The sequence below is a fragment of the Peromyscus maniculatus genome, chromosome 7, assembly GCF_049852395.1.
Source record: "Peromyscus maniculatus bairdii isolate BWxNUB_F1_BW_parent chromosome 7, HU_Pman_BW_mat_3.1, whole genome shotgun sequence".
NCBI lineage: Eukaryota > Metazoa > Chordata > Mammalia > Rodentia > Cricetidae > Peromyscus > Peromyscus maniculatus.
This window is the reverse complement of record NC_134858.1, coordinates 104399671-104460618: the sequence shown is the minus strand read 5'-3', so window position 1 is coordinate 104460618 and position 60948 is coordinate 104399671. Positions and strand designations below refer to the sequence as shown.

The window sequence follows — 60948 nt, the reverse complement described above, 5'->3', positions numbered from 1 at the left end:
TGCAGTTGTAGGGCTTTCCTGGAGCCACCTACCTGGGGGGGGGGTAGGAATAATACATACTGACTGGCCAGGACTGAGCGTTTTGCCTTTGTTTGTTTGGTTGGTTTAGTTTTTCCAAGACAGGGTTTTTCTATGAAACAGCCCAGGCTATCCTGGAACTCACTTTGCAGACCAGGCTGACCTCAAACTCACAAAGACCTCTCTGCCTCTGCCTCTCTGCCTCTCTGCCTCTGCCTCTGCCCCTGCCCCTGCCCCTGCCCCTGCCCCTGCCCCTGCCCCTGCCCTGCTGGGATTAAAGGCACCACCGCCCAGTTTTATGCGGAGACCTTTACTCAAGCTGCAAGTCCTGAGGCTGGGAAGGGGTAGTTTCCTAATGCACACACAGGGTGCTTTTTAGAAGACAACTGGTTTGCCAGCAGTGAAAGCACTAGACCACCCAGTACTAGATCAGCCAAGCATCTGTTTTCTGCTAAGGCCTCACATTTACAAGGTGAGGTGCCAAGATAACATTGGCTGAGCAACCACTCCGTGCCATGCCCTGAGACTTTTCTCTCCTTCCCTCAGAAACTCCGGAGGGTCCAAGCAAGCCTAAAAGTTCTCCTGACTAATTCCTCAAGAAAAGTACTGCCTGACCTAACTACCCCCAAGTCTGTCTGTTTCCCTCTCTACCTTCCCACGCCCCGCCCCCCTGCACGCACAAGGCACAAGGCAGGGAAGGGTCTAGGCTCAGTAAGCTGTACCCTTGGGCAGCTTCACAGAAGAGCCTCCAGTCTCCAGCTGGCAGCTGCTAGGACCAGGGGGGTTGGCACCAGGCCCTGCCCCTCCCTTACTAGCTGTGTGTCTCCAAAGGGCAGCATCAGAGTGACAGCCGGTACCATCTCCGCAGAGGCTGAGTTGCTGGAGCTGGGCTAGGGCAGGGGGAGAAAGCCCAGCCAGGCTCAGCCTTGCATCCATCCATAGGGCCCACCAAACCCCAGAAGAAGATGGCAGCCTGGGCATCGGAGTCACCTCCTGGGCAACCTACGAGGTGAGGGGCCCCCCCGAGGAGCACGGGACAGGTTATGGGAATCCTGGCGCTGGAGGCTCCATTTCGCTCTCCCTACAGCAGCCCCAGTGAAGCCTGAGCGCTCAGACGGCTAACAACACGGGGATGAGCGCCACCGAACTCGCGGGCTCGGTGGGGTTGATCCTGGCGGTTCTCGTAGAAGTGGGGGCCGTGCTGGGCAACGGCACGCTGCTCGTGGTGGTGCTGCGCACGCCCGGGCTGCAAGATGCCTTCTACCTGGCGCACCTGTGCGTTGTGGACCTGCTGGCAGCCGCCTCCATCATGCCTCTGGGCCTGCTGGCCGGGCCGCCCGGGCTGGGCAGTGTGCCCCTGGACCCCTCATCGTGCCGCGCCGCGCGCTTCCTCTCGGCGGCTCTGCTCCCCGCCTGCACGCTCGGCGTGGCTGCGCTCGGACTGGCGCGCTACCGTCTCATAGTGCACCCGCTGCGGCCAGGCGCGCGACCGGCACCGGCGCTAGTGCTCACCGCGGTGTGGGCGGCGGCCGCGCTCCTGGGCGCGCTCTCCTTGCTCGGGCCACCTCCCGCGCCGCCTCCGGCTCCGGCTCGCTGCTCCGTGCTGGCCGGGGGGCTCGGGCCCTTCCGGCCGCTCTGGGCGCTGCTGGCCTTCGCACTGCCCGCCCTCCTGCTGCTGGCCGCCTACGGTAGCATCTTCCTGGTGGCGCGGCGCGCCGCCCTCCGGCCCCCGCGAGGGACCCGGCTCCGCTCCGACTCTCTGGACAGCCGCCTCTCCTTCTTGCCATCCCTCCGGCCACGTCTACCCGGGGGCAAGGCGGCCCTGGCCCCAGCTCTGGCCGTGGGCCAGTTTGCAGCCTGCTGGCTGCCTTATGGCTGCGCGTGCTTGGCGCCCGCGGCGCGCGCTGCAGCCGCCGAGGCGGCGGTCACCTGGGTAGCCTACTCCGCCTTCGCCGCTCACCCCTTCCTCTATGGCCTGCTGCAGCGCCCGGTGCGCTTGGCGCTGGGCCGCCTCACTCGCCGGGCGCTGCCTCGGCCCCCGAAAGTCCGCATGCCGCAGGCCTGGCACCCGCGGACACTCCTTCAGCGCCTCCAGGGACTGCGCAAGGACCCTGCCCTAGGCCCTTCCGAGGCACCAGAGCAGACCCCAGAATTGGCAGGACAGAGCTCGAGTGTGTCAGAGGCCACCTGAGAGCTTTCTCCTGAGCTGAAGAAAGGTGGGATCAGAGGGGCACATCTCCCCCCTGTACAGGCTATGGCGGGCACCGTGCCCGGACTGCTGGCTCTGAAACCGGAGACAGGGTGGTGCTCAGTCTCAGGAACCTGATTCTGAGCCCGATACTACCTGTGTTCCTTTCCCGGGGCCTCGGTTTTCCCATCTGTATCCTGTATCCCATTTCCTAAGGACCTCCCCAGGGCAGGCTTTTTAAATTCATAGCTACTCCCTGGCCCAGAGGGGAGAGATGCAGGCACGGTCACAGAGAAGAGGGTCCTAAGAGCTCACAGCCAAAGAATGAGCGAAGCGGGACAGGGTCTGGGTTACAGCCACAGCAGTGGAGAGACGTTCAGAAGATATCCCCGCCATCTGTGCCACGGAGACGTCGGACAGTTTGACTCGAAGTCATTACTTAAATGGTTTGGTGCTAAAGGCGGGAGACGGAACACGTGACCCCTGAAAGGGTCCTGCGATTTCATCCCAGAACGGACATGTGGAAGGGGCGGTGGACCAACCAGGACTGGTGGGTTCATGGTTTGGGGTCCTGCGGGGTTTCAGCTACACCCGGTCCCTGGAAGTTTTGTCACCCCAACACCAGTATTATTTCACGGCTTTCTGGTCGCTGAGAATATTTATTCAAAAACAGGGATTGAAAAAACTGTACAGAGAATCTGCTGCTGAGAACTGGGCCCCTGCCCCAGGCCGCTCCCCACCGGCTACAGGCAGAGCCCTCTCTTTGGGTTGCCCCCGACAAGCCCAGCCAGTCTATTCCAGTCAAAAGGGTATCAGTGGAAGCAGCATGATCTGCAGGGGGTGAAGAGAAGCTTGGCCCCGGCCACCCCTCACTCTCCTCCAATTCCCGCGGGGGGCAGTAGGCTGAAAGCCCGAAGGGATGGAGGACATGAGGGGACCTCCCACGGCGGGGCACTAGGGAGGCCCCGGACATTCCCGGCATCCAAGCATAGGTCTGAAGGGGTGGAGCCCCCGCTCTGGGGCTGCCACAGCTCCTAGAACCCTGGGCCAGAAACTGTCCCCTCTCTGAGGAGGAACCCATAGACAGGGCAGGGTAGGGGGTGCATCCATGCGTCTGGCATTACTGGCGCTTGAGACTCCATGGTAGAGTCTCCTTGGGCAGGAAGGATGTGGAGGCAGCCCCTGCCGGCGGTCCTGCCTGCCCCTGCCTGGGCCTCAGCCGGCCTCAGTAGGGGGAGAATTTCTGCCGTTCAGCTTTCTTGCTCCCATTGGCCGCTGCCATCTTGGCAGTGTAGGCCGCCAAGCCCGGCGGTGGCCCTGGGGAAGCAGGTGGTAGAGCCAGGAAGGGCACGGGCTTGAGGCCGATGAAGTTGGAGAGGGAGATGGCATAAGGTGTACCCAGCAGGCCTGGGGGAGCTGTGGGCAGGGCCGTCAGGGGTGGCGAGAAAGGGGTGGGCAGGTCTGCGGGGGCTGAGCCAGGTGTCCCCCCAGAGGTAGACTTGGCCGTCTCTAGACTGGAGAGAGGGACACAGAGGGGACATGGAGGAAAGGTAGGGGTGAGACACGGGCCATGAGGTTAGCCAAAAGACAGGCGAGGAGTCGAGTGGAGAGCAATGGCATGGGGCGGGTGTTTGTGGGGGAAGGACAGGAAAGGGAGAAAGGGAGGGAGGGCAGCAAACACAAGCAGACAGAACCTGGGTTAAGAGGAGAAACAGGAAACACCACATGGGAAGACAGACGTGAGGGGTGGATACAGAAGTAGTAATGAGGCAACGTGAACGACTTAGAATACCGCAGGGAAAGGAAGGGGGCTGAGGAGCAGCAGGGGACTGGCCCCGAGTGACAGGAGGCTACCCCTTCCCCCCACCTGTGTTCTTCTTCCACAGCCCACCCCATGCTCACCAGGCAGTGATGAGGTACTGAGCCAGGGCAATGGAGACCGGTGAGCCAGTGATGGTCACATGCCGCTCCCCAGCACCCTCTGCTTGGTTTCCAATCTTAATATGTGCCCCTGACATCTGCCGGATCTCGCTGATCTTGCTGCCCTGGCGTCCGATCACACAGCCAATCAGCTAGGGGGAAGGCAGAATTTAACCCTGAGCAAGGTCTAGGCCCCTGGATCCCTGCACCGCCCTCCAGCCCCCCACCTTCTGCTCACATCGTTGGGAACCAGGAACTCCTGGGAGCTGGTCTGTGTGCTGGGATCCAGTCCTGGGGCAGAAGAAAAGGACTGAGCATGGTTGGTGTTTTCCATGGGCCTCCCACGTCCACTGCAAGGGATGCCCAGCTCCCCGTCTCCTTTAGCAGAAACTGCTTACCTGGCACCACACTGGGTGAGGCGAAGGGAACTGCATGGCCTGAGAGCTGCTGGAGCTTGGTGACCTGGGCCAGAGAACAGGGTCAGAGGTTGGGGGGGGGCAATTCAGGAAGGGGCATCCCAGGCTGGGGGTCACTCACCTCTGCAGGGGCCACTGCCCCATACTGACCCTGGACAGAGAAACCCTGTGGGGACAAAGTGGTTGAAAAGGGAGCTGCTATGACAGGTCAGGATAGCTTGGCCAGATCACTCCCCGTACCTTCCTCAGACCCCCCAACTCTTTATTCCACCCCCTCCTCCATCTTGATCCCCCCCCCCTTCTCCAGTAAGGGTTCGAGCCCCTCCTGGCGCTTCCTCACCTGGTTGGCGGAGAGAAGGACAGTACCTAGGGAGAGGCTTGGGTGATACGGGATAGTGGCTCCTTTGGGTGGGGACTAGAAGGCACAAATTGGGAAGCTTTGTCAGGATCAGGCCTCCCCAAGAACCCAATGGCCTTGAGGCATTCCCACGGCTCCCATGGAGATGTATCCCAGAGTACCCCGAAGCTGTGGCTGTGGCTCTGCCTGCTCCACCCCACCTGATATTACAGCCATCAGATCTGAGGGTGACAAGCACCTGGGACCCTCTCCTGCCCTCCCCCTGACTACCCTCCTCCCCCAGGCCCCTCACTCCGGGAAGCACCTCCAGAATAACAGCACAGATCTGGCGCACACACAGGATGATGGCATCAGGCACCCCAGAGACGGTGACAGCACGCTCTGTGGAATTGGGGAGCAGGTCCCCTGCCACCTGTACCTGGGCTCCCGTAGTCTACAAACAGAAAACAGTGTCCACTTCTGTCGACTCCAAGCGCCCAGACAAAGGCCACAAGGTCCTAGAGCTCTAGTTCCCTTTCCCATTGGCGGGTAGAAGACATGCGCTCACCTCTCGGATCTCCTTGATTTTGGTACCTGCCTTCCCAATCAGTGATCCACACTGGCTGGCAGGGATGACAAGGCGCAAGGTCACTGGAGGCCTGGAGACACTGCCACCGTTTGCGGGAGCTGCACAGAGGTCCTGGGACAGAGGGACAGTGAGTCGGCCAGGTGCGCCCCGCGACTCTCCTACCCTCCCCCAAGTCCTTTCCTGAAGAGGGATAAGGAGAGTGCCTCCTCCCCAGACCTCCTCCAAGGGAACATGGCCTTGGACTTGACCTTCCCTCCCCCATAGCCACTATCTGGAGACAGGGTCAGGTTTCTCACAGGCAGCCACCCTCAGACTCCCACCCCAGGCAGGCACAAACCTCATCCAGTTTGAAGGCAATCATGGAGACCGCATGGAACACGGCGGCTGTCGATCCAGTGATGGTCGTGATTCGCTCAGGGCAGGAGCCCTCGGAGATGGTGATCCTGGCACTGCTCTGCAGGTGTGCACAAGGACTGGGCAGCAGGCAGCTTCCCCACCGCGGTGCCAGGGATCTGTCTGCCTGGCCCACTCACTAGGCCCCAGCCAAAACTAGAAACTGGCATTCTTCTGGGCACTCCGTTATCCCAGGTGCAGTGATTCAGGGAAAAGGACGGCCACCTCCCTTCCCCTCCACACCAGGGCCCTGGCTCCTCCCCTGACCCCACTTTTACCTGCTCCCGGATTCGCTTTACAGTCTCTCCCTTCTGTGGGAGACAAAACCAAGATTCCTAAGTGGTCACCTCTTAACCAGGGCTGAGGCTCACGTTGAGGGGAATACACAGAGCAGAACCGGACACCTACCTTCCCAATGATGCTGCCCACCTCCTGCAGAGATAACAAGAGTGGACTCAGATGGGTATGAATGGCCCAGGCCCAGCTCCTCCTGTCCCTCGGGCAGGAGAGCAGCCTTGAGACCAGACATGTGCCATCACTGGGCATGCCAACTCCACCCACTCACCTTCCCATGCATCAGCATCCGCAGCGTGAGGGTGATGCTAAGCTCCGGCTCCTCCTCCAGCCCCGCATCTGAACTGCTCATCCTGTCAGGCGGGGCTGGGGCCACAGCGGCCTGGGAGTGTGTCCACGCTGTGGCTCAGCTGGCTCTGGACAGGGCAGCAGAAAAGAGTCTGAGAGGAGCCCTAGTTACCCTACCACTGCTCCGACACGGGGACCCCAGAGCCAGGCCACCCAAACTCAAAGAGGAGGGAATAGCATGGGCCTTGAGTTCTAAATGTCCCTCTGACCAGTGTATTTGGGTGCACCTTCTTGGCTGAGTAATCCTGGTCATTTAAGCCTCTAGGGCCCCAACCTAGAAAATAATTACCGAATCCTACCCTCCAAATTCATGAGAGTTAAAAAATGAGACAACCACATGACAGATACCCAGTGTCCCTGACTTGTTCCCTTCCTCCCAAGAATTATAAGATGGCAGGAGATTAGAGCTCCGTGGTGGAATGCTTCCTAGAATATATGCTGTCCTAGGCCTGAGCACCAGCACGGCGGGGAGGGGGAGTTAATGGAGAGGTCAGCTATGAGCAACCATAGGATAGCTTCCTCCTTCACTTGGAAGGGAGGACCCTTGTAGACTGAGCCCCCACTGTGGAATTAAGATTGAAAGTTTACTCTGGACCAGGCATAGCAGCACATGCCTATAAACCCAGGATGCACCCAAGCTAAGGCAGGAGACTCTCTCATTCAAGGGTAGCCTGGGCTCTGTAGTGAGACCCTGTTTCAAAAAAAGAAAGAAAACTTGACTCTAAATAGGAGGTACTTGCTTCCAAAGGCCAGGGCTAGCTGACTGACTTAACAATGGTGGAGAAGAGGCCAAGGAAGAGGCTAGAGCCTGGCAAAGGTTTGGGGCAGGAGCCCCATGAGACGATCTCCCATGGACTTCGGGGTCATTAGAGGAGAGGGTCACTGCAGACAGCTCTGGGCATGATCCACTCAACACTGACATGGGGAAAGGGAGGCTCTCTCTACAGTGGTGTCTCTGGTGCATTTCCTAAGTTCTCAGAAGGGCCCTGTGCACACAGGCGGTAAGAAGTGTGAAGACTGGCCACATACTACCCTACCTAGAACCAGAGACATGAAACTGGGGCTCTGAGGCTAAATGTCCACACACATCAGAGAGGATCTGGGTAATGGGTAAGAGGAGGATTTGGTGGGCTGCAGGAATGTCAAGGCCATTAACTCATGGAGCGAGGCCGAGCCTGAGATTAGCTCCTGGGATTAGTTTAGCCGCCAACCCTCCCCACCCGACCCCTTTCCATGCCTCAACTTAATCCCGAACCTTAATCCTCCTCAGAAATCCCTCAGCAGCGGCTGTCTCCCGCCAAGGCCCAGCCTTGGTGGTGAACTCACTGGGGACCAGAACTCAAGGAGGCCAGACCGTGGAACCACTGGTGCTAACAGAGAGTCTGGACCCAGACATCACTAACCATAGGAATCCTGTCTAGGAGGGTGTTGGGACAAAGGATAAGTGGTCCCCAGTGGGAGTACTTTGGAGGACTCAGGTCACCTTTGCTGGTCCTCTGTCCTATCTGGACATGAGAGTCAAGGTTTCAGAGCTCTCCCAAAGCCTTCCTCTGAATGTCTTGCGCCAGCCAGAGTTTGGGTACGGAGTGGTTAGGGATTCCCAAGCTCGCTTTTCTCTTGGATACCTGAGTGAGCCACTGTACCAAAATGCAGTCTCCTTTCCTCCTTGCAATGGGGACAATCGGGATGGCGGCGTTTGTTCCTAAGTGCTTTTTCCCGGGTGCCCGCTTCTTCCGCTTGAGTTCTGCCACAGACTCACCGGCGGGCGGCGACCAGCAGTAGATTTGGGGCCTGTGTTCTTTGGGCATCCTGGCCAGCCTCGCGCTGGCTGCCCTTGCTGGACATTCCCCTGGCTGCCTGCACTTCCCCCATCAAAGCGTCTGTGATGACGTGCATACTTTCTGTCTCCCTGGACAGCCAAGCCCGGGAGCCCCTTAGAACAGGAGCCAAAGCTGCCACCTTCTCCTTGTGTCCCCAGGGCTCAGTTCAGAGCCAGGCTAGAGAGGGTGCTCAGACACACCAGTGACGGTAGCAGATGAATTTGCTCCACAGGACGGGAACCTAATACATAGAGGGTCTGTAACCTGCCCAAGGTCACAGAAAGAAAGGGTGTAGCGGGAAGAGCAGGGCGCAACAAGCTACTGTAGGACCGGACCGGGCTCCACCTGTGATCTAGTCTCAGCCTTTAGCCTTTTCTGAAGTGGGGTTTAGACTTCGGTGGCCCGGGGAGCCTCTGCCTGGCCAGTGGATGTTCATCCTGTTTGGAGAACAGTGACTGTTTATTTGAGGACGTATAATCTTAAGCTCCAGAATTCCGTGGACTCTCATTGGGTGATAAACAGTGGGAGATCTGAAAGCAATCTTCCTTTCATCTCCTCACTTCTGGTGACCCCCAGGAAAAATGGAACGTGGGTGGAACTGTTAGTCTTGCTATGAAGACGCCTAGGACTGCAGCAGAGACCCACTGCCCCAAATTCAATAGGTGACCTTGACCTAGCTCTTCCCTGGCCTGGATCCGGATTTACCCACCTGCACTGTTTGGCGAGTCGGGGTAAGGGAGAGTTGCTGGCATCTCCGTGACCCTGTTCTGAGAGACAGTTGAGTTTCTCCTATCTTCTGGAAAGAATGAGGCTCCTCACCCTCCTCCGGGCCTTTCTCTCAGAGCCCTAAGCTTACGTAGCCACACTGGGCATTCATTACCAGATGCCCTGCTCTCCCTGGGCTTTTAAGGAGTATCTTGCTGCTTCAGTCTGGTGGGCCCCAGGTCTCTGCTGGGCCACCCACGTGGCAGCCACACATCATGCCACACTGACCTCCAGCTCACCTCTGAGGGTGCCCAGCCCCCTCCGGTCAGCAGAGCTCCCTGGCAGAAAGAACATCCCACACTCAGACCAATCCTCTGACCACGGGCCTTCCTTCTTGCTTCCCAGGCCCCCTCCCCAGACCAAGTGCCTGCTCCTTCTGAACCTGGCTTCCTGCCACTCAGGCTGGAGGGGTTTGGGGGTGGGGGGTGACAGCTGTGTAAGCGATGGTGGCTGCCCCCTTCCTGCCCCTCCCCCCCAGCTGTCTCTCTCTTATGACAGCTGCCCAATCAAAGGGCCGGGGGCTTAGCCAGCTCCCCCCCCCCCCATGCAGGGATCAAGTGTCCTCCCTGGCTTTGTTCTAGTGCAAGAACAATCCAGGGAAGGGGAGGCTCCTGGGGCCAGTTGAACCAAGTAGGCTGGCCCGCCCCTTGGGGGATTCCCTCTGCTCTACTGCCCAGCGTGTCTGGACCACTAGAGACTGTGGACTCACCTGGGCTGCAGAAGGTTGGGGGAATCCAGCCTCCACCTTCACCCCATATCTCATGCCCACCTTACACTCCTAAGCAGTCTCCTTCAATCCTTACTCCAAAAACAGTCATGCTGGCCACACCCGATGATGCTGGGGAATGGTTAAGCATCAAGTATGGCAGGGTGTGGCAGGAGGGTGGCCACTGGGCCTTGGGGAGGGGGTGGACAGCCTTGAGGGCTCCTGGCTCCCTTGTCCATCCCATACTCTGGGCATGCTCACTCTTGTTGATTAGCCTGGTTGCCACAAAACTGTCCAGCATCCTCAGACCCATGGGCCCAGTCTCAGCCTTTCAGCCTCCTAGGATGGTCAACCATCCCTAGTTTGGAGGGAGGAGACAGCGTGGAGAGGGGGGATGGATACAGAGACTAGGGGAGCAGGTGTAGACTCTAGTTTCTTGATTCATTATCTGTCTGGTAAAGTGCCAGGGAAGAGGAACTAGAAGGGTTAGAAGCTGACAAACTGGTAGATGCCAGAAATGCTATACCCTCCTTAGAGCCGCTCAAGAGTCTTCACAGCTGAGGAACTCCAAGGCAGGCTCAGTGCTACTGTCTATCCAAGTTGATAAGGCTTTCTAATTACCATTCTTCATGCTGAAGACCATATGCTCATTCTGCTATTGAACAACCATCCATGGATCCCCAGGACCCAAGGGATAAAACCTGACTTCTATGCACCAGCAACGGAGGCCTCCATGGTCCAGCCCATACCAGCTCCTCTTCTTGCATCTCTATCCCATCCCTCATACACACCAGGCCACAAAATAGGTCTAGAACGTCCAGGCTCCAGACAGAGCCTTTGCCTGGCTGACAATTCCAGCTTGAAATACTTATCCCCTTCACTCTCTGGCAAAAATTCTTCTCAAATGCCTCCTCATCCATGGAGCCCTCCAACCTTTCAAATCAGATGAAATTCCTCTGGCCTCTGTGCTTCCCAAAGATGGCTACAAGTCAAAAAAGGCCCAGTGGGCATTTCTGAGCCTGTCTTTCTGCTACAGAAGAATAGGAAATTTGAGACAGGGCCTGGCCCTGGGGAGGGGGTGGTTAGGGCTCACAGACCTCAGAACATTAGAGACCATCACACCTCAGAGTCTTGGGGCTGTAAGCACATGGGCAGAATCAGGACATGCCTGGTCAGAATTCCAAGTTCCGGCTCAGCATCCCAGCCTGTTCCTGCTGGTTTGCAGGCCCAGGGGCTCCCTGGGCATGTTGCTGAAGTGAGGAATTTGAGAGTTCTGAGTGGGTCCCCTAGCAGGAAGAGGAGCTGGTAGAAACGCTGTAGTGCGAGATAGGTTTCACAGCATCGAGGTGGGTTCAGCCAATCACAACTAGAAAAGGCTCACCAATCAAGAGCCGAACCTGAGGCCCAGGGAGGAGGGGAGTTGTTTAGGACTGCAAAGGAGGCGCCAGGCAGGCCAGGAGAACCATGGGCCCACCTGTACAGCTGGAGCCCTTTCCTTCCAGAGCTAGGTCACGGTGATGGAGGCTGGAGGAGGGCAGTGATGGGAGTAGGAGGGTGGACAGAGCCTGTCTGGGGACACAGGGTGGGGCAGGCCAGCCTCTCTGCGGCCTGGGCCTGCCAGGGTGTGTGGGCCGCTCGCTCCCAGCCCCCCACCCTGAGCATGCAAAGAGAACAATCCCCTTGTGTTTGGGCAGCCTGAGCCTGCATGCTGATGAAGGCTAGGGGGTGGGGGCTGGGATAGGGGTGCTTTGAAAGTTGAGGGGGTTCCAGGACCTAGAGGGATAATATCCTCAAATGGAGAAACAATAGACGACCCCCGCCCCCCCGTGCTGGCCCTGAGGCCACCAGGGTGACCCCACTGAACAGCGAGAGCCAGAGATCAACTCCTGACCAATGCCTGGGGTCTAAGAGCTCTTTACAAGAGGAAGAAGGGCCCCTGGGGACACATGCCTTGTTGGTCCCGCAAGAAGGCAACCATCCGGGCTTGGTGGGGAGCCACAACCACACATTCTGAGGGAAGGGGTGTGAATGGATCAAGGGACATCCCCTTGGGGACCATTCCCTTGGGTGCCAGGGTGGGGCGGGGCCCTGGGTGCCACAGGTCTCAAGATGGCGGGCCTGGTTTAGGAGAGTGAGGAGGTGGGCACCTCCCTCTCCTGACCAAGGCATGCATGAGGGCCAGGCTGAAGGAAGGGGCAGAGCCCCTTCACCCCCCCACCCCACCACAGTACCCAGGCCAAGAAGCTAGGTCAGAGCTGGAGAGGAAGAGCCCCAGGGAATGAGGGACCACTTAGTGCTCGTGGCCTGGAGGTCTGTGTCTGGCTCCTCCAAGGACTGCGGCGAATGGGAAGGGGTGTGTGTGAGCCAGGAGCTGCAAAGAATGGCAAAGGAGAACAGAGACGAAGTAGAGAACCCCAACCTAGGGCATGAGGTCCAGAACGAAGAGCAAGCTCAAAGGACCGAAACAGCGAATAGGATGGGAGCCTCAAACCTGGTACCTAAGGTCCAAGAAACCCCTCCCTGAAGTGGGGTGTTCCCCTGGAAAACCAACGCCCCCCACCTGTGCAGGCCGCAGCCGTATTGGACAGGAACCGTGTTCCTCGCAGTGCCCCCCAGGACCACGGTCGGTGCACAACGGCGCGGGTTCCCCGCCCCCACCCCAGCGAACCCCCAAACTTCATGGCCCCGCGGTGCCCCGCCCGGCCCGCGCCTTACCTCGCTGGGGCTGTTCTGCGGCGGCGGCAGCGGCGGCGGCGGCGGCGGCGGCGGCGGCGCGGCGGCTGGGCCGCTCAGTCCCACATTGTCCCCGGGAAAGGCGGCCGCTCACAACTGCGAGTGACATCAGCTGCGAACAATGAGGGGTTTGACAGGCGCGGAGCCCGGCCGGCCCGGAGCCCGGCTCCGCGCCCCCCCACCCCCACCCCCCGGCCCGCCTGGCCCGGCCCCGCCCCGCCCCCTCCCCGGATCCGATTACAGCGCGGCGGCGGCGGGCCCGCCCCAGCAGCCCCAGTGCCGCAGCCGCCCGCCCCGCCCCGCCCCGCGCGGCCCCGCCCCGCGCCGCGCCGTCCGGCGTCCCGAGCGGCCGCCGCTTCCGGGAGGGAGCGACCGACCCTTCCCCTGCGGCTCACCAGGGCCTGGGCATCCTCCCAGGGCGGCTCTCACTGGGCCCATCCTTCCCGCCCAGCGCTTCTGCTCAGCTCCCCGCAGCCTTCGTCTCAGCCCGGCGGGCCGCGCCTCCCGGCGTCTGTCCCCCGGCCCCCCGCCCTGCCCCGGCTCTCGCTTCTTCGCCATCCTTTACTCCTGCCTGGGTCCAGCCCCACGAGACCGGCCACCTACGGCTTTCGCACCGCCCCGGCCCTAGTCCGCCCAGGACAGGTTACCCAACCAGCTGGAGGAGGGGCCTGAGAGCCGTGCGGCCCTTAAGCACCCTGTCCCGTGATCCCCCAGGTCTACTGCCAAATTCATTTTGGACCTAGGGTTGTAAGAGACAGAGCGCCATTAAATCCTTTACTAGGAATGGGATAGGAGTGTGTGTGTTAGGGGTGGGGGGTGGGGGGATACTGAGCCCGCCCCTCCCCCATCTCAGAGCAGATATTCTCCCCCTTTCGGTAATCGGCTCATGCTGGTCCCACTGACCTCCACCTCCCCCCTTAAGCTGAATCTCTTGGCACCTGGGTGTGTGTGGGTGGGGAGGGGAATCCAATCTCCCTTTCCCTCCATCTGGCCTAGTGGACAAAGGGCAGGGGGACCATCTGGTCCCGCCAGAGTGGGGGAGGAGCCCACAGTGGCAGTCCCAAGGGGGAGGGGGAGGGGGAGGGGCGGCGCTCCAGAGACAGCAAAAGCATGTGAGGTCTAATAGCATCACTTTATTTCAGGGGCCTCTGCAGTCGGTCTCCCCTCCTACCCCACCCCCAAACCTCACAGCAGGAAACAGGCTTGGCTGAGATTCAGACTTGATGACCAGGGGAGGTGTACAGCCCCCAAGAAGAAGGAAAAAAAGAAAAACAGGGATATTTGAAAGGCAGAGGGGTACACCTCCCTTTCGGAGGAGGCAATTCTGGTCTGGGACCAATTGCAACGTGTAGATGAGAGAAATCTAGGGCTGGCCATGTCCTTCTCCTGGCAAGTGGGTCTCTTACAAAGAGACTGTCTCATAAGGAGGTTCCCACCTGCGTTCACAGGAAATTGTACCTTCACATGGCCCTGCGCAAGCATGTGATGCACAAGAATGTGGGTATCATCCAGTCATGTGGACCCATGTGCTCCCAAGGGAAGGGTTCTGTTTGGGTGTGGGGTGAATCTAAACAAGCATTCATACAGGTATGTTATCTGTGACCTAAGAGGGGTGGGGGAGGAGAGAGAGTGTCTGGACTGTAGGGCAGCTAAGAAGGAGATGGAGGGAAAATAAAGTAAGGTAGTGAAAGCCAAGCAGGGAAGCCTGTAGGAGAAGCTCATGGATTACCCACAATCAGATTTCTCCCCTTGAATCCGAGACTTTTTCCACGTGATTTTACCTCCTTGATCTGATCTGTCACTGCAAGAGAAAAGCAGAAATGTCAGGAACCCAGACAGACGTATAGACAGACCTGTTGCAGGTGAGGCACAAGCCAGAGACCAGGAGAAGACAGTGAGAGATCCCAGAGCAAGCAGGCTGTCACCCCTATCAGCAGGACCAAGTCTCATGCTAGCCCCTGCAGGAAATCCAGCAGCCCTGTGTGCCACTCATCAGGCTTGTCCAGGTAACAGGGATGCCCCGCCCCTTCCATGACCAGCACTCTATGGTTGGGCAGCTGCTTCAGGTGTTGAAAACTGGAGGAACCCATGGGGTCCTGGTCTCCATATACAATCAGAGCTGGAGTCTGGGAGAAGGGGAAAAGAGGAAAGAATCAGGGGGCTTGCCTCACCAACCCCAGCCTTCTAAAGGTCATCTTCAGCCCTCACCATATTAGTCTCTTCCTGCCTACCTTAGGAGGAGAGATAAGCGGAGCCAGTGGGTGGGGACATGAATTTGTACCTTCCCAAGTACATAGTTTGTACAGGGTTTGGCATAGTAATCTACCAAGTCAACCAAAAGGAATTAGGTGGTCACATCTCCCCAGAAACCACCCCATTGGTTTCCCAGCTTCCAATTGAGGAAGGCCCAGGGATGGACCCCACCTTGCTCCTGACATGCCATCTCAGCTTCACACACACACACACACACACACACACACACATGCACACGCACATGCACGCACACGCGTGAAAGGTTACCTTCACACTGGCATAGTCAGCAGCACTGATTTTGTCTGTGCAGATGGGAGCCACTGGTACATAGCCCCGGAGTTGGGAGCCAGGGGCCACGAGGAAGGGCAGTGCATACATGCCGCTTAATGATGGGCTGATCACAACTGGGGGTCCCAGCTCCAAGGCATCCACCACAGCTGCTAGGAAGCTACCAGGGTCCAATTCCCCAATAGGGGCAGGGGCTGCTGCTTCCTTGGAACGCCCGAGACCTGCAGGGATTCAGGTGTGGGAGAGACGAGGGTGATGAATGGAAAGGGCCCCTTCTTCCAGCAAGTTCTCCTAGGTCAGTCTCTCTGTGCCCGGGTTCATGTAACACCCAGTGGATTGAATTCACTCACACCCACAGCCCGGTGTATTATATTTGTGGCAAGAATGAGACATTTCTTTCAATGTTTGCATTCATTCTAACAGTGTCCTGAAAAGAAATCAAGCTCTGGAGTCTATCAGGGCTAGGTCTGAGTCCCAGTTCTCCATTTACTATAAAGATGACCATAGGTCAGGCCTCCCAGCCCTCCTCAGCTGCCCAGTTTCCCCTCTCTGTTTAAAGGGGATGGGAAATGATCCTGCCATTTAAACTTGTGAAAATTAGGTTAACTGTTCAGAAGGCACCTCGCCCTCCTGGAGGACGGGACCTGAGACAGTGCTTCTGCCCTGGGACTTACCAGTCAGTCCCCACCTCCAACAACATTAGCTGTAGACCTTCACCCTGAAGCTTAGCCCAACCCACTGTTGGAAACAAGCCTGGCCAGGCCGGAGATCTGCCCTTGAAACCTGAGACTAGATCAGCTCTAGCTTGTGAGGGGATTAGATCCAGTCAGACAGGCTATGCCTCCAATTCCTCACGAGACACTAGAATGGGTGGGGCCTGGTGATCCAGGTTATGACAGGCAATCTGGAAGCAGTTCCCACCTCCTTCAGTGCCCAAGGACTCTGCTTGCAAATAGGTGACCGGGTACTGAGCCATCCATCAGGCCCTGCCATGCTTCCCAAGGCCCTGGAAGGCTGTTGTCAGTGCCTCCACCAGCCTGTGAATGTGGCTCCGTCAAGGGACTTTATTTACTTCCAATCAGCTGAGCACCCATTACTACCTCAAGTACTAGCTAATACATTCACACTGATAACCTCCTTCTGTGCTCACTAGGGACAGTCACCAGCAGGAGTGTGGCATCTACCACTCCAGATGAGGGGAGTAAAGCCCAGAGACATCCAGACACAAGCTCAGTAACAGTGAAAAGCAGCTGAGCAGTGTATCGATCCTGCTCGAGCAAGACTAGACCAGTTCAAAGGTACATGCACCATGTACCTAACTCTGTCAAGCTCAGGGCCCTGCCTGGCTCAATCCTCCCAGTCCTCCAACCTCAAGTTTTCCCCAACCCTGGCCCCAAAGCCCACCCCAGAAGTACCTGGTAGGTCAATGGCCACAGCCCTGTAGCCAGCCTCAGCCAGCCTCTGCAGAGTACCCAGCTTCTGCCAGGTCTCAGAGGAGAAGCGGATGCCATGTAACAGCAGTACAGAGAAGCGAGTGGCCTGCCCGCTGCCAGGTCGAGACTCTCTGAAGAAGAGCCCCTGGCCCTGCACCTGGATGGTGCCCTCACGCTGCTCCACACTGGCCATGCTAGACAGTGATGTGCCTGCAGTTCAAAGTCAGCCTGATGAGTGGTGAAAAGAACACCCTGCTGGGGGTGAGGGGTGGGGTAGGGGGGCAGCTGGGAGCAGTTAGGTGCCTACCAGGTCTTTAGGATCTGAATTACGGTCAGGAAAAGCAAGTATTATTTCTGCCTCTCCCACTCGGTTATTTGATATTGGGCTTCAACTGAATTAACTAAAATATGGCGGAATTAGGAATGTCACTTAAGAATTTAAGAGAAACTGTCAGGCAATGGTGGCACATGCCTTTCGTCCCAGCACTCAAGAGGTGGAGGTAGGCGGATCTCTGTGAGTTCCAGGACAACCAGGGCTACACAGTGAAATTCTGTCTCAACCCCCAAACCCAAAAATAAACAAAAAAACAAACAAATAAATATTAAGAAAAACTATGCAAACTGGGTAGTGGTTGCTCAAGCCTTTAGTCCCAGCACTCAGGAAGCAAAGGCAGGTGGATCTCTGAGTTCAAAGCCAGCCTGGACTACAGATTGAGTTCCAGGATCTACACAGAGAAACCATGTCTCAAAAAATTAAAAAAAAAAAAAAAGAAGAAAAGAAAAAGTAAAAAGAAAGAAAGCCGGGTAGTGGTTCATGCCTTTAATCCCAGCATTTGGGGGGCAGAGAGAGGCAGGTGGATCTCTCTCTGTGAATTCGAGGCCAGCCTGGTCTACAAAGCCAGTTTCAGGACAGCCAAGGCTGTTACACAAAAGAAACCCTGTCTCAAAAACCAAAAAGAAAAAAAGAAAAAGAAAAAGTCTGCATCCTGATGGGTCTCACTATCAGTTAATGTATCTGCCAGTAGTAAAAACTGGTACATGGACTATTCAATACTAGTTCGTAGACAGTGGATAGGATTAAATGAAGCTATGCATTAAATAAAAAAAATTAAAAAAAAAAAAGCTTGATACATGCCTGGGCATATAGTATGCACTCAGTCGAGGTTAAATACTATCTTGATTAGCCTCATCTAACCCAGCACTATCGTACAGTGGGTGAACTGGCAATACAGGCAGGAGTGAGACCAAGTTTGTTTGGGATGAAGGCCTATTTTCCAGAGGCAGAAACACATGCACTGGTCGGCAAGGACTTTGGAGTTCCTGACTGCCAGGGACGCGGGGTGCTCAGCCCGCTGGCCCCTGGAGCCCAACTGGTTGACGCAGCAGTCACCCGCGCTTGGTCCACGCGCCCCACAATTCCGGATTCCTGGGTCTGTCTGAAGGAAGTACGAAAAAGAGGGGCAGCCCAGAGAGAGGTGACCTGGAGAGCCGAGATCAGATGACTTGGGGCAGGTGGGTTCTGAGTGGAGATGCAAAGCAAGAGTCGAGAGTGCAGAGTGGTACCTGGGAATTTGCGTGGTCTTCAGCAGGAGAATGGTGAGTGCTGTGGGCGGGTGGGGAGCGAAGTAGGAAAGGGGCGGGGCAGGAGGTGGGGACAGGCCTGGGGGTTCCGGGCGCCCTCTTTTGGTCACAAACTACCACTAGGCTCGTCCGCACCTTAACCCTTGGTTCTTCTCCAACCGAACCTGTTTCCCCAAGCCCGCCCCCACCCCCATGTGCCCCAAGAGCCAGGTTGAAGATCTTGAAACCCTCAGCTGTCTGCCCCACACGGAAGTGGCCTGCCTTGAGGAGGAAATCTATTCCTGGTATCCTTGCTGTCCGCCCCCCTAAACCGCCCTCACCCCGAGTCAGGACAGTCCAGGACGAGCTGTGCACCTGTCATGAAGCTGACATCCTACATATCAGCATGGAAGGCTCCGCCAAAGTTCAGCCAGGTGGCATGGGAGTATTTTCCGAGCCTATAGAATGGGTCTGGTTAATGCCAACTTTGGCAGAGTACCAACAAGTAGTGAACCTTTTGCGCCCTTCATGGCCTCCCTACCCCGGAGCCTGGTTGCAACACAGAAGCCTGAACCTGGGGTAGACCAGATGTTGATCACAGGTTGCCAAACAATAATAGGTGTCCCCCTAAGGCTCTGACCCGGCAGGGGAATGGAGCTAGTAAAGAAAGTGCTTGGGCAGAAGCCTGGAGCTGCTGCATAACAGTAACATCATCTGGCATTTACACTAGGAGACCTCGGTGCCAGGAGGCCTCGGTGTTCCGAGGCTTGACCTGCCCTTAAGTCCTACGACATCCCCATGCGGTGAGTCCTATCTTAAACTCCATTTTGCAAACAAAACGATAAAAAGTGAAGAACCCGGTGGCTGTCCACAGGCTCTCAGGCCTCAGGCCAATAACAATTCCGAAAATCTGGGCCGGGAAAGGCGGGCCTCGGGGCCTTAGGGCACCGCCCCAAATCTTCCTTCGGTAACCAGGCAAAGCCTGCAGCTGCGTACTGCACTGCGCAAGCGCGCAGGGGTGGCCCGCCTTAGGCCGGCTGGTTACCAAGCCGGAGGCCGTACCAGATTCGCCGGGCTGTGTGGCTGTTGGCTCCGCCTCGGCCGGGCCCCGCCTCACCGGATCCCGCCTCGTCACCCCTGTTAGCGCGGTGAGTGTCTCCCGGGAAGGAGGTCCTCAGGTTGTCCGGGGACCGGCCATCCTTGTCCCCGCCGCTTGGGGCAGAGTCCTTCGGAAGGCGCAAGCGCCGGGCAGCACGTGCTGTGTGCGCGCGCGCGCGTGTCTGCGTGTGCATTCCTGAGTGTCTGGGTTTTCTCTTCGCTTTTGCCGAGGGTGGGGTGTGGTGTGGTGTGGTGGGGTGGGGTGTTCACGGGTCTGCCTGCTTGCTTGTATGTCTCTTTTCTGTATTTATGTCTGCATCTGACTCTGTATTTCTCAAGGTTTGTGTGTGCCCCTCTGCTGGTGCGTTTCTTCTCATGCCTGCCCCCCCGCCCCCCCCCCAGGTCCTTGCTTGCTAGGTAGTTTTTCTTTCCCTGGGTCTTTGGGAACGTGCAGGAGGTCTGAGAACAACTTGCTGGAGTCCGTTCATCTTTCACCTTGTGAGTTCCAGGTATTAAAGTCAGATTGTCAGACTTGGCAGCAAGTGCCTTTACCTGTAACCCTGTCCCTTTTAATATGTTATGGGGGGGCGGGGCGAACGCATTCAATAGGGTGTGTATGGAGGTCAGAGCTCAGTTTGGGGAATTATTTCTTTCCTCTCTATGGGTCCTGGACATTGAACTCAGGATGTCTGGCTTGTCTGCAAGGGCCTTTACCCACTGAGCCATCACACGAGCCCCTATTTATTTTAATTCAGGGTCTCACTACATTGCCCAGGAAGGTCTTGAACATCCAGAGCTCCTGAGTTTGGGCACTTTTTGTCTGTTTTTGTTGTTATTGTTGTTGCTGGTTTTTTGTTTTGGGTTTTTGTTGTTCTTTTTGTTTGTGACAGGGTCTTACTCTGTAGCTCTAGCTCTCCAATTTGCATGGATCCCCCCTCTCCTTGAGTACTACACTCTGAGGCCAGGACTGTGTGTTTATGTGTGCTTTAAGGGTTGGGTATGATTTTGTGCTTGAATATTCCAAGGGTCTGCATGTGGTTTTGTGGGTGTTTGATTTTGTTTGTTTGCTTACTTTGAGACAGGGTCTTACCAAGCAGCCCAGCTGGCCTCAACCTATAATCCTCCTGTCTCAGTCTCTCTAGCTTCCGCCCCTGTGTATAGGTTGGATTTTTTGTTCTGTTTTTGTTTTTTGAAAGGGTGTCTCTCTATGTAACCCTTTCTGATCTGGAACTCCCTATGTAGTTAAGGCTGACCTCAAACTCACAGAGATCCTCCTGCCTCTGCATCCTGAGTGCTGCAATTAAAGCTTTAGGTTTGTATATATATGGTCTTGAAATACATGTGTCTCTGCCTTCCCAATAACTGATGTTGTGCCCAGTTCGTGACCCCCAGAGAGACCACTGAGGATGTACCAGAATGCAAAAGCAAGGTTTATTTCCTCTACAAGTTGAGTCAGGGAACTCATCTCAAGCACTCATTGGCCGCAGCGCAGCTAGGCAGGAAGGAGTTACTCTTTCTTGGGGAAGTTAGTTTTTATAGGCAAAACCCACAAAATTTCTTAGAGGGGAGGGGGTTAGTTCGGGTCTATCCTTGATTGGTCCAGTTTTTCCCGGGCCTGGACTTTGTCTTATTCTAGCTTATCTGTTTGCCCTGTCAGGAGTTTTACAACCCATCTCCAGGGTCTGGTCATGTTATCTCTGGAGAGGGGCATCTCTTGGTTACAGTCACTACCAGACATCCTGACTTTGTTCTTTTGAAAACATGACTTCACCCTCTCCAGGAAGGGGGAACTGACTCGGTTCTGTTTATTTTAAGCTATCTCTTTCCTCAGCTCTTTTGGGTTTCTGGGGGAACTGTGTCTGGGCCTTTGGTGGGGGTCTTTCACTGACTGTTGTGTGATAAAACTTTTCCTGGGGAGATGAAACACACTTGTCTACTCACCCCAGATAGGGAGCCATGGCGGACCAAAGTGTGGATCCCACCCAAGCCCAACTTGGTGAGCCAATGAGCTTTATTGGGGTTACTTAACAGGAATATGGATAAGGGGTTTCTTATAGGACTCACAGACAGCTACATCACCAAAGCCCACCCCAGCATGGGTGACCGTTCACAAAAGCAGGGAAACGTGGAACACACTGCACAGCCTACAGGCAGCTCAGCAGGTTGGATGGAGAGTGTCCTTTCCAAGGCACTCAGTCTAAAACCCTTCCAGGCAGTTCACCTGGTTTCCACTTCTTCAGAGACCTGCTCTGGTCTGAGTCTTCTTTGCAGCTTACCTTTGTTTAGTCAGAAGAGTCTCACCCTTTATTGTTTACTCGGGTAGGGAGGAGCCTAGTGAATCAGGTCAGTTTCAGGGAGTTTTGTTTTGTTTTTAGATGTATTTATTTATTATGTATACAGTGTTCTGCCTGCGTGAATGCCTGCAGGCCAGAAGGAGAAGACACCAGATCTCATTACAGATGGTTGTGAGCCACCTTGTGGTTGCTGGGAATTGAACTCAGACCCTTTGGAAGGACAAGCAGTGCTCTTAACCTCTGAGCCATCTCGCTAGCCCTTCAGGGAGTTCTTGGAGCTAATTTTTGGCTGTTTACCTCCCTGCTCATGGAGCTCCCCTGCAGCATGGAGTGTTCTGACCTGAGAGGAGACTGATAACACAACTGTGCATGTGATTCTGTGGATGTTCCTGTAAGAGATTGACTGTGCATAGGCCAATGTGTGTGCAAAGAGGCTGCTGTACATTTAGGGAATAACTTCTTGAAACGTGTGGAAGCAAGACACTTGTCTCCATATGAGTATGTATACATCTGTGTGTCACGGTAGAGAGGCCTTCCAGTAAACAAAGCAAGCACAGTTTACGCCTCTCCTCCTCCACCTGCCCAGCAATCTGCATCAGAACCCCTTCACCCTGAAAGAAGCACAGGTTGTCCCTAACTAAGAGGGGTCCTTCACAGATGCTCCGCCCCGTGGGGACCTGAGCTAAAGCTGCGTTGGAGGCAGACATCCTTGGCTGCTCCAGGTTAGGAAGAAGAGCGTGCTCTTCTCCGCCTGGGTCCTGATTTTCCATCAGCACTGGAGGATCTGCTGCTGCCCACACACTGCCTGACTTCGGAGCTAGAGAGTGAGATTTCCAGAAGAATTCCACAGAGTCAGCAGAGGTGGGTGTGAACCAATGCAGGCTGCAGCTCCTAGGCCTACCACAGACTCAATTTACACTCAATACAAAAACCTCCAGAGCCAGGCAGTGGTGGTGCATGCCTTTAGTGCCATCTCTTGGGAGTCAGAGGCAGGTGGATTTCTGTAAGTTTGAGGCCAGCCTGGTCTACAGAGTGAGTTCCAGGACAGCCAGGGCTACATAGAGAAACCTGTCTCGGAAAAAAACAAAACAAGAACGCATCCAGAATCCTAGAAACAAGACAAGCATGTTCATCTTAGGCCCAATAAATGATGATAGGGATAGCGCATTCCCCGCTTGCTTAGGTGGATTGTAGTATGTAAATTGCACAAGACGCTTGGTCAAGTCCCAGGAGCTTATCCCGAGTTACCAAACTCAACTCTCGGCAGAGGGGAATTCTCAAACCAAGACCACCGGCTCTGCTTGAGTCTCCCTCCGGGGCTAACAGAGGCACCATACTGGAGGAGTTCATGAAGCAGATCATTCGGCAGAAGTGGGGGGAAAGCTGCCCTCCTCCCAGCCCCCCGGGATCTCAGACCTCAGCGTTATCCCCAACATTCTCCGTGAACTGGCTTGTAATGGCTGGTGTGACCATGAAATAGGTCCCCCTGTTGTACAGGGCATTCTGTTTTCAGCAGTGTTCTAGTCATTGTGAGGAAAGAGAACTGTTTCCAGGCATGCCTTCAGTGGAGGTCTCCTCTTTGCACACGTTGAGCTTGATCGGTGTCCTGCAGCCACCACTGAGTCTCCAGTTCATCCAGCTCCTGCCAGAATGAACACACAGTTCATCCATCTTCTTCCAGAACACACGTGGCCTGGTATTTTGGAAACTAGCCCCAGGTCCCAGGTCCCTTGCTTCTGCTGCGGTGGAGAATTCACCCGTGAGCCTGTATTCTTTCGTGCCAGAGAACTACGGTCATATGTGCTCCCTGTGTTTTCTTGTGGCCTCCGAGTGCTTAATGCAGAGGTCAGGCCTGAAGGCAGCGGCCAGAAGAGCTGGTGTAGTTAACACCGCAATGATGGTGACCACTACACATGCCTGTGCCAGAGGGACACCTATGTACTTCTCCACATAGCGAAGTGTCCCAGGCCTTTGCCCGGGCCTGAGGAGTAGTTGAGTATGAGCAACCAGATAGTCATGGTTCAAGAGAAGGGAGGAGGGCTGGAGGTCTTCCTCAGCCTCTTGCTCCCCTTTATCTCTTCCAGGCTGTGTGGCACAGACCTTCATGAGCCGGTACCAGGCAACCCTGCTGGGGCTCGGCCTGCTGCTCATGCTTCTCCTGTATGTGGGGCTGCCTGGCCTGCCTGAGCAGACTTCCCAGCTCTGGAGGGGCCCCAATGTCACAGTCCTGGCTGGTCTCACCCAAGGCAACTCTCAGATATTTTACCGTGAGGCGTTGCCTATCCAGCCAGCACACAGGTGAGTGATCACCCAAGGGCTTAGTGGAGGGACCCCAGTCCAACTCCACTAAAGTTCAGTGGGGCTCAGGAGCCTGGAGGGCAGCGAAAGATGCCCGGGAAGAAAGGATGGTGGCTGCCCGGGTCCCATGCCATGTGTTTCCCCCATGTGTCTGCAGGGTGCAGGTGGTGTTTCTCCATGGGAAGGCGTTTAATTCCCACATATGGGAGCAGCTGGGCACACTGCAGCTGCTATCTAAGAGGGGCTACCGGGCTGTGGCCATTGACCTTCCAGGTGAGTACCCCCACAGTCAAGTTCAGAGAAAGTAGGCTGAAGCAGGAACAAAGGAGCATTTGCCAGAAGGGAGAATTTAGTTAGCAAAGCCCTAAGGTAAAACAGGACCATGTGGGCCCCTGTGTTCAGACAAACCAGTTGCAGGTCATAAGAAGGCATCACAATAAAAGCCTAATTTTATTTTCTACCTTGAAAAACCACAGTGTGAGTTATTGTATGTCACAGAGAAAACAGAAAAGCGATTCATTTCATGAGCAACCACTGGGGGGATTTCTTTTCTTTTTTTTTTTTTTTTTTTTACAATATATTTATTTATTTATTTAGAGTAAAACCAAAACTTATTCTAAGCCACAGTCATCCTAGGTCCCACTGGGGGGATTCCACTGTGCTTTTTGTGACTGTGTGATTTTTGTGGCTTTTTTTCTCTCTCTAAATTTTGGGGGCACACCTGTGGAAGTCAGCAGATAACAGCAGAGAATTGGTTCTCTCCTTCCACCCTGTGGGTTCCAGGGATCAAACTCAGATTGTCAGACTTGGTATCGAGCCCCTTTCCTGCTCACTGAACAACATGTCCTTGTTCTGCCCTGTTTTTAACGGTACACATGGACTATGCTACCCTCTGGGTTAGCTGTTGTTTCCAGTAATGTGGATCAAACCCAGGACCTCAAGAATGCTAGGCAGGTACTCAACCACTAAGCTACACCTCCAGCCTCGTGCTATCATTCTTCTAATTAAAAATGAAAGTGGGGGTGGGGTTTGGGGGGGTGGCCCAGGGACTAGAAAGATGGCCCAGCAGGAGCTGATCCTTAGAGGATTTGAGTTTGTTTCCTAATACCCATGTCAGGCGTCTCATAACCTGTAACTCAGCTCCGGGGGATCCAATGCCTTCTTCTGGACTCTGCGGGAACCTGAATTCATGCGCACAAACCTACATACGGAAATATGCATATAAATTAAAAATAAAATCTTTTTTGGGGGGGACAAGGTTTCTCTGTGTAACAGCCCTGACTGTCCTGAAACTTGCTTTGTAGACCAGGCTGGTCTCAAACTCATAAAGATTCTCCTGCCTCTACCTCCTGAGTGTTGAGATTAAAGGCCTGTACCCAGCTAAATCAATATGCCAGGCACAGTGGCACACACCTTTAATTCCAGCCCTCAGGGGGGCAGAGGCAGGTGGATCTCTGTGAGTTTGAGGCCATCCTGGTCTACAGAGGGAGATACAGGACAGCCAGGACTATTACAAACCCTGTCTCCAAAAAAAAAAAAAAAAAAGACATAAAAAGAGAAGTCCAGAAGCCAATAACACTTCTCTCCCCTCCCCACAGCTGAGAGTGACATCCCCACTTTCAAGCTATTCCATGCATGGAGACACACACAGGTGGGCCTGGTCGTACAGACTTGTAATCCCTGCTACTCAGGAGGCTGAGGCAGGAGGATCCCAGATTCAAGGCCTGCCTCGACTACAGAGTGAATTCAGGGGTAGCCTGGCAACTTAGTAGAGACCCTGTCTTAAAATAAAAAGTAAGAAAGGCCTGAAAATATAATTCAATGGTAGAGTCCTTGCCTAGCATATGCAAGGCCCTGAGCTCAACCTGCCTATACAGAGAGAGACTGAGACAGACACACGCACACATACACAGAGAGAGACAGTGGCAGAGAGAGAGGCTGACAACATGCAGGTTGTATGTGGGGGTTGGGAGCATGAGCATTCTGCCTACTTAATGAATGTATTTACACCTTTATTTTCCTGGCTACACCATGACTTGTGGGTCAAGCCAGATCCTGCACACCTCCTCTGCTGTCAGTGCTGCTGTGTGGGCCATGGGAGGCATGGGCAGGCTGCTGTGTGGGCCATGGGAGGCGTGGGCAGGCTGCTGTGTGGGCCATGGGAGGCGTGGGCAGGCTGCTGTGTGGGCCATGGGAGGCGTGGGCAGGCTGCTGTGTGGGCCATGGGAGGCGTGGGCAGGCTGCTGTGTGGGCCATGGGAGGCGTGGGCAGGCTGCTGTGTGGGCCATGGGAGGCGTGGGCAGGCTGCTGTGTGGGCCATGGGAGGCGTGGGCAGGCTGCTGTGTGTGCTGTGTGGGCCATGGGAGGCGTGGGCAGGCTGCTGTGTGGGCCATGGGAGGCGTGGGCAGGCTTTGTTCATTCCTCAGCTGGTGGATTTAACATTTTCAGGGTCACCTGAAATACCCAAATATCTAACCCAAGCTTCTTTGGACATGTTTCTTTAAGTATAGGAGAGCTTGGCATGGTGGCGCATGCCTCCAGCACTCAGGAGGCAGGGGCAGGTGAATCTCTGAGTTCTACAGAGTAAGTTCCAGGATATCCAGGGTTACACAGAGAAACCCTGTCTCAAAAAACAAACAAACGAAAGAAACATTTAGGGGCAATAGTTTCTCTAGGGTAACTATCAAGGACAATTGATGAGTCAGGATACACTTTTAAGCTTTTGGACAAATACTATGTTGCCTTCCAGAAAGGCTGTATAGATTATCCTTCCCTCAGTCAGGTATGTGTCCTTTCCTTAGAGCTTCCTAACACTGGTTGTTATCAGCTTAAAAGTTTAGCCAATAGAATGACTGAAAGATATTTCTCCTTCTGAAAAAGCATTATTAGCTAGTTGGTTGATACTGTGTGTATACATGTGTGTGCATATGTGCCCATGATAAAGTGCACATGTGGAGGTCAGAGGACATTTTATGGGAGTCAGTTAGTTTCCTCCTTTCATCACGTGGGTTCCAGAGATCAGGTGCAAGTTGTCCAGGTTTGTGCAGCAGGTGCTTTTATCCACCGAGCGGTCTCACCTGCGTTTCTTATGGGCCTGTTATAGTATGAAAACTTGCTTCTGAGAATGGCTGGGCTGCAATTGCTATGTGCCACTGACCCTCATCTCTTTCCTCCACTGTGATGGGCAGGAAGTCCTGAGTAGTTCCTGGCTTAGCAGTTCTCACCCTGTGGGTCAGGATCCCTTTGGGGGTTGGATGACCCTTTCACAGGGGTCACATATCAGATGCCCTGCATATCAGATGCTTACACTGTGATCCATGACATTAGCAAAATTACAGTAATGAAGTAGCAACAAAAATAATTTTTCCACAACATGAGGAACTGTATTAAAGGGCCAAAGCATTAGGCAGGTCGAGAACCACTGGCCTAGCTCCTCTCAGGGAGTGCCTGCTGCTGTTCCCAGGTTTTGGGAACTCAGCACCTTCAAAGGAAGCCAGCACAGAGTCAGGGCGAGCGGAGCTGCTGAAGCAGGTGCTGCGGGACCTAGAGGTGCAGAATGCTGTATTGGTGAGCCCGTCCCTGAGTGGCAGCTATGCCCTGCCCTTCTTGATGCGAACCCACCACCAGCTCCGTGGATTTGTGCCCATTGCACCCACCTCCACACGGAATTACACACAGGAACAGTTCTGGGCTGTGAAGGTACTTAGACAATGGTCTGCAAAGATCCTGGCCCCCTGTCCCTGTCCCTGGCTTGTACCACATGGGGGTGGTCTTAGAGGGTTGGCCCCTGAAGTTGCATGGAAAGGGTAGAGTGTGGGGGCAAGGGGCAAGGCTCCCCAAAAGAATAGCTTGTGGGTTGGATCCTCACCAAGCCCCCAGGATCAACAACTTCTGGCCTTGCTCTGCAGACCCCAACTCTTATCCTGTATGGGGAACTGGACCACACCTTGGCGCGAGAATCACTCCGGCAGCTCCACCACCTGCCCAACCACTCTGTGGTGAAGCTACACAACGCGGGCCATGCCTGCTACCTCCACAATCCGCAAGCTTTCCACCTCGCTCTTCTTGCATTCCTTGACCATTTGCCTTGAATGGACTCACTTCCCAGAACTGACCTCGAAGGATCTAGATGCTCTCTCTCCTCTTCCAGGGAGGCCAGCCCTGAGTGGGACTGGGGACAGAGCATCAAGCCCAGCCAGGACTTTTGATTTCATTTCACAGGCACAATAAAGAAAAGCCCTTTTGTCCCGCCTGGAGAGTGACATTGTGTTTCCTGACTTGTGTGGGGGAAGCTGGGAGTGGGAGGCGAGTCTCAGACTGCTCTGGGATGGATGGGGAGGCTGGAAGCGGTGCTCCTGGGAGTCTTAAGTGAGTGCACTACTTCCTCATTCTCTGTGCCTCAGTTTCCTCCTCTGTGAAATGGGCATGGTGACCGTAGCAGGGGGAATGATTGTGGGGTTGAATGTGGGTAGGTGAAATACCTGCGTGAGTCCGTCAAAGTGGAAATGGTGTGTGATTTAAGAACTAAAACAGTGTTGTTGAACCACCAGACCTGATTGCTTCCTTGTTATGGGTGAACAGGCAGAGACTTCAACCCCAAGAAGGTGGGATGGCCCCCTCTTTGATCCTCCCTGCCTGCTCCCTTGGTCCCAAGGTTGAAGTCTTCTGCCCCTTCCCCCTCCCCAAGCTGGCTCAGCCTCTGGAGCAGAGGGCAGAACTTGCTGGGAGTACAAAGAGCAGCTAGGTGCAAAGTGGGCAGCTACAGTTACAAACAGCTTGCTGGTGGCCAGAGGAACAGCCATGCCTCTGTTTCTCTCTCCGCTGGGGGCGGAAGAGCTTAGGGTTCGATGTAGGGTCAGCCAAGGTGCACTTTCCCAATCTCCCATACTGGCGGGTGTCATGATTGTACCTGATGCCTAGGATTGCACGTGACGCTCGGCATCTCCACCATCTCAGACTCATCGTGTCACACATACGGTTATATCCACCGTGACACGGATTTGGCCACACCGTAACACGTTCACAGCCGCACGTCCTCCCGTTCGGGCATTTACTTTTCATTTATGTCACCCTGCCCAGACTCCCACTTTGCCTGGCCACGGTTAGAATTCTCTGGGCACATCGGTATCCTGGAACTCACAGGGTGGGGAGAGCAGACGCTAAAAAAAAAAATCAAAACCAACCCAAAAACCTCACTACACAAGGGATGAGGCAATCTGGGAGAGCCTCCCTGAGGAGTGGAGGCAAGAAAAGGGCAGAAAGGACAGAGGGGATAAGATGCACTTTGCAGCCCGACACCTAGAGAGCAGACGCGTTCCCAACGCCGCGGCGGCGACTTTTAGCGCCAGGCCCCGCCCTCTTCTCTCGCCCTATCCGGAGGCTGCAGGGGGAGGAGGGTCTTCTGGGGGCGGGGCCAGCCTGAGCTTGCGGTCCAGGCTCCGGGGCGGGGCATGGGGAGGGCGGAGCTGGCCGCAGTGAGGCGGACCCAGGGGGTGGATCCCGGATCCAAGCTTCCAGTTACCCGGCGCAGGCCCCACGTTGAGTCAGGCAGGGACAACGGCGACGACTCCGCCACGCCACGGAAACTGGGACGGCCCTTGCAGGCTCCGGTCTCCGCCCCTCCACCCCTCCCTGGCCACGTGGTGGGCGTACCTGGGCGGTTTTGAGATTGCGACCTCGGTGGACCCTGAGTCCTGGCCACAGTTCCGAGAGGTCCCTGAGAGAGGAGAGTGCAGGACGGAAACCTGGAGAGAGCAAGGTTGGGACACCTTAGGGAGCCGTTGAGGGGTATGGGGCTCCGTGGCATGAAAGCCCGGCTTTGGGGAGAAATATTTTGAGGAGGGTGTAGGGAGTCAATGTCTCTTTCAAACCAAGTTCTCCTACTTCCTTAGCTGGCTCTGAACCTCACTGAACCTCAGCTTTCTCTTTTGTCAAGTGGGCACAAACTTACTTCCTTGGCACTCTCCTGGGGATTAAATGAGGAAATGTTTAGAAAGTAACTAGCACAGCCCAGAGTGGGAGAGTCAAACCAAGGTGTTCCTCTCGCCGTGGGAGCAGCGTTGGAAAGGTGCGGGTGCAGCCCACCGGGCCCCAGCTGCTGGGAGCAAGAGAGGGGAGTAATAATTAACTACTGACTTTGCCCAAGCCAGCACGCGGCGCCATGACCACCAAGGGCCCTGAGTCTGAGCACCCCTCGGTGACGCTTTTCCGCCAGTACCTGCGCATCCGAACTGTGCAGCCCAATCCTGACTACGGTGAGAACGCAGGGCTTACGGCCTGTGATAGGGCCTCAAGGAGTGTGCAAGGCCTGGGGGTGTGCTGTACACTATCTCCGACACCTGTCACCCCAGGGAACCCCCACTCTGCTGTTTCTGCTGCCTCCTCTCCTGTAGCCATCCTCTGTGTCTGCTGACCAGGGCAACCGGACCGACTGCGCACCACCCTCTCCCTGCGCTGTGCAGCTTCGCATGGTTACTCCTGGCAGCTAGTTAAGGAGTGGCTTCATCTCGCTCTTCAAGGGCCAGAGTGGAGTGGGGCGACCACAGAGAGACACCTAATTCCCAATCTACCAAAGTCATTCAAAGGCCACAGCCCTTAGGGAGTCCGGCTTGGTGATTGGGAATCTTGTGCATGAGTCCAAATGCTGTTGTAAGATTTACGAGCTGAGAGACTTTGGGTGAGTCTCTTTATCTCTGACGTCTTTATCTTTAAGAAAGATAGCACTCGATCTTCACAGAGGGTCACTTATGGGCCACGAATATTGTTTCTTGGGGACACAGGCACAGGTGTCTTTGGGGATTTAGAATTGTGTTGGGAAGGCAGCTGTACATCTCTGGGCTGCCCTGGGCTGCTGGGTACCAGCAAAAGCAATGTCAAGGTTCTCTGTTTCCCCAGGGGCTGCCATTGCCTTCCTTGAGGAGAGAGCCCACCAGCTGGGCCTGAGCTGTCAGAAAGTAGAGGTGAGCCTGGGTCCCTGAGCAGGGTGGGGACGAGGGCTTGGGGACACCTTGTCACCTGGTGCTGACTGGCTCCTGTCCTCACTCTCTGCAGGTGGCACCTGGCTTTGTGATCACTGTTCTGACCTGGCTGGGCACCAACCCTACACTGCCCTCCATCTTGCTAAACTCCCATACAGATGTGGTACCTGTCTTTAAGGTATGTATAGATGGGTGTGTGCAGGCCTGGAGGACAGACATAGTGTAGACTTCAGGATGTCCCCCAGGGGCCCATGGCGTTGATTCTACCACTTTTTTGTTGCTGTTGTTTTGGGTTTGATTTGTCATCCGTCCGTCTGTGTCCCCCCCCCCCCCCCCCCCCCCCGTGCCCCCCAGAGTCTCACTATGTAGCTCTGACTATCCTGGAACTTGCTATGTAGACCAGCTTGGCCTCAAACTCACAGAGATCCACCTGCCTCTGCCTCCTGAGTTCTGGGATTAAAGGTGTGCACTACCACTGCCCGGCTTATCCACCACTAACTCTTAGCATTCATATGGCATGGCTCTGTACAAGCAGCCTTTGTCCAGTAAGGGTGCTGCGCTAGGGAGGGGGTGGAGACGGGAAACCGATGGGGGATGGAAATCAGCTAGCTGTTTTCTTAGCCTTCTCCTAACCCTCTCACCATCCCAATTCTATGGCGGGCCCCTCTTCCCACCTTTGCTCTCAGGAACATTGGCATCATGACCCCTTTGAAGCCTTCAAGGATTCCGAGGGCTACATCTATGCCAGGGGCGCCCAGGACATGAAGTGTGTAAGCATCCAGTGAGTATCCTCCATTCCCAGTCCCCTGCTGGCCTTCTGGACTCAGCAGGAACACAGAGATGTGATTGAAAAACCCCAGTCCAAGCGAGGATCATCTTGACTTTCTGTATAAAGCAGAAATTACTGCCGTGATGCTTTATGAGTTGGGAAACAGGCCCAGGAAGGGACAGGGAGTTTTCTGGCATCCCTAAAATGCATGGCAGGGAAGTGTCTGGTGCACAAGACTACACCCTGTACGCCCTTCACATTCAGCTCTGCTCCTGTAGGTACCTGGAGGCTGTGAGGAGACTGAAGAGTGAGGGCCACCGCTTCCCTAGAACCATCCACTTGACCTTTGTGCCTGGTAGGAGTGGCTTGGGGAGGGGCATCTTCGAGAAGGGGAACGAAAGTGTGTTGTGAGGCATCTCACGTCGCATCCCTGACACTTTTACAGACGAGGAGGTCGGAGGTCACAAAGGGATGGAACTGTTTGTGAAGCGGCCTGAGTTCCAGGCTCTGCGGGCAGGCTTTGCCCTGGATGAGGGTGAGCAGGTTGGCAAGCCTCCCAGGTGTGGGGAGGCTGCAAGGGGAAGCTGAGTCACGCTCCACTCTGTGTACCTGCTTTCTCCCTCAGGCTTGGCCAACCCCACTGATGCCTTCACTGTCTTTTATAGTGAACGGAGCCCTTGGTGTGAGTATGGACTTGGAGTGGGGGAATCGCTTTCTGCTGCCTCCTTTATGGCTGTCCCCTGGGTCAGCTGACCAAGGCATCTGGTCCCACTGTGCACCACCCTTTCCCTACACTGTACACCTTCCTGTGCTTACTACTGGCAGCTAGTTAAGGAATGGCTTCCCCTCACCCCGCAAGGGCTACTTCTAGCCAGGTGTCAACTCAGCCAGAAAGGGCTAGAGCTTGCACAGCACAGTGTCTCTTAGAAGTTGAAGTCTGAGACATCTAGACTTCTGCCTCCCAGCTCTTTCCTTCCTGGGTTCTGAGAGCAAGCTCTCATCTGTTGCCAGGATCCTGCACTGTGCCACGGGCTCAGAGTTCAGAATGTGGAAAAGACCTGGGTCCACTCTAGGGCTTACTGTGTCTCCAGCTCTCTCATGCTGAAAATTCTGTTCCTCCCAGGGATCCGGGTTACCAGCACAGGGAAGCCAGGCCACGCCTCACGATTCATTGAGGATACAGCTGCAGAGAAGTTGGTGTGTGGCCCATGGGGAGCCTGGGCATTCGGGGCTCTGTCCCAGGGCCACCCTCACATCTCACCTCATACTCTCCTAGCATAAGGTTATAAGCTCCATCTTGGCATTCCGGGAGAAGGAAAAGCAGAGGTAAGGCAGCCTAGGAAGGGGTGGGGTGTGGGGGTGGCTCTGGAAGGCTGTGCAAGATGGGAGGGAGACTTGTGTAACCTTCCTTGGCCTGCTTCTCCTGCCCTCTGCCTCCCCCTCCGCCATGCACCATTGCAGGCTGCAGGCGAACCCTCACCTGAAGGAAGGGGCTGTGACTTCTGTGAATCTGACTAAGCTAGAAGGTGGTGTGGCCTATAACGTGGTACCTGCTGCCATGAGTGCCAGCTTTGACTTCCGAGTGGCACCAGATGTTGACATGAAGGTGCCGCCTCCACCCAGGTTTGAGGGAGAGCCTGGATTCTCAGTCCTGTCCTAGAGGCTTACCTCTTTTCCCTTCCTTTCAGGCCTTCGAGAAGCAGCTGGAGACCTGGTGCCGGGAGGCGGGTGAGGGGGTCACCTTTGAGTTTGCTCAGGTACTGACTTGGGACCTATGATGAGGGAGCATCAGGGCCACTGGGGACGTCCTACTGAGGATGAGAACATAGGAGTGTGTGCCTGGTGCATCTGCATACATCTGGCTCTTCCCTTAGCTCTAAGAGATGTTTCATTTACCTGGTAAGCAATAGCTGTAGAGACCATTGTGAATGGTGGATAAAATGGGGGTCTTGCCCCATGTGTGTGTACTTTGATAGGGGATTTGGAACGTAGCTCAGTTGGTAGAGTGCTTGTCTAGCATGCTTGAAGCCCTGGGTTGGATCCCCAACACCTCATCAAGTAGGAATGTGACAAATGCCTATAATCCCAGCACTCAGGGGTACATGGGGGAGGATTAAGACCGGCCTTGGTCATACAGTGAGCTCAAGGCCAGCAAGGGCTACTACCTAAGACCCTGTCTTAGAAAACAAAACAAGCTGGGCGGTGGTGGCGCACACCTTTAATCCTAGCACAGACAGAGCCAGGCGGATCTCTGTGAGTCTGAGGCCAGCCTGGTCTACACAGTATCCTTTCAGGCCAGCCAGGGCTATGTAGAGAAACTCTCTTGAAAGAAAGAAAAATAATTAATAATAATACCGTGATGTTATTACATGATTATGCACACATGTGGTCCAGGAAAGTGGGACCTTGTATTCAGAGAATATGTATTCTACCCATCTGAGGCCCAGGGCACCTGGGCAACAAGCATTTGGGCTAGGATATGAAGGAAAAATGTGAAATAGATGGGGAGGAATTAGGAAAAGCCCCAGACCTAGGGCATTTGAAGGACTCGAAGAGGACCTGGGCTTCCCTAACCACTTGGAAGCCTGGTAGGTGGGGGTGTGCCCTGTGCCAAGCACAGCACATTGTATGAGTAGTGAAGCCTGAAGTCCTGGTCCTTACCCTCTTATCCCTCCCCTTCCCCAGAAATTCACAGAGCCCCGAATGACACGCACTGATGATTCAAATCCCTGGTGGGCAGCTTTCAGCGGGGCCTGCAAGGAAATGTGAGCACTGACCAGCCCTCTCCCCACAGCCCAGGTCCCGGAACCTCTCCTCATTGTCTTTCCCACTGTCCTGTGCCCCTCTGGTTTTTCCCGCCTTCTTCCCCATTTCCCGCCCTCTTCCCCATTTCCCGGGCTCCTCTCCTGCAGGAACCTTACGCTGGAGCCACAGATCTTCCCTGCGGCCACTGACAGCCGTTATGTCCGAGCGGTGAGCTACTCACTCACAGGGCCTGCCAGGCAGTGGGCTGGTCTGAAGGCTGCCTTCCCCCTGACAGCGCCTGTGTCACCCCTGCAGGTGGGGATCCCAGCTCTGGGCTTCTCGCCCATGAACCACACCCCTGTGCTGCTACATGACCATAACGAACGACTGCACGAGGCCGTGTTTCTACGTGGGGTTGACATTTACACACGCCTACTCTCTGCACTTGCTAGTGTGCCTGCCATGCCCGGTGAAAGCTAACCCCCCTGCCTTCCAACCCTTGCGACTTTCAGCCCAAGCACTGCCAAGGATCGGTTACCCCTGCCCAGCAATAAAGCCAGTGTTGGATGGGACTTTCTTTATACTGTGGACAGTATGGAGTAGAAATTTGTGTTTTTTTCTGGGGATTTGTTGCTCTCATCTCCCATTTCACAGATGGGAAAATTGAGCCTTTGGGCCCTCTTTTAAATGTCCTAAACTGCTCTGACTCTTGGCACGGCACACCATCCAGTACCACACAGTCACATTTGTGCCTGGCTGGAGGCCCTAGTACCTATGAACCAGCACACTGGACCTACAAGGACAAGATACTGTTCCCATCACAAGGGCACAAAGGGGCTGGAGAGGCAGTATTGTGGTTTTCCTGAAACAGGCTGGGCATCCCCAACAGTGTTATCAGCCATGGCTTCAGGAACTTCACCTAAATCCCATGAGGACAGGACAGGGGAGATGGAGCTTTTTATGCACCTAGTTGTAGACAGAAAATGGAAACCCTGGCATGTACCCTACCCGGTGTTTTTGATAATGCCCCCTATTCACAGTAAGGGCCAGCACTTTGAACTGCTCACACACTCACCTCTGCCAGTTTTTGCACTTAAGGTCCTAACATTCTGCCCTAGAGCTGTGGCTCCCCAAGCAGAGCACTGTTCCCTAAAGGGACTACTTTTCTCACAGCAGCAAGGCTGCCTCTCCTGCCCTCCCTAGCCATGGGATCCATTTCCATCCACAGGTAGCAAGAATACTAACACCCCTCAGAGCAACCTTATAATGGGCTAAACCTGCAGCATTACAGTATCCCTCAGTCACCAAAGGGTCCAGGGTTGGATTAAGGCTAGTTCTGAAGGTTAAGTGTACTCAGGAAAGGATCCACTGTCCTACAGAAAGCCTCCAACAAACATGAAATCACTTACTGGTTGCTCCGAGTTCCTGAAGCTGGCAGTCAGCTTCATTCTTTACACCCTGGGAGGCTAAACCAGAACCATGAAAGCCAGGGTTGCCTGGTTGTTCCAGCCTGCCAACCCTGATCATTGAGTCTGATCCCAGTTGTCTCCTAACCTACATTCCAACATAAGCACCATGGCACCTGTATACTTTCCACACAAAGAAAGAAAAGGTTCAATGCCAGCCTGGGCTAATAAAGGCCCTTGGGGTTGGCAGGACATCTTAGCAGGTAAACACTTGCCTGATCATCAAACTAGTTTGATTTCCCCAGGACCCATGTTTCCACAAGTTGTCCTCTGAGTTTACGTGGATTCCCCACCCAGATTTTAAAGGTCTTTACCCGCACAGCACACACCTGGAGTGATAGGGCTATGCCATCAGATATAAGGCGGAGTCACCACCCGCCCTCCCGTCCCAGAACCAGCACAACCCAGCAGTGGACCCTAGCCAGGTGCACCCGTGACAGCTGTAGTCCTGGATGTCAAGCCAGAGCATGCTGGAGAGCAGGGCCCTCCCCTACCCAACAAAAGATGTCTGACCCATACCCTCTTCATCCAAAGCTGCAATCCTGCCCCACTCCAGCAAGGGTACCAATTCACCCTAGTCCCAAGACAACGCACACAGGTTAACAGATCCTGCCTCAAGTTTATTTGTAAAAACAGCATGGGGTCCTGATCATCTGCAAATAGTGTGTAGGTGTGTCACACCAGTCCATCTGTCTGGCAGACAGAAACCTTTTCTATGGGGCCTTCACAGGGGCCTGGGCACCTTTGGGAGCCTGAGCTGGAGCTGAGGCCTCTGCCTTGGTTTGAGCCTTGGGCTTTGGTTGGCAGAGCCTACGACCCTTGGCCATGTAGCTTCTAATCCGCTTCCCGAGCTTGGGGTGGGCGATGAAAGCGAGACGGCTGAGTTTGCGGCTGGGGCCCTTTGGCATCTTGGGCTTCACGGCCTTGGGCTTCACCAGGGCCTTGATGGCCTCTGCACGCGCACTCACTGCCTTCGCATTGTTGGCCTGCATCTTCTTCAGGCCTTTCTTGTTGTGCTTCTTGGCAAAGCGCATGTTCCTCAGGAACTTGGGGTCCACCTGGAAAACAGAAAAGATGTATGTAGTAACGTATTACAGCCCCAAGTCATTTCCTGGAGCCCCTATCCACAAGGGTGACACCGTAAATATACCAAGTTAGCCTTAGCCATGAGAGGGCTGGAGGGGGTGAAATTCCCCTAGGGCCGCCCTCCCCACCTCAGGGGAGGGGGTCAATTAAACACCAAGTCCATCAGCTTCACTCAGAGAGCAAGACTGTAGGCATAGAGCAGGCCAGGTGCAGGCTCAGCTAGCCCCTAGGACGCACCTACCATGCAGGAAAGTGGTCCCCGGTCTAGTACTGGGTGGGATCAAGTACATACAACTAGTCAGCACCAAGACCCAAACCACAAGGTACCCAATGCACAAAAACCCTTCCCTCCATCGAAGGCTGGGCGAGGGAAGTTCTTTCGCTCTCAGGAACAAGTCACACCAGGGATAGGAAGGTCAAGGAAACAGAAGCTACTGGAAAACCATTAAGCCAAAGGGCACTTAAGAGTAGCCAGAGGCTGAACCCAGGAAAAGAGAAAACAAAACACACCAGGCCCGACTGTGGACCTCGAGTCAAGGGGTATTTTACTCACCCCCTTAAGAGATTCGTATCTTTGTGACCGGGGTTTCTTGATCCCATTTCGGTGCCATTTTCGAGCTGTAAGGTAATAAATATCCACACATCAAAAGGAGGGAATCTTCTAATAAGACCGTCTGACACTGGTTCTCAGCCTGTGGGTCTCGACCCTCAGGCATCCAAGGGCCCTTTCACAGGGGTGGCCTAAGACCACCAGAAAACACAGATGTTTACTATTCATAACAGTAGAAAAAGCACAGTTGGGAATTTGCAACGAAAATCATTTCGTGGCTGGGGGGGGGGCGGGTCACCCCAACACAAGGAACTGTATTTAAGAGTCGCGGCACTAGGAAAGTTGAGAACCACCGACCTAACATCACAGCGGTCATGGTCCTTTTTTTGTTCTGGGAAAACTCAGGACCGAGTGCAAATCGGATTTCTGGCTCCCAGACTTGTCATCTCGAAACTGGCTAACACACCACCAGCTTCAAGTCTAGCAACCCCCAGCCAGTCCTGGCTAGGGTACAGGCACCGGCTGGAGCCCCAGGAACTTACACTGGTTGTGTGTGGTGTGGTTCTTGGACTTGGCCATGTCGGAACCTGCAGGAGAGACATGAGATCAGGGCCGGGGTTGCCCGGACTGGGCCACCTGTCACCCTGAACTGGGGAAACTCACGAAGGAGCCCGCATAAGGCTGCAGCGGACGCTTCCGACTGACGACATCCGCCGACCTCGCAGCGGCCACTGACCGCGGCCCCAGCGCCCAAACGCGGGCACCGGGGTCCTGAAATGAACTCTGCCGGCCCGCGGGGCGGCTCTCCCCACCACCCACTCCCCGAGGACGGCGGCACCACTCCCGGCCCGCAGCGTCTACGCCCCACGGCCACGCCGCGGCCCGCCCTGTCCTCCCCGCGGCCCGCGTGGCCCGCCCCGCGACCCGCCGCCGCCCACGAGTCACGGATGGCATCGGATGCCGCCCGGCCAACACTCACGGTAACCCGCCGCTCCCGAAGCGCCTGGGACCGGAAGAGAAAGAGAAAGGCCCGCAGTGCAGCACGGGAAATAGGGCCGACGCCACCGGAAGGAACCACGGAAAAGCTTTCCTCAGTCCTGGTGGGGAAGAAAGGTTCCGCCATCAGAAAGGAAGGGCTCCATCCTAGACCCGGTACGGTCTGAGCCCGGCCCCGCCCTCTTTTGCGTCACAGATTCCTTTCTTTTCTTTCCTCCTCTCCACTCTTTTTGACAGGGTCCTTCTTGCTCCATAGCCTAGACTGGACTGTAACGCTCCATCCTCCGGCTGCAGTTTTGTGCTCCTGGGGTTAAGAGCGTGGTGCAGGCATGGACCACGACGCGGGCCAGCCCTGTATCTGTCCTCTTCTCTTCCTCCAGTGCCTGCTTCGGTCTTGGGGCTTGTCTTCATGAGAGACCCCGAAAGCCAAGGGAGTCTTTGAGGGATGAAGGTTAGGGAGTGACGAATCTGTGCTCTTAAAAACTTCACCTGGCTCCTGTGTGTTCAGTGAACTGTAGAGGGCAGAGAAGAGGAAGAGCGGTGAGATTTGTGCAGACCGTCACACAAGGGTGCTGGCTGCCTGCGGATACTGACGAATGAACTGGGAAAGAGAATAGACCGGACTTGGGGTGCAGAGGATGAGGGAGTGAAAAGAGGCAACGATAGGCTACGTCTGGTTCAAAAGTCTGGGTGGATGGTGGTGCTGATTTCACGGATGAGGACAAGAGGCAGCTTTGTGGTTTCTTCTTACCTGCATTAGATGTGGGATGAAGCTGGATGAGGTGACATAGGCTTATAATAGCAGCTACTTTACTTGGAGACCGTAGAATTGCAAGTTTGAAGTCTGCCTGAGTAACCTTGCCTCCAAAAAATTCTTTATCCTGCCATGCCTGGTCTATGTAGTGAGTTCCAGGGTAGCCAGGGCTATGTATGTATATACAAATAAATAATAAACAAACAAATCTTCCCCCTAGGCATGGTGGCTTACACCATCCACCCAGCACTTTGAGCCAAAGTCTGAGGCAGAAGCAGGAAGGTCAGGAGTTCGAGGTCATCTTTAGCTACATAGCTGAGACCAGGCTGGGCAGGGCTACACCCTGTCTCTACATGCAAAACCATGTGCTGGTGAGCTAGATGGTTCAGTAGGTAGGAAAGCTTGCTGCTCGAGCCTGAATTTGAACGAAGCCCGGATCCAATTGTGGAAGGGTAGACCAGACCCCTGGAAGTTGTTCTCTGATCGCCTTTAACACCCACATACAGACTCACAACAACAGTAATTAAAAAAAAAATTTAAGAAAATAAAGTTTAAAGACTGAACAAGTTACAGTGGTTGAAAGGACACTAATCCATTGGAGCGTGTATCTCTGGTGGGCCTTGCCCTTATCCTATTCCCTCTGTCTTGCTTTAAAAAAAAAAAAATTAGATTACATTCCTGAAACCGGCCTCCAAGGTCTATTGACTTATTTGACCACTTACTTCTGAGGATGACTACCAAGGTCCAGCTATCAAAGTATTGAAGTCCAGCGATCAGAAGCCCCCTTTGACTCACCTAATTAATATGCCTAATTACAATTAAACACCTCATCCTAACACGGGATTTCCTGTTGGACCTTCATAAACTGCCCCTTTTTTTTTGTTGTTGTTTTGTTTGTTTGTTTAAAGATTTATTTATTTATTTATTATGTATACAGCATGTATGATTGCTGGCCAGAAGAGGGCACCAGATCTCATTACAGATGGTTGTGAGCCACCATGTGGTTGCTGGGAATTAAACTCAGGACCTCTGGAAGAACAGTCAGTGCTATTAACCACTGAGCCATCTCTCCAGCCCCATAAACTGCCCTTTTCCTACATGCCACGTCTGTCTCCTCTCTATCCAGAGACAGTCCTTTGTCCCTCTGGGACCAATCCCCCTGTCCCCTTTCCCTTGTTCCCTTCCCCTTCTCCCTCTGTCTCTTGTCTTGGTCCCTTATCCCTGCCCTCTGTCCTGGGGCAAATTCATCTCTTTTGTACTGAGAACTCGATCTCAGGAGCCCTGAGCTGATACTTTTCCTTACCGTGGTAATATAGCTGTGTGGTAGTATCATACATGGTTGTACAATACGCAGGAGGCCCTAAGTTCAATCACTGTACCAGAGAGAGAAACAGAGGCAGAGAGAGGGGAAATCAAAGTCAAGCAAGTGCTGCTTCCCAGGGACTCAGCTGCTTTCTGCTTCTTTGCCCTACAGTTCATGCCCCACGTGCAGTGAGGCCTGAGGTTCATTTTATATCTGTTTTTAAAATTTCATTTGTTTATATATGTTTTGTCTGCGTGTATGTCTGTACCATGTGCATGTCTGGCTCCCAGGGAGGCCAAAAAAGACACTGGATCTTCTGGGACTGGAGTTACAGATGGTTGTAGTTTCCATGTGGGTGCTGGGAATTGAATCTGGGTCTTCCGGAAGAGCATTGAGTGATCTTAGCCACCAAGCTATCTCTTCAAACAATCTAATTTGAAGAGAGAGAGAGAGAGAGAGAGAGAGAGAGAGAGAGAGAGAGAGAGAGAGAGAGAGAGAACGCCATGGCAGGAATATGGAAGGCGGAGGATAATGTCCAGGAAGTCAGTTCTCTCCTACCCACCATGTGGGTCCTGGGGAACAAATTCAGGTTGTCAGGCATGGTGGCACGTGCCTCTACCCACTGAACCATCGTGGGCTGGGTATGTTTTATACCTTTGCATTTTTACTTATTTGGAGACAAGGCCTCAAGTGTTCCAGGCTGGCCTCAAACTTGATATGCTTGATATGTAGCTAAGGATGGCCTTAAGCCGGGCGGTGGTGGCGCACGCCTTTAATCCCAGCACAGCTGGGAGGCAGAGGCAGGTGGATCTCGGTGAGTTCAAGGCCAGCCTGGGCTACCAAGTGAGTTCCAGGAAAGGCGCAAAGCTACACAAGAGAAACCCTGTCTCGGAAAACCAAAAAAAAAAAAAAAAAAAAAAAAGGATGGCCTTAAATTTCTGATCCTCCTGCATCCACCTCCTGAGTGCTAAGATTTCAGGATGAGCCACCATACCTGGTTTTATTCAGTGCTGGGGATCAAGACTCAGAGCAACACGCACACTAGGCAAGCACTGTACTAACTGAATTACATCCTCAGCCTCTGAGGACTGTCTCTTTTAAAGATTCGTACCAGATACGCTCTCTTAAATCATCCTCCAAGTTCATGCCTTGCACAAACCCCTTACCTGCCTGGCCCTGGCAACTCTCCTTGTCATGTGCTTGTCTCCAAACACCTGGCCTTCCTGCCAGGCACAGATGCCCGGTCTACCTCGAAGCCTGAGCCTCTCTCTCTACCTCCTCTGCCCTTCCCCTGCATTTGCCTGGTGTGGTCTTTCCCTGGACTTGTGTCAAATGGAGAGCCTCGGCACCACCTCCCCAGAGTGTCCTCGCGTTCTAATGGTTTCCTTCATGGAACTTCCCTGGACTCTCCTTACATTGTTTTTTTTTTTTTTTAATTTTTTAGTACATGCTGACTTCCTACAAACCGTGTGAAGGGTTTTCTTTTAGTTTAATGTATAAAACTAGACAAAATTATTTATTGCCAACAATAAATTTTTATTTAATAAACAATTTTTATTTAAATACATTTTTATTTTTATTTTATTCAGTTGTTCTTCATTCAACCAGGTTACATGGGTCCAGGATTTCTGAAGAGAGAGTTAAGTTAAAGAGAATTAAGTGGAACTCAAAACTTGTGACTCAGGGCAATGCATGTATCTCCTCAGAAAAACACAGTACTATCGAGTGCCTGTTTCGTTCGGTGGAGAAGTTGATCTCTGGTCACATCGTTAAGAGCTTTTGGTACATTGTTTCCTTACCCACGCGTGTGTCCCTTGCCACAGTGGTGAGGTGGGCACTGGGTTTTTACCACCTTCATTGTTCCTGCCTGACCGGTGGAGAGTAATGATCTGGTCAGCATCTGTTAAAGGATGCTCCCAGGGAAGGCAAGTTCATGGACTTGCAGATGTTAGGCAGGGATGGAAAAGGAGACTGTGGAGGCAGGATACGCAGAGGAAAGCTCACCCAGGCACTCCTGAAAAGGGAGGTGAGTTGGGAGAGTGAAGAGCAAGCTCGTGGGCTGACAGATAACTTAGCGCTAAGCGGAAACGGTCGAGGCCAGACAGGAAGCTGTGGAGTGCTAAGCGTGGATGAAGGACTTGTGAGCAGAGGTAGGACTGAGGAGGTGGGGTAGGATGCATGGCTACAGCTCACAGGCTCAGCCCATGCCTGAGCTTGTCAGCTCAGGACTCCACGTGGCTCGCACCCGCTTCCCGACAAAGCACATAACCTGCACTGGCTCCATGCACAGTCCTCTCTAAACTGCTCTCTGCTCCAATAGCTCCTTAGCAACCTCTTAGCAACTCCTCTTTTGTGGTCAAAACATCTTGAAACATGTCCTAGAACTAGAGGCAGTGCATGGACTGGTTTTGAGTACAGTGGATTTTTAGGGAACGCTCCTATGTCCCATCTTATGCCTCTGCATGATGGGATATGCATGTAATGAAGAACAAATACGTCACAGGGAACAACATGCACAGCGACCACAGGCATACATGACCCAACCCTATCCATCCAAACAAAAGGAAGACAAAAACCAAATAGCTGCTGGAGAGATGGCTCAGCAATCAAGAGCACTGGCTGCTCTTCCAGAAGACCCAGGTTCAATTCCCAGCACCCACATTTTGGCTCAGAACCATCTGTTACTTCAGTCCCAGGGGATCTAGTTCTGTCCTCAGTAGGTACCACACTTATGTAGTACACATACTTATATGCAGGCAGAACACCAATACATGTTAAATACATTCTTTTCATTCTTTTTTGTTTGTTTGTTTGTTTGTTTGAGACAGAATCTCTCTATGTAGTCCTGGCTGTCCTGGAACTCACTATGTAGAACAGGCTGGCCTCAGACTCACAGAGATCTACCTGCTTCTGCCTCCCAAGTGCTGAGATTAAAGGTGTGTGCCACCCAACACCACCCGGCTCAACATTTTTTAAAAGAAGCAGCCGTGCCTTGTCCCTAGCAACCAGGCCAGAGGTTGGAACGGAGGGATGAAAGGCAACTATTTCGGGTGGGGTTTAGCAAAGGGAATTTTGATGACTTCAAAGGGACCAGGCTGGAACAGGCAAGAATGATGCCTCAGCAGGAAAAATCCCTTGCTGCCCATTCCCAGTGACCTGAGTTCAAAGCCCAGATCCCATGGTGGAAGGAGAGAACTAACGCCCCGGAATTGTCCTCTGGCTTCCACACATGCCCTTTGGCATGTGCACATCCACACTCATCTTCCAGGTGAGCAGTTGTTCCTCTCAATAGTTCTTTTTTTTTTTTTAAGATTTATTTATTATGTATATAGTGTTCTGCCTGCAGGCCAGAAGAGGACACCAGATCCCATTATAGATGGCTGTGAGCCATCATGTGGTTGCTGGGAATTGAACTCAGGACCTCTGGAAGGGAGTCAGTGCCCTTAACCTCAGAGCCATCCCTCCAGCCCTCAATAGCTCTTTAAAAAGTGAATATTGGGGGCTGGAGAGATGGCTCCATGGTTAAGAACAGTATGGAAAGGCCACAGTCTGACAGAGAGGCAGATTAAAGATGGTGGATGACTCTGAAATACCACTGAGCTGTGAGAGGAAGAGGCCAGGGCTGAAAGACCAGCTACCAGCCTGGAAGAAGACCTTCCCTGAGTACAACTCAGTGAGACCTGTCCACGGGACCCATGACCTGGAGCCACCAGCCAGCCACGATTTTTTTCTTTCTCCTAATTTTATATATATGCCAGGTACACACCTTTAATCCCAGCACCTGGCGCCCAGAGAGGTCAGAAGACGACACTGGGTCTCCTGGAACTAGAGTTAAAGATGATTGTGAGCAGCCATGTGGGTGATGGGAACAGGATTTAGATCCTCTGGAAGAGCAGCCAGTGCTCTTAACCACGGATCCAGCACGGCCATAGTTTTTAGGGTGTGGGGTGTGCTAAGGCCAGCCTGGAGCAGAAGGATAGTTTTCTTTCTAGGAATGGTTTATTTCGTTCTCTGCTCCTCTGCATCTTCATAAGGGAAGTCTTATTGGGACCCCTTTTGTCATTTCAATTTGTTACATCTTGTTACAATGTGTACAATTCATACACATTTTTCTATGTCATGAAAATTCTTTGTAACAGGTCCAGTGAGATGGCTCAGCTGTTCAAGAGCACTGGTTGCTCTTGCAAGGAACCTGGTTCCCAGCACCCACACGGTAGCTCACAACCATCTGTAATTCCAGTTCCAGGGGAATCCAATGACCTCTTCTGACCTCCATGGGTATCAGGCACACACGTGGTGCTCATACAGGCAAAACATTCATACAAATAAGAAAAAAAAAGATTTTTTTTTTTTAAAAAGAAAATCCTTTGTGAGAGGGTGGTGGTGGCACACACCTTTAATCCTATAATCCCAGCACTTGGGAGGTAGAGGCAGGCAGGTCTCTGAGTTCAAGGCCTGCCTGGTCTACAGAGTGAGTTCTAGGGCCATCTTGCCTTTCTCTGAGCTATAGTGTTTGGGCAGAACGCTGGCTGAACTCAGCAGAGCATGGATCAGCCAGTCTCATCCTGGATGGGGAAGGATGGAAGCCTGAGTGACAAGGCAAACTTGGACTGAACTATCCAGACGCCAGCTATCTAAACCACACAGCCTTCTTCGACCTCTCCAGATCCACATCTCAATCTAAGTGGGCTTCCACGGAGACAGCTCAGCAAAGTAACATGGTTGGAGGCAGCTGGGGTTATGTTAGTGGTATCACAGTACTAGGTGTATGTGAGGACCTGATAAATGTTTGAAGAATTGAATGCACACATTTCATACCTGCAAAGCCATCCTTGACTGCATGTGGGATTCCAGGTCAGCTTGGGGTAGGAGATACCCTGACCCTCCAAACTGTTTCCAAGGCACTGTCTGCTCCTGTGGATAGGGACCGTCCTAATACAAGAGCTATGCAAACGGCAGCTGAGGCTGGAGGAAAAAACATCAGGAACAGGGAATGAAGGGTGAAAAATACAATTTTTGGGCTGGAAATATGGCTCAGAGGTTAGAAGCACTGGCTGTTCTTCCAGAGGTCCTGAGTTCAATTCCCAGCAACCACGTGGTGGCTCACAACCATTTGTAATGAGGTCTTGTGCCCTCTTCTGGCCTGCAGGGATACATGCAGGCAGAACACTGTATATGTAATAAATCTTTTGTTTTGTTTTGTTTTTGTTTTTCAAGACAGGGTTTCTTTGTGTAGCTTTGCGCCTTTCCTGGAACTCGCTTTGGAGACCAGGCTGGCCTCCAACTCACAGAGATCCGCCTGCCTCTGCTTCCCGAGTGCTGGGATTAAAGGCGTGTGCCACCACCGCCCAGCATAAATAAATCTTTTAAAAAATACAATTAAAAATGTTTTATGTATTTGTTTACTCATTTTTGGCTTTTCAAAACAAAGAGTTTCTCTTTGTAGCCTTGGCTGTCCTGGAGCTCACTCTGAAGACCAGGTTGGCCTCCAACTCACAGAGATCCTCCTGCCTCTACTTCCCGAGTGTTGGGATTAAAGGCATTTGACACTACTGCCTGGTTTTGTTTGTTTGTTTGTTTGTTTTTAATGCATTGGTGTTTTTGCCTTCATGTATGTCTGTGTGAGGGTGTTGGATCCTCTGGGACTGGAGTCACAAACCACTGTGAGCTGCCATGTAGGAACTGAACCCAGATCTCCTGGAAGAGCAGTCAGTGCTCTTAACCACAGAACCATCTCTCCAGCCCCTTATTTCATTATGTTTAATAATGTGAAATCATGTGGATTTCTGCGGGTGTACTAGACCCGCAGAAGCCAGGGGCATCAGATGCCCCGAAGCTGGAGTTACAGGCAGTTGTGAGTCACTAGGCATGGGCACTGAGAATTGAATTTGGGTCCCCTGGAAGAACAACACTTACTCTTAACCATGAAGTCATTTCTGCAGCCCGGAAAAATACAATTCTTATGTTCCCTTCCTGCTAAGAGCCTGGATTTCAAAGCTCCGGGGAGAGAGAAAGAAGTGCTGCGTGGGACATCACCCCGGGGCTCAGGATCTTCAGTTTCAGCAGAAGTGGGAGGTGCAGGCCAGTCCATTGCTATGTCTTCACAGACCCCTGCCGCTCCAGGCCACTGAATTCCCTCTGCTCAGGGCTGATGTGTCCCAAAGGGAAATGTGAGACTATCCACAAGGGGGCAGCATGGGACTATAGACGGAGTTCAACGGCAGCAGGCGTCTCTGCTCCCTCCCTTGGGAAGGTCTGCAGCCGCCCAGGCTGAGGCCACGTCTTATTCCTTTCTGGATGGCAAATCTGCAAAAACGGTCCCGGGATTTTAGGTTGGTTCTTATGTCAGGTCCTTGGACTAAAGACTCCTAGGATGGTTTTGCAATGTCTTCCCCCAGAGAAGAGAAGGGGACTCTGGGCACCACTAGGCACAGCCTCTCTGGGCCACTTCCAGGTTTCCCAAAGCCATGCCTTCCAGTGGTTAAAGGGACAGCCTTTAGCACCATTGCACTTAGGTTTAAATTCTGACTTCCACTGGCCAGAAGAGCGTTTCCCCTCACTGAACCTCAGTTTGCAGCATCTATCACTGAAGGAGCAGGAAGCCAGAGCCCAGGCTGTGTGTCCTGGAGGCTGAGGGTCAGCTCCAGAGGCCGCACAGCAGTTGAGGGTCAACGATGTTCTGGTCACCCACATCACAGCTTGGAAAGCAGGGTCCTTCCAGAGGTCCCACCGCCCTGAGGCATCCTCGACACGTCACACTAGGATCCAGGGAGACACAGGATGGTTTGTCCTCCACAAGACCATGCAAAGATACCAATAACAACGACATCCAGGTGACATAAAAGTCCCTGGCTTCTCTGGCCAACAGACACTTGGAATGTCTGGGGTGAGGGGGCGAGAGGAGGTGGCTTTTCTCCTCAGGCTTTCTTGTCAACCTTCAGCGGGCTCAGAAAGGAGGTATGTGTGTCCCTGGGAGGGGGACCGGTCCTGGTCTGCTCAGGTCAGGGCCATGTTGCTGGTCTGGGAAGACAAGCTGGCAGGTGAGAATCTAGAAAGACTGAGCAGACAGGAAGGTGGGAGGGAGGGAGGGGGGAGGGACAGGATAGGTGAGCTGCGCTGGGCAGAACGAACCCCTCAAGTGGCTCCCCACTCCCACCCCCAGACACAAAAGGAGGCTAAGGCGTTAACAAAGAGCATCAGAACAGGAAGAAAGCCCAGGGCCGAGAGGGACACCCCTCTCCTTTCCCTCCCCAGCAGCCTCCACTGGCCCCAGCAATGCTGTTGCCTAGGCAACCACAACCCCCCTCCAGTTCCCCTTTCTCTTGTAACCCCTTCTTGTCTGGATTCCCCTCTTGCTGCCCCCCCCCCCGCGTCCACCCCGTCCCCCCCCCCCAGCCCAGGCTAAAGAAGCGCCTGGGGGTTGGGAGAGAGGACTCTGCTCACCACCATGCAGTCCCGGGGTTAAAGCTCTGACTGCCTCCCAGGACCGCCCCTCCCTGGGGATCTTCTGGAAGGCTCTTAAAGCGGGAGAGAGGGCAGGATGAGGTGACCTTTCAAAGAATTCCTCTGAATGGATGAGAGGGCTATCATGGCCCAAAGACTTCAGGCCCTGACTCTCTGAGTCCCCAGCCTCTTCCAGTAGTCTGAGGCTTGCAAGCCCCTCTTGCCAAGATCAACAGGCTAATGGATGGGGAAACTGAGGCTGGGGAGAAGGACCTAGTCCAGTGGCAGGAGGGAAGTATGTGGCTTAGTTAGGGAGGGAAGAGAGTGTTGAGGCATGCCAAGCAAGGATGGCCACAGGAGGGGGGGGGAGTGTCTGGCAGTTCCTCCTAGGGATCCCCAGAAAGCCTGCCCTGCCCCCACCGGGTCCTGGGCTCTGAGAGGTGCCTGCCTCCACCATCAGCCCATGCTGCCTCAACTAACTGCCCGAGGGCTGCTAAGCCTGCTCCCTTGTTTCTCCATCCCCTCCACACAGGCTGGGGAGATTCCTGGGTGGGACGTTGTAGACCCAGGGTGAGCTTCAAGCTCCACCCGGCAGATGGGTGGCCATCCTCGAAAGACTCAAGTCCCAACCTTGTGTCTGTTAGGGCCAGGTCACTGCTGCCACCACCTAGAGTGCTGGGGGCTGGGGAACACAGCACCCAGAGTGGAGAGCTTGAGCAGAAAAGGACCACGGGGGGCAGGGGTGGAGGAGAGGCCTGGGAACCCTCTTGGGAAAAGGCCGCCGGCCTTGTGGGCCTGTCAGACAGGAAGGAAGGAAGGACACCGCAGGCTGGACAGGACACGGGCCAAGTGTGTCCCACAGCTCTCCCAGCTGATCCGGACTTCCTTAACTGTCAGAGCGCTCCTGAAGCTCCTGAGACCTGGCACTGTGTTGTGTGGTTGGGGGGGGGGGTAGGTGGGGGGTGTCATACCTCTCCTGAACTCAGTCCTAACCCAGGGTCAGGCAGGGAAAAGAGCCTGCCGGTGGGACAGGAGCTAGGGAGCCTGGCATGGTTATGACCCGACCTTGCTACAGTCTCACCAAGCCCTCTCGGAAATCCCACAATGCCGAAGACTGAGGTTGAGGAAAGAGAACGGAGCCTTTCTCTTCCGGCAAACTGCCTCTGGGGGATCTCTGGGCCTGGACACTGATGACCGCTTGAGGAAGGAAGCTGATGTCTTTCCTGTGAAACGGCTCCCAGGCAGAGGGAGCTGGGAGATACAGGGCCCCTTCGTCCCTAAGATGTCCTCCCATTGCTGTGCTGGGAAAATCTCCACATTCTCAGGCACTCTCTCATGACCAGACTCCTTCTCCGGCAGCTTGTCCCCTTGAGCAGATACCCCCACCCCACCATGGGGGTTGGGGTGAGGTCTCCAGACCCATTCGTGCCAAGCATCTATAGGACCCTGACCCCATGACCTGCTCACACAGGGGCTCTCTGGCCATGGTTGACCCCTGGGCTACTCTCCTGCCCCTTACGTTTGACTGACACGTTAGCCTTTGTCTCTTAGTAACTCCTGAAGACCAGAAGCTTCCAGCGAGACGCCTTCTCTTCCTGACTGATGTTCACCCAAAAGACAAAGAGTGACTTGAGCCATGCATGGTGGTATGCACCTCTTGAATTCAAGAAACAGTATTGGCCCGAGACACCCCAAGACCAAGTTCTCAGCACTAAGGAGATTTACTTGTCCCAGACAGACAGAAGACAGGGAATAAGAGACACAGACAGGAGAGAGAGGAAGAGGGGGAAGGTAAAGGAACAAGGGAGAGGAAGGGATATTTGCCCAGGAGGGACAAAGGACGCCTCTGGACAGAGAGGAGACAGACTTGGCCCACAGGCAATTGTCAGTTTATAGAGGGAATCCCCGTGTTAGGATGAGGTGGTTAACTTTCACTGGCCATGTTAGTTAGGATAGCCAAAAGGGGACTTTTGATTGCTGGACTTCAATACTTTGATAGCTGGACCTTGGTGGTCAGCCTCAGGAGGAGGAAGTGGCCAACTAAGGGAACAGACCTTGGTGTGCAGCCTTAGGAATGCAAATCTGATGGGTTAGCAAGGCAGAGGGAATGGGGGAGAAGAGGAAAAGGCAAAATCTGTCGACGGCATGTTCAAGCCTGCTAAAGCCCATAAATCCAGAATGTAACTCGGGAGCTAAGAGCAAGAAAATCACAAGTCAAGGAGTCTAGCCTACCAGTAGGTTTGATACAGTCTGGGCTACAAGAGACCCTGCTGAATGAGAAGAGAGACAAGGAGGTGGGAGACGAGGGAGGGAGGGAGGATGGATGGATGGATGGACGGACGGACGGAACGGACGGACGGGGCAGAAAGCCAGACAGGCAAAATAGAGGTTCCCCTGCTCTACCCCCAAATCCCTCCTGATGGGAGGAGAGATTGCCTGCTCTCTTAGTGTATTGCTTAGAATGGATTGGGATGTGGGTGTGGTTTGGAGTGGGCGCGAGAGGGGGAGCTAGAGCAGGACCTGTGGGCTGGTCTGAAGACCAGAGGCTGAGAGGTGGCAATAAAGGGCGTTTGGGGACCCCCGGCACTCTTAACGACGTACAGCAGCACTCGGAGCCAGCGGGGGAGAGGACTGTCTCACCGCCCACTGCCCGCCTGGCACCCAGCCCGCGCAGTACTGGTTTTAATCGGTCGCTTTCCGCAAGCAGCTCCTGGAGGCGCGGGGGCGGCTTCCCCTTGACTTGAATCTCCTGGAGGAGGCAGTTTGGCTAAAAATAACTTGAATCGCTGCGGCTCCCACCCTGGCGCAGAGGAGGGGCCTGGGGGTGCGGGGGCGGCATTGGAGGGAATGTGGCCGCAGCCAGGAGGGGGTTCCCTGAAAGGAAGCAGAGAAGAGTGAGTGCTGGCAGGTGGCAAAGGGTGTAGTTTGAGGAAGGGAGCTGGTCCCTTCTCATTTCCCCTCCGGCCTCCAGGTCTACTCCCCGACCCGCGGGGCTGGAGGCAGGCAGCACTCACCCCTGCTCTTTGTACTGGGGGCTGGCTAGCCTGGCTGAGGTGTGGCATGGGGGATCTTTCCAACAGCACAGACTGTGTGGACACGATCTCTCTCTCTCTCTCTCTCTCTCTCTCTCTCTCTCTCTCTCTCTCTCTCTCTCTCTCTCTCTCTCTCTCTCTCTCTCCCTCTCCTCCCCCTCCCTCTCTCCCTCCGAGCAGGAGCCCCTTCCATCCCCCCCCTCCTGCTCTTTCCTTGGCTTTCGGCCTGGAATGCAGGCCTACCAGGCATCAGGCAGAGGCGTGCATCTGGACTTACGTCTTGTTCCTTGTGTGTGACACTGAAACCGGCATCCTCGTCCGAAAATTAGGTGCGACTATGAAACTGAGCACTGAACTCAGTCCTCACTGGGCAGGTCGCGTCTCAACTGTCCTTAGTTCATTAGGCTCCTGGTTACTGCCCAAACCTTGGTGCCAGCTGAAGGGGCTGCCCTGCGGCCACCCTTCAAAGCATAGTGGGAGCTCTGTTAGACCCGGAGTTCTCCGGATAGGGAAGGGTGATGGGGAGCATGGAGGGGCCAGGGGTTTGTGGGGGGTAGACGGTGATGGCTGGAGATGGGACATTCGTGGTACGTGGTGGCTGCTGAGACTGGTCTGCCTGCAGGGACGCCATCAGCGCCTCCCTGCCCTCTCCAGCTGCATTTACCAGGCCCATCAGGACACAGGGGGCTGGAAGGCAAGAGGGCAGGAAAAGAGGTGGCTGACTGGAATGACAAAGCATGAGGGGAAAGCCACAACCTAGCATCAGCTCCCCAGCCTTCCCGGAGCACCGTCTGGTGCTCTGTTACTGCCCCAAGGGGACAGTCCCGAGGTTATCTGTCCTCCCTTCAGGAGGACACCGAAGCTGGTGAAGAGGAACTCACCTGACCTGATGGCTGGACATCTGAACCCAACACCATCCGGCATCAAGTCTTGTGTTACTGTTTCTTCCTGTTCTGAACTTAGGGCCCGTGGGATCTGACGTGTCTGTGGAGGACTGGAGGCAGCGTGCACGGGTATGGATCTTTTTTCTTACTTGTTTTTGTTTTTTGAGACAGGGTTTCTTTGTGTGGCCCAGGCTGGCCTCGAACTCACAGAGATCCACCTGCCTCTGCCTCCTGAGTGCTGGGATCAAAGGCATATGACACCACCTCACAGCTAGGTATGGATTCTGATAGGAGACATTCCCTGCGTCTGCGTCTCCACCTGGACTGCCCCCAGCCCTCACCGGTGGCTGGCTTGAGTTTACAAAAGCACCAGGTGGTGCATGCAGGGGTCCAGGGAAAGGAAGAGAAGGTGTGCACCTACCTGAATGGGAACAAGACCAGGGATAACTCTAAGAACAGCAACCGAGCCCAGCCCTGGGGACATTTTTAGCAGCACTGTTCCTAAGCAGAAACGAGAAACTCCAGGAATAGCAGTGGCAGAATTCAGAAATCAGCTGCAGCTCCCCTAGCCACATGGGTAAATCCTAAACCATATCAGTGGGGATGAAACAAGCCAATTGCAGGGGCTCCGTTCAGTTCAAAGCCCCCCACAGAACTAGATGCAGGTTGAGGGGTTGATACAAACACGAGAGAGCTGTTAAAAGGCCGGGAAGTGACAAAGGGCAGTTTGTGATATTCTGGGCCGGTGAAGGAGGCACACCAGAAAGCTTCCACCCGTGGCCGTTTGTCAGGGCCCACAGATGCCAAACACCCTTCATCATGCTGGGGAGACACAGGTGTGAGCAAGACAGAGCCAATCCTAGACCTCAGGGAGCTTGTGCATTGGCAGGGCGGGTCCGTGGTGGATGGCGCGTGTCCGTTTTATTATCCATTGCCCCTTTGCAGGAGTTCTGTAATGTCAAGCCTGCTACGTTTAAACAGGTCCACAAGGCAGAGACACATAGTTGACTGACTTCCTTCTCCCCAGTACAAGGTCCCTCACCGCTGAGTTGGTTCTGAGGACTGAGCTCATGCGTATACTCCATCCCATTCACCAGGAGTTCCATCTTCAGACTGTATTAGTCACTTTTCTGCTGCTGGGACAAAACACTGTGACCGAGACACCTTACAGGAGGAAGCGTTTATTTGGGCTGGCAGCTGCAGAGGGATGAGAAACTATCACAATGGTGAGGCATGGCAGCAACCTCAGTGGTGGGTCACATCTTCAGCCGCACGCTTAAAGCAGAGAGAACGAACTGGATGTGGGGTCAGGCTGTGAACGCTCGCGCGAAGCCTCCATGAAAGCTACACTACCTGTCCCAAACAGTGGCATCAACTGGGACCCAAGTACTCAACTCTCTGAGTGTATGTGGAGTACTTCCCATTTAAACCACCACGCTCCTCGGGACCCTCCCCAGCCGAATGCCCCGTGTTCTCTCATGCACTAGGAGGAGATCCAGACACAGTTTGGAGGGCCAAGCTGGCGGGTGGACTAGCGTTCTCTAGGTCTGAGGGTGCCAGGGTCAGATGGGGAGATAAAATGCAATGGAAGGGGAGCAGGGCCTGGTCACATTCCCTCGGCTGCCTACGGCTCGTTAAGTGCTTGAACAGAAAACAGAAGATGGGAGGCAACAGTCTGTCTCAAACTGCTCATCTACACCGCAGGCGCGCAGTTTGACAACCGTCCGTCACTCAATCCACCATGCACACGTCCATACAACTAACATGTGTGAGGGGCAGAATAATGGGTCCCCAAAGATGTCCTTGTCCCCAGAACCCAGGTTGTTGCTTCACATGGCAAAAGGGGATTAAGGTGGCCGATGGAATGTGGGCTGCTAATTATCTGGAGTCAAAATAGGGAGATTATCTTGGATTTTCCCAGTGGGCCTAATGTAATCACAGGGGTCTTGAGGAGGAGAAGAGGATCTCAGAAGAGAGGTCCAGAGAGGTTGATGGTGTGAGAAGGACCTGGCCAACATGTCTGAGTCTAAAGATGAAGAAATAGGACCAGAAGACAAGGAAAATGGGAAGCCCAGAAAGGCAAGGAAATGGTTACCCCTTGAGAGTCTGGACTGCAGCCCTGGCAGAGTTCAGCCCATGGAGACACCATTTTCAGAATAAATTTGCTTTGTTTCCAGCCCCTACATTTTTGTTTTGTTTTGTTTTTTTGAGACAGGGTTTCTCTGTATAGTTTTGGTGCCTGTCCTGGATCTTGCTCTGTAGACCAGGCTGGCCTCGAACTCACAGATATCCGCCTGGCTCTGCCTCCCTAGTACTGGGATTACTGGCATGCATCACCACCACCCGGCCCCAGCCCCTAACTTTGTGATAACCCCTTACAGCAGTTGTAGGAACTACACACACCATCGATTCATCCAAGCCCATGGCGGAGCCATCCAGCCAACCACCCCTGCATTTAGCACACATACATTGAGTGTCTCTGTGTTAGCTGCCAAACTAGGACAGAGAACAGTGACTACCTGCCTCAAGCTCTCCATCCAGTGGGGAGGCGGACACAGGGTTTCCGGCTGGGGATCTTTTCCGCTCTGACGGTAGGAGTGAGGCATTTGGAAAGGATTAGGGGAGCATCCACGACGTGTCAGTTCTTAGTGACAGCAACAAGACACAGATTATTGCGAGACAGTTGTGAGTCTCTGCAGCCAGCATCTTTCCCGAGGGCTGTCTGCTAGCGGCCACCGTCCTTGCTGCCTCTGCCGTCACCCCCACGAGAATGTGGAGCTCTTAACCCTGTCCGGCGAGTAGGCAAAGGGATAGGTCCAACCGGGATGTCTACGTCTTTCTCCATAGTGCAAGGCCCCTGACTGCCCGGCCACTCAGCCTGGCTCCCCAGGCTTCTAGTCCATCTGCTAGCGGTGGCTGTGCCCTTCTGTTTCATTGGTGGCAGCTAGGGCACTTGCCTGCTCAGAGGGTCAGGCTGAGCCTAGTTGGAAGGATGTGTGATTGCAGACGATGAACCATCCTCTCTTGAATTTTCACAACCTCATCTATGGAAGGAGAATAAGGATGGCATGGCCCTTCTCCCAGGGTCACAGGCCAGGCAGAGAGAAACCACTACAGAAGCCCATACGACTCAAGCCCTGGGATATACAGCCCCTCACTTGGGAAAGGTGATACTGAAGACTGTAAGTGAGGTACAGAGTTGTGATGCTCCATGAGGCTGAGGGGTAGGGCTAATGGCATTTAGCTCCTTTTGTGAGGAAAGAATAAGGTTCTAATACCATCCCTGAGGTCTAGGCCTTGACTTGCCAGGGCCCAACCCTGCAGAGCCTAATCCCATCACAGCCTGCAGTCACTGGCTGGAGAGCTGCCTTAGGCCGTGTGGGCCATGGGCACAGTTGCCACCAGGTCCAGCTCATGTTACAGTCTTCCAGGAACAGCCTGTACCTTGGTGCGGCTCTGAGAATGAGCCAAGAAGGTGTTGGCCATCCTGGTCCAATGTCCTCAAAGGCAAGACGTGTGTCTAGCCACATCCAGCAGATGCTTTAGGCCAAGAGTGTGGCCCAAGATAGCTTCTGGGAAGCTGATCCGGAAGGCCTGGTGTGCAGAGGTGGAGGCAGGGTTCAGCATCAAGAAGGAACTCGGAGTGCTCCGGGTAGAGCTGGAGACAGACTGTGTGTGGGGCAGAGTCTCCCTTCAGGTAGACCTCATGAGGGTAACTAGGCACCCTGTTTATGGGGCCACTAGACAGAGCCACTGATCATGAACGACTTCTCCACACAGCCAAATGAAACCACAGATTTCAGCGGCTGAGCCTTGCCAGACCTTCTCACACCAGGACTCACTGTGGTCAGCATGCTGCCACGGGTCCAAGCGGGTCCGAGTGTTAGTCCTGGCCCAGTCAGTGCTCTCAGGATTTTACCCTTCTCCGGGCTTCTGTTTTTCCTCTAGAAAAGGGGGCAATGCAGAGTAGCCATCATTGGTGGAACACCTGCAAGGCCTGGAATCTGTAGCCAGAGAACTTGTGGATTTATCTCATTGTTCCCCTGATTCGGGGTGAGTCAGCGGAGGATTCAACAGGAAGCAGGCTGTCTGAGTGCAGTCAGTGATTGGCAGAAGCAAGCTGTACCTAGGCCTGGCTGACTGTGAGCTGAGGCATGGAGAAGGTGGAAGCTGAGTTGGGGTGGGTGTTTGTAGGCTCTGAAACCATTATGCTGTCTGGGTCTGGCTCTGTCTGACTTCCCCCTCCCTTTACCCCTCTCGCTAAACTGCCCTTCCCCCAGCTGGCTCCCTGCCAGCTGTGGACCCTAAAAGTGACATCACGTGGGAGCTTCTGGACTAGGCAGTATCATCATCACGGTCTTCTTCTTCTCCTTCTTCTTCTTCTTCTTCTTCTTCTTCTTCTTCTTCTTCTTCTTCTTCTTCTTCTTCTTCTTCTCCTCCTCCTCCTCCTCCTCCTCCTCCTCCTCCTCCTCCTCCTCCCCTCCCTCCCTCCCTCCCTCCCTCCCTCCCTCCCTCCCTCCCTCCCTCCCTCTCTCCTTCTTTCCTTCCTCCTCCTCTGTTTTTGTTTTTCAAGTCAGGATTTCTCTGTGTATCCCTGGCAGTCCTAGATCTTGCTCTGTAGCCCAGGCTGGCCTCAAACTCAAGATGTCTGCCTGCATCTGCCTCCTGAGTGCTGGGATTAAAGGTGTGCACCACTACTGCCCGGCTGCAGTATCATCTTTTTCCAGGCCACCTTTTTGGTGGGTCTCTGGCCAGGCACTAAAACAACAGAACACACACACACACACACACACACACACACACACACACACGCTCACGTACACACACACACACACACACATGCTCACGTACACACACACACACACACACACACACACACACACACACACACATACACGCACGCATGCACAGAGGATCTGGTGATCCACCCTGGCCAGTGTCAGCTAGCTGTGAGAGCACAGGTCAAGGATGCTCCATTGCACAGAACATCCTTCAGGGGATCCTGACTAAGTGCCGGAGAAGACAGGCAGCACTTGTAAGTGCAGGTCCTGGGTTCAAGTCCTTCGTATGTTACACTGTCTAAGGGTCTTTGGATGAGTCACTCATTCCCTACTCCCACCCCCACCCCCCATACACATGCATCCTATTCCCCTAACATACACTCGCAGGGCTCCCTCTGTGTATTGTACACCAGGCCAGCCGCCATAAGGAGATGATGCGAGCAAGGCCCTGCCTGCCTTCGGCGGTGATAGGTGAAAGCACGTGGCCAGTTGAATAAGATCAACGAGACAGTGACTGTAGTGTCTGGAATGGTGCCCTGAAGGTACAAGGGCACAAACTGTTCTAATGAATAATGATGTTTCTGCCCCGTTGAGCTCAGAAGCCAACAGGCAGTTAGGGCTACAGGTTGTGTGTGTCCGTGTGTCCCAGGGCTGATTCTCTGGGAAACAGTTGGCAGAAGCCTTGAGGTCCCACATCTCTGAGGTCAGTGCTGCACGTGTTTATCAGGAAATACCTGGGTACCTAAGCAATTAGGTTGCAAAGCACAGTGTGGTTATACAGAGATTGCCCTCCAGCCAGTGAGGAGGACAGAGGCGAGTTCAGTGGCTGTGTGCTCCAGACTCCGCTCTCAGCCTCTGGCTTCGGGCCACCACCAGTCTCAAGATCCAGCCTCCATGTAGAGGAAGCTCACCAAGCCTTCTTATCTATCCCCTTTCTCTGGAGGATGCTGGGGGCAAGGCCTCCAGGTGACTCCCCCCGCCCCCATCATGAAATTGCACCTAGAGACAAGGATGCTCGTGGCTCTGGTCAGCTCTCAAATGCCAGTGTCCAGCCTCTCACTACAGTCTAGTCTCCTCCCTGTCTCTCTCCTATCGTGTTACCACGGCACTGCCTCTGCTGGGCCAGGATGGCCCTCGGGTGCCTCTCTGGGGCTCCCTCTAGCCAGCTGGCCAGGTGATCTTAACTATTTCTTTTTCTTGTTGTTTGAGACAGGGTTTCATGTAGCCCAGGCTGGTCTCAAATTTTCCATGTAGGTGAGGAAGACCTAGAATTTCTGATCCTCCTGCCTTCCACACACCCTGCATGCTGAGGTTACAATGTGTACCAGAGTGCCTGGGTTTCTGTGGGGCCCAGGATGCTCGGGCTTCATGCATACCACTATTAACCGAGGACATCCCTAGCTTGATTAACTTAGTTTCCTGACCTCTGCAGGCTAGGCGTGCCCTTCTCAGTAGCCTGTAATTTTGGGACACCCCCCCCCCCAATCCTCCAGGGAGACAGTGGATGAGATTTTTCAGTTCCACAATAGAACCAACCAGCAAAAAGCCTCAGTGTGGGAAGCAGCAGCCCAGGTATTTCCAGCAAGCTGGTTCTTTATGATCACACAGCCTCCTTCAGACCCTGGTGGACAGCAGCTCCTATGTTCAGGATGAGGCACAGCCCATGTCTCTGCTCTGCCCACTGAGCCACCCCAGCTTCCCACTCACCAATCCAGGGCAGAGTCCATCTGGCTCTCTCCAGTCAATTGCCTAGTGCACACAGCTGCTTGAGAATCCACCTCCAGGCTCCCAAATGTGCTGTTACACTGTCCTTACCTGACTCCGCCTCATCACCCCATTTCTGGTAGGTTTTCAGAAATTCCCGACATGGCCCTCTCCTCATACCTCCCCAACCACAGGCTTGTTCTCTTCAAGTCCATCTTCCCTCTGTATAGAAGGGATCCCCAAGGACAGGTCCAGCCCCACCTACACAGCTCCTGGGGGTGCATCCAAGCTCCCAGGAGAGCATTCAACTTCACCTCCTCAGACATTCCTGCTCCTGAGCACAGTCTGGTACCTATTCTACCCCGAGGAAGTCATACAAAGGGACCTTCAGCCATGGGTTCTGTTCCCACAGCCCTCACACTTCATCCCACCGCAGTAAGGCACCTCGGCGTCCATCACTTCCCTTTCCGAGCTGCCTTTGGCAGGAGAGATAGGACAAGAGGGTCCAGGGCTGGGAAGGGAGTGGAGGTCAGGGGTCTGCAGGGGTCTGCAGGGGTCAATCCCTGAAAAAGATACCAAGTCCCGGAGCCTGTAGTGGAGGCAGAGAGTGGAGGTAGGGAAATTGCAGGGACTGGCCCTGGGTCCAAATCCAGGTCACTCCTGGTCTGCTCAGCAGCCGTTCAGTAATTAGGGGCCAGCAGGACACAGGCGGGCGCTCCGGTGGCAGAAAGCCTAATTGTCTGATTTCTCAGGTAATTAACAGGCTGCTGTCTGGCCTGTCCCCACAGGGCCCCAGCATCCGCCACCCCATCCCCTGGGCAGCCCGAGCTGCCTAATGAGGCCAATTACTGAGCGGTGTCTGGGCCCTCATTAACCACCTAGAAAGGTCATGCGGGACTGGTACCAAGGGGCAGGGCTCAGCCAGCCATCGTGGAGGCTTAGCGCCCCCACCCACGCTCCAGAGATCAGGCCACAGGTGTCTGTTGCCGGCCCTTAAATCCTCACCTGTGTGACAGCAGCTTCAGACCTCCTTTCCTCTCCAAATTCCCTTGGCACTTTCAGCAAAGTGGTCTTGGGTATGTAACTCCTGTACCTGGTCCTTGGGGTTCCTGGATTAGCAGTTATGTATGTGAAACCCTGGTGTGCCGTAGGTGTCCTCACATGTCCCCACATATTGCCAGTGCTCACAGTCTTCCTACAGGCCAATACCTCCTGCATGTGTGAGGGGGGCAGAGAGGATAGGGCTTGTGGTCACATGTGTGTCAGAATTCCACCCTGTAGTAGACTATCCTGAAGGCCAATGGCGGCAGGGACAGTCCCGAGGATTAACCCAGATGAGTGTGGTATCCTAGGAGTCAGAAGAGGGTGGACAGGCTAGGAATGTGGTGTAGAAGGAGCTGGACCATCAGGGCACTTGAGCCGGCAGAGAAGAATAATCCCCAGGAAATGAGGAGATTCAAATCCATAGCAGTGAGCTGGAGAGAGTACATACCACTCTTGCTGAGGACCTGAGTTCAGTTGCCAGAACCCACGTTAGTCAGTTTACAACTGTTTGTAACTCTGGCCCCAGGGGATCTGATGCCCTCTTCTGGCCTCTGTGGCACCTACACCCATGTGCACATACCCCTACACAGATGCATACATACACACATAATGAAATATAAAAAAAATAAGACCATGGTGAAGCCAGGGAGCCCTACCCCTCTCTTTGTGTTCAGGCCACTCAGGGAGAATCTGAGAGTGCCCAGGCTGATGCAAGGCAGGAACCATATTTTCTTGGTCAGTTTGTGCCATTCTTGCTTGGTCAGGAAATTTGATGAGCATTGTCCCCTAGGATGTTGAGTTTGGGAGGCTTCTGTAGTTTCTTGGTTTTAAGAGTTCTGTGACCTAATTCCATGCTGACAAATTCCATGTTGTTCCAGCTCCTGTAATTGCCAGCTTCTGCTTCTGCTGCAGGCCAAGAATCTTATTCAGGGTTTCCAAAGTGTGTCTCTCAGGAGCCCTTGGCTCAGAGGGCGAGACAAGTACCAGAGGTGAGGCGTCAGGTAGGGTCTTTGCCTCATAATCCGAGTTGATTTTAGCTCTCCCTTCTTTTTTTGTTTTTATTTATTTATTTGTTTATTTTTGGTTTTTTGAGACAGAGTTTCTCTGTGTAGTTTTGGCTCCTGTCCTGGATCCTGCTCTGTAGACCAGGCTGGCCTCAAACTCACAGAGATCTGCCTGCCTCTGCCTCCTGAGTGCTGGGATTAAAGGCGTGTGCCACTGCCACCCAGCCTGATTTTTTTTTTTTTTTTAAGATAGGATCTCGGGCTGGAGAGATGGCTCAGAGGTTAAGAACACTGGCTGTTCTTTCAGAGGTCCTGAGTTCTATTCCCAGCACCCACATGGTGGCTCACAACCATCTGTAATGAAATCTGGCTCCCTCTTCTGACCTGCAGGGATACATGCAAACAGAACACTGTATACATAATAAATAAATAAATCTTTAAAAAAAAAAAAAAAAAAAAAAAAAAAAAAAAAAAAAAAAGATAGGATCTCATGTAGTCCAGGCTGGCCTCAACTCACTATGTAGTTGAGGCTGGACATAAACTGACCCTCCTGTCCTCACTTCTCACCACCACACCTGAGCAGCTCATCTGAGCTCTCTATGTGTGCCGGGCATGTGCGGAGACTCACTGCCTCCACAATTGCATTTGGAAGTTGTAAA

At 54.0% G+C, this 60948-nt stretch overlaps 6 protein-coding genes and 1 long non-coding RNA gene across 17 annotated transcripts; 4 read left to right on the top strand and 3 right to left on the bottom strand.

Annotated features, from left to right (window-relative positions):
• The first annotated feature begins 839 nt into the window (after positions 1 to 839).
• Positions 840 to 2839, top strand: Gpr62 (G protein-coupled receptor 62). The gene has a single exon (XM_006978412.4). It carries the CDS (start codon positions 1151 to 1153, stop codon positions 2207 to 2209), a length of 1059 nt encoding a protein of 352 aa, XP_006978474.3. The 5' UTR covers positions 840 to 1150; the 3' UTR covers positions 2210 to 2839.
• A 6-nt stretch (positions 2840 to 2845) lies between these two features.
• On the bottom strand, positions 2846 to 13050 carry Pcbp4 (poly(rC) binding protein 4). 3 transcript variants are annotated; one of them, XM_076576979.1, is made up of 14 exons: positions 12923 to 13050; positions 12510 to 12639; positions 6427 to 6571; positions 6270 to 6293; positions 6140 to 6172; positions 5806 to 5922; positions 5448 to 5579; positions 5205 to 5333; positions 4883 to 4957; positions 4664 to 4708; positions 4525 to 4588; positions 4365 to 4417; positions 4109 to 4278; positions 2846 to 3720 (listed from the first exon to the last, which is right to left on the bottom strand). In XM_076576979.1, the coding sequence occupies exons 3-14, from the start codon at positions 6505 to 6507 to the stop codon at positions 3432 to 3434; spliced, it is 1212 nt and encodes a 403-aa protein (XP_076433094.1). In that variant the 5' UTR covers positions 6508 to 6571; positions 12510 to 12639; positions 12923 to 13050; the 3' UTR covers positions 2846 to 3431. The 3 variants fall into 3 exon arrangements, with proteins under 3 accessions (XP_076433094.1, XP_076433096.1, XP_076433095.1); XM_076576981.1 differs by lacking the exon at positions 12923 to 13050 and having other exon boundaries at positions 2846 to 3523; positions 12510 to 12713; XM_076576980.1 differs by lacking the exons at positions 12510 to 12639; positions 12923 to 13050 and adding an exon at positions 9033 to 9519.
• Positions 13051 to 13640: 590 nt separating this feature from the next.
• Positions 13641 to 18190, bottom strand: Abhd14b (abhydrolase domain containing 14B). Its single transcript, XM_006978392.3, has 4 exons — positions 18065 to 18190; positions 16484 to 16711; positions 15048 to 15289; positions 13641 to 14653 (listed from the first exon to the last, which is right to left on the bottom strand). Exons 2-4 carry the CDS (start codon positions 16692 to 16694, stop codon positions 14474 to 14476), a joined length of 633 nt encoding a protein of 210 aa, XP_006978454.1. The 5' UTR covers positions 16695 to 16711; positions 18065 to 18190; the 3' UTR covers positions 13641 to 14473.
• Abhd14a (abhydrolase domain containing 14A) lies at positions 17472 to 28007 on the top strand. 6 transcript variants are annotated; one of them, XM_042281566.2, is made up of 6 exons: positions 17472 to 18097; positions 22111 to 22314; positions 23538 to 23751; positions 23909 to 24024; positions 27215 to 27450; positions 27660 to 28007. In XM_042281566.2, the coding sequence occupies exons 3-6, from the start codon at positions 23558 to 23560 to the stop codon at positions 27840 to 27842; spliced, it is 729 nt and encodes a 242-aa protein (XP_042137500.1). In that variant the 5' UTR covers positions 17472 to 18097; positions 22111 to 22314; positions 23538 to 23557; the 3' UTR covers positions 27843 to 28007. The 6 variants fall into 6 exon arrangements, with proteins under 6 accessions (XP_042137500.1, XP_006978455.1, XP_042137501.1 ...); XM_006978393.4 differs by lacking the exon at positions 17472 to 18097 and adding an exon at positions 19051 to 19209; XM_042281563.2 differs by lacking the exon at positions 17472 to 18097 and adding an exon at positions 19556 to 19668.
• A 1202-nt stretch (positions 28008 to 29209) lies between these two features.
• Positions 29210 to 34830, top strand: Acy1 (aminoacylase 1). 3 transcript variants are annotated; one of them, XM_006978394.4, is made up of 15 exons: positions 29210 to 29509; positions 29901 to 30005; positions 30646 to 30710; positions 30802 to 30906; positions 31415 to 31509; positions 31776 to 31852; positions 31943 to 32032; positions 32123 to 32179; positions 32621 to 32694; positions 32774 to 32823; positions 32959 to 33103; positions 33186 to 33254; positions 34183 to 34262; positions 34410 to 34470; positions 34558 to 34830. In XM_006978394.4, the coding sequence occupies exons 2-15, from the start codon at positions 29912 to 29914 to the stop codon at positions 34720 to 34722; spliced, it is 1227 nt and encodes a 408-aa protein (XP_006978456.3). In that variant the 5' UTR covers positions 29210 to 29509; positions 29901 to 29911; the 3' UTR covers positions 34723 to 34830. The 3 variants fall into 3 exon arrangements, with proteins under 3 accessions (XP_006978456.3, XP_015852568.3, XP_076433093.1); XM_015997082.3 differs by having other exon boundaries at positions 29283 to 29509; positions 29897 to 30005; XM_076576978.1 differs by having other exon boundaries at positions 29283 to 29818.
• A 1477-nt stretch (positions 34831 to 36307) lies between these two features.
• Positions 36308 to 38452, bottom strand: Rpl29 (ribosomal protein L29). Of its 2 annotated transcripts, none has more exons than XM_006978396.4 (4): positions 38324 to 38452; positions 37887 to 37931; positions 37348 to 37412; positions 36308 to 36766 (listed from the first exon to the last, which is right to left on the bottom strand). In XM_006978396.4, exons 2-4 carry the CDS (start codon positions 37921 to 37923, stop codon positions 36422 to 36424), a joined length of 447 nt encoding a protein of 148 aa, XP_006978458.1. In that variant the 5' UTR covers positions 37924 to 37931; positions 38324 to 38452; the 3' UTR covers positions 36308 to 36421. The 2 variants fall into 2 exon arrangements, with proteins under 2 accessions (XP_006978458.1, XP_076433097.1); XM_076576982.1 differs by lacking the exon at positions 38324 to 38452 and adding an exon at positions 38008 to 38025.
• Positions 38453 to 50216: 11764 nt separating this feature from the next.
• Positions 50217 to 53952, top strand: LOC121830982 (uncharacterized). The gene is made up of 3 exons (XR_006074353.2): positions 50217 to 51201; positions 51722 to 51885; positions 52784 to 53952. It is a non-coding gene; the product is annotated as an uncharacterized LOC121830982 (long non-coding RNA).
• The last annotated feature ends 6996 nt before the right edge of the window (positions 53953 to 60948 follow it).

What these genes read in the sequence shown, in the direction of transcription:
- Acy1 (XM_006978394.4), top strand. Translation starts at nt 29,912, where the DNA reads ATGACCACCAAGGGCCCTGAGTCTGAGCACCCCTCGGTGACGCTTTTC. An exon ending in ATGAAGTGTGTAAGCATCCA is followed by an intron (nt 31,510 to 31,775) that starts GTGAGTATCCTC and finishes CTGCTCCTGTAG; the next exon opens with GTACCTGGAGGCTGTGAGGA. An exon ending in ATACAGCTGCAGAGAAGTTG is followed by an intron (nt 32,695 to 32,773) that starts GTGTGTGGCCCA and finishes ATACTCTCCTAG; the next exon opens with CATAAGGTTATAAGCTCCAT.
- Abhd14a (XM_042281562.2), top strand. Translation starts at nt 23,104, where the DNA reads ATGAACACACAGTTCATCCATCTTCTTCCAGAACACACGTGGCCTG. An exon ending in TCCAGAACACACGTGGCCTG is followed by an intron (nt 23,150 to 23,537) that starts GTATTTTGGAAA and finishes TATCTCTTCCAG; the next exon opens with GCTGTGTGGCACAGACCTTC. An exon ending in TGTGGCCATTGACCTTCCAG is followed by an intron (nt 24,025 to 27,214) that starts GTGAGTACCCCC and finishes TGCTGTTCCCAG; the next exon opens with GTTTTGGGAACTCAGCACCT.
- Pcbp4 (XM_076576979.1), bottom strand. Translation starts at nt 6,507, where the DNA reads ATGAGCAGTTCAGATGCGGGGCTGGAGGAGGAGCCGGAGCTTAGCATC. An exon ending in GGATGCTGATGCATGGGAAG is followed by an intron (nt 6,294 to 6,426) that starts GTGAGTGGGTGG and finishes TTATCTCTGCAG; the next exon opens with GAGGTGGGCAGCATCATTGG. An exon ending in TCCTTCTCTCCGCCAACCAG is followed by an intron (nt 4,709 to 4,882) that starts GTGAGGAAGCGC and finishes TTGTCCCCACAG; the next exon opens with GGTTTCTCTGTCCAGGGTCA.
- Rpl29 (XM_006978396.4), bottom strand. Translation starts at nt 37,923, where the DNA reads ATGGCCAAGTCCAAGAACCACACCACACACAACCAGT. An exon ending in CCACACCACACACAACCAGT is followed by an intron (nt 37,413 to 37,886) that starts GTAAGTTCCTGG and finishes ATTACCTTACAG; the next exon opens with CTCGAAAATGGCACCGAAAT. An exon ending in GATACGAATCTCTTAAGGGG is followed by an intron (nt 36,767 to 37,347) that starts GTGAGTAAAATA and finishes TCTGTTTTCCAG; the next exon opens with GTGGACCCCAAGTTCCTGAG.
- Gpr62 (XM_006978412.4), top strand. Translation starts at nt 1,151, where the DNA reads ATGAGCGCCACCGAACTCGCGGGCTCGGTGGGGTTGATCCTGGCGGTT.
- Abhd14b (XM_006978392.3), bottom strand. Translation starts at nt 16,694, where the DNA reads ATGGCCAGTGTGGAGCAGCGTGAGGGCACCATCCAGGTGCAGGGCCAG. An exon ending in TGTGGCCATTGACCTACCAG is followed by an intron (nt 15,290 to 16,483) that starts GTACTTCTGGGG and finishes GAATCCCTGCAG; the next exon opens with GTCTCGGGCGTTCCAAGGAA. An exon ending in CTGACTATGCCAGTGTGAAG is followed by an intron (nt 14,654 to 15,047) that starts GTAACCTTTCAC and finishes CCCTTCTCCCAG; the next exon opens with ACTCCAGCTCTGATTGTATA.